The 72,089-nt window shown below is 33.5% G+C and overlaps 4 protein-coding genes and 3 long non-coding RNA genes across 11 annotated transcripts in view; 4 read left to right on the top strand and 3 right to left on the bottom strand.

Moving 5' to 3' along the window:
• mop (tyrosine-protein phosphatase non-receptor type protein myopic) overlaps positions 1-21,760 on the bottom strand; it is a 25,224-nt gene extending 3,464 nt beyond the window's left edge. The window contains exons 1-18 of the mRNA XM_088228231.1: positions 21,534-21,760; positions 21,242-21,444; positions 20,501-20,823; positions 19,896-20,356; positions 19,443-19,633; positions 18,872-19,016; positions 18,560-18,794; positions 15,047-15,246; positions 13,720-13,852; positions 13,046-13,222; positions 12,836-12,973; positions 12,201-12,284; positions 5,608-7,419; positions 5,035-5,459; positions 4,814-4,960; positions 4,607-4,735; positions 4,345-4,526; positions 1,025-1,206 (exon numbers count right to left, since the gene is read on the bottom strand). Of these exons, the coding sequence (XP_088084357.1) occupies positions 1,025-1,206; positions 4,345-4,526; positions 4,607-4,735; positions 4,814-4,960; positions 5,035-5,459; positions 5,608-7,419; positions 12,201-12,284; positions 12,836-12,973; positions 13,046-13,222; positions 13,720-13,852; positions 15,047-15,246; positions 18,560-18,794; positions 18,872-19,016; positions 19,443-19,633; positions 19,896-20,356; positions 20,501-20,823; positions 21,242-21,444; positions 21,534-21,620 (5,254 nt within the window). The 5' untranslated portion in view covers positions 21,621-21,760. The remainder of the gene's footprint in view (positions 1-1,024; positions 1,207-4,344; positions 4,527-4,606; positions 4,736-4,813; positions 4,961-5,034; positions 5,460-5,607; positions 7,420-12,200; positions 12,285-12,835; positions 12,974-13,045; positions 13,223-13,719; positions 13,853-15,046; positions 15,247-18,559; positions 18,795-18,871; positions 19,017-19,442; positions 19,634-19,895; positions 20,357-20,500; positions 20,824-21,241; positions 21,445-21,533) is intronic.
• LOC148280527 (uncharacterized) lies at positions 10,257-12,361 on the top strand. Its single transcript, XR_015822573.1, has 2 exons — positions 10,257-10,377; positions 12,136-12,361. It is a non-coding gene; the product is annotated as an uncharacterized LOC148280527 (long non-coding RNA).
• Positions 21,761-27,597: 5,837 nt separating the features above from the next.
• Positions 27,598-47,299, top strand: row (zinc finger domain-containing protein relative of woc). Its single transcript, XM_088228255.1, has 17 exons — positions 27,598-27,852; positions 27,930-28,156; positions 29,475-29,560; positions 33,448-33,591; positions 33,723-33,881; positions 35,812-36,021; positions 36,246-36,646; positions 38,202-38,882; positions 39,100-39,411; positions 39,924-40,151; positions 42,106-42,285; positions 42,420-42,644; positions 42,781-42,917; positions 44,037-44,194; positions 45,266-45,438; positions 45,519-45,617; positions 46,423-47,299. The coding sequence occupies exons 1-17, from the start codon at positions 27,820-27,822 to the stop codon at positions 46,618-46,620; spliced, it is 3,651 nt and encodes a 1,216-aa protein (XP_088084381.1). The 5' UTR covers positions 27,598-27,819; the 3' UTR covers positions 46,621-47,299.
• LOC148280522 (uncharacterized) lies at positions 47,247-62,800 on the bottom strand. The gene is made up of 6 exons (XM_088228258.1): positions 62,042-62,800; positions 56,821-57,149; positions 55,044-55,126; positions 52,289-52,442; positions 52,033-52,104; positions 47,247-47,535 (listed from the first exon to the last, which is right to left on the bottom strand). The coding sequence occupies exons 1-6, from the start codon at positions 62,496-62,498 to the stop codon at positions 47,293-47,295; spliced, it is 1,338 nt and encodes a 445-aa protein (XP_088084384.1). The 5' UTR covers positions 62,499-62,800; the 3' UTR covers positions 47,247-47,292.
• On the top strand, positions 51,560-51,827 carry LOC148280524 (uncharacterized). The gene is made up of 2 exons (XR_015822582.1): positions 51,560-51,700; positions 51,788-51,827. It is a non-coding gene; the product is annotated as an uncharacterized LOC148280524 (long non-coding RNA).
• Positions 52,887-53,424, top strand: LOC148280523 (mitochondrial import inner membrane translocase subunit Tim13-like). The gene has a single exon (XM_088228256.1). The coding sequence runs from the start codon at positions 53,024-53,026 to the stop codon at positions 53,294-53,296; it is 273 nt and encodes a 90-aa protein (XP_088084382.1). The 5' UTR covers positions 52,887-53,023; the 3' UTR covers positions 53,297-53,424.
• A 296-nt stretch (positions 62,801-63,096) lies between the features above and the next one.
• Positions 63,097-69,331, bottom strand: LOC148280521 (uncharacterized). 5 transcript variants are annotated; one of them, XR_015822580.1, is made up of 6 exons: positions 68,876-69,254; positions 68,340-68,402; positions 67,807-67,896; positions 67,181-67,255; positions 65,883-66,049; positions 63,097-63,621 (listed from the first exon to the last, which is right to left on the bottom strand). It is a non-coding gene; the product is annotated as an uncharacterized LOC148280521 (long non-coding RNA). The 5 variants fall into 5 exon arrangements; XR_015822578.1 differs by lacking the exon at positions 68,340-68,402 and having other exon boundaries at positions 68,876-69,331; XR_015822581.1 differs by lacking the exons at positions 68,340-68,402; positions 68,876-69,254 and adding an exon at positions 68,469-68,500.
• Positions 69,332-72,089: the final 2,758 nt, after the last annotated feature.

Below are 72,089 nucleotides of genomic sequence, written 5' to 3'. Positions count from 1 at the left end.
AAAAACAATTTCTTAAAACTATAGTAACATAACAAACGTAACTTACACAACAAACGTAAGTAAAAACACGGGTATTTACAATAAGAGAACGGCTTTGAATAAAGAAGCACTCCCTGGGTGGTCAGAGGCAGAGGATCCGAATACCACCCCTGTAAGGGGAGGAAAAAACAAAAGAATGTGTGCATTCCGCTCGGAAGGAAGCACAGTCCCAACTGAATGAACATCCTACAGGAACAGTTGCCTGTCCCACCTAGGCGTCCGCGCATTTGAGGAGCTCCCAACGCGATACCTAAGTCCGGAAAAAATCATGCAGTTGTCTTTTTCGCACAGTATCGAGGAGGCATTGCGAGAAAGTGACAGAAAAAAATGTTCAAATACCTATTCATCAAAATTGTCAGCCACCGCATAATATCCTCTTAATCAACAACAATCAACTATGACTACAAAAAATCTTAAAAAGGCAAAAGTATCTGCATTATATTAAGTCTAGTTAGTAACTCTAATTGATTTTGATTTTGATGATTTTAAAAACTTAATAAATACAGAGAATAATTAGGCGAAGAGCATGCGTGGAGTAGATAAACTTAATAAGTTTTTATTAACAATGTTTTGGGTATATCCAAATGCTTGCAGACTGGCTGGATTTTCTCCCTAGGGAGTTGTTCATATTTAAATTTATTGCAACAGAGAGGAAAAACATTTTTGAGAAGGGAATATGAGAGTCTAGGCATTTACAGGGCTTATGATCTGTCATTGGCTGGTTTAAGTGGCCACTTTATTAACTTAAAGTTGGCAGAATTTAAGTAAGTAGGATAGTTATTTACATATATTTATTTCAAAACCAAAGGGGACTGGAGTGTCGTAAACATATAGTATAAAAAACATTTTTACATTGATTTCTTCAGAATTTTTTATCTAAATTCATATCATTTCAGTATAGAAGTTCGACCCAACAACACTGTTTTGTAAATGGTAGACCACTTGGAAACCTGCGCTTTTTTCTTTCAGATGTAAATATATTTACCTCTGAGATCAGCATATCCAGCCCTCACTTGACACATGACCATCGTTAAAAGGACTATCAGAGCACTTCGACCGGCTCCAGTACTACAGTGCACCAATGTGTTAGGTAAAACATCTGGCATATTCTCATCTCTTGTTTGCAGAATTTTATCAACTAACAACACTAAAGGAGCGCTCACAATTCTATAAATAAATAATAAAAACATACAATTTTACTAAAGTGAATATTCTAAAAAAAGCTACGCAATAAAACATAGTTATATTATGTCATTTACACACACACCCTTGTTTGCAGGGCAAATATTGTGGGCACCTGTACTAAAACCTAGGTTGTGCGGTCCTACCTTTATAACTGACACAGAGCAGTGTAAATTCATAGGCAACATAGACCTATTTTTTTCTTGCATACGATTCTATACGGAATTTTTAAACACTCACTGGAGACAGAGATAGAGGAGGTCAAAGTTTTTGACAAAAATAAGTCTTGTGCGGACCGTCCGCATTCTAGAGGAATCACATGTCAAATTTACACACCGTCCGTATTTTACTAAAAATGAGTATGTATTTACACAACGTCTCCATTTTATCTATAATTTTCGCTTTACAATTTACACTTGATCTTGATCAGGGGTACACAAATTTGAACTGCTTGCGATATATCTCAATATTGTTAGACTCCGATCGATCGACCCTGAGAGGCTGCAAGTATGTGTGATGCAGGATTGCCGTCTAGGTAGGGTATATCGTGGCATAGATATTAGTTTTCCGCACAATAAGCATTTTTAGTCAAGGTAAGTGTAGGTCTGCTCTAAAATGTCAATGAAAAACCCCATAATTATTCTAAATTGCGAGTTTATTGGTTCTTACAAAACAATTTCAATTTCAATGTATTTATTTATTTTATATACATTTATGTACATTACAAAATATTTCAATGCATACATAACACGAAAAAATTAATAATAAAATTTAAATTTACAAAGATGGTAAAATAAAAATACTAAGCAATTATAGAGAAAGAATGCTATCCTCTTTGAATTTTTTTTCACTAATATGAAAGATGTCAATATCCGAAGAGATACGGTTGAGTAAAGATATTGCTCTTCCTACTGTGAGTTCTTATAGTGTCTAAACTTAATTAAAGAGTGACTTTGGATGTTGAAGTGTGGCACTGAATGTCCTCAGCATACTTTTTATAAGATGGTACATAATTACCAAGTGCTGATTGCAAGCATGATGACATATGTTCGATATGTTGATTGCGATATTTTTACTTAATTATCTTTATTTCAGAAAATGCAGACTCACACAAGTAAGTTGACCCAAACATTGCCATCAGCTAAAGGGCGATTTGACTTAGATTCGGCTATTTATCTTCAGATATTAAATACCAGAATTTTGTATCAGATGCTGTGGCTATCCTATATCTGATATAATCTGCACTAACTAATTTTCAACAGAACATGAGTCCATATTAAACTGATTTGCAGGTACAAGAGGGTGGTGTTTAAATGCATTGTGATGTCTGTCAAAAATGCCAAATCAATCGGCCATTTTCCGTTTTTCAGCATCTGAGTGTCATAACTTCTTTCGTCCAGAAAAGCTGTTATTTCAGGCAATAATTCTTAAAACCTTTCTAGGAATTTTTCACGACTCAACCACCTGACGTCCGTGTGAAGAACTAAATCAGTGTGTTTAGCTGACTTACTATCTTCCAACTGCAATTTAAAGAGCTATCGTTGCAAGCTACTTGCACGGATGGAATTCACAATATAAGGGTCCATAAGGAATATTATAGACTGCCAGATAGTGTGACTTAACGAACCAAAGTGAGTAAATTGTTGTTTGCAATAGATGCGGGCAAGCTAGCAGGAAATAAAAATTGATAAAATGGAATTTGACAGAAATGTTGGAGAATCGGTGGAACTTGAGGAAGCAGAAGGCACAGAAAGAATGGAAGAAATTTTACATTTAGATGAAGGTAATAGAACCTCGAAGATCATGAAAAAACAATCAGAAATAATAACAAGCAAAAGCGTAATACCAAATTCCAATGAAGAAGACAATTCAGTAGAAAAAATTGTTAAACAAACAGGTTTAAAAAAACACAGAAAGCAAAAAGGAAATTTAAAAAGTTGTTTGGACGGTTCAAGAAAAAGACGCAATGAATAGACGAATGGCAGTTTTTTGGATACAAAAAAAAATGCCTAACAGAGTGGAATGTGAGGAGTGTCTCAATGGTGAAGAAGCCTTATGTAGAAGACGTTGGATGGATTTAAAGAACTATGTTTATATATATAACATTTAGAAAAATGTGAAATCAGCTTTAAAAAATTAGTAGAGGTAGATTAGGTAGGTAGGTATGTAGGTAGGTGGGCCTGTGAAAATTAGTTGTCCGAATTTTTTGCTAATAGGGACAAGGGCTTCTATGAGAGGGGCATTATGAAGTTGGATTCTCGTTGGCAACAAGTTATCAATCAGAATGGCGCATATTTGACTTAAATTGGATGATTGTAACACTTTTTATAAAGCATTGCAATAAAGCAAAAAATACGAAATTACTTTTTCCCCAACCTAATATAATATACATAATTAAAATAAATATTTTTAAATTCTTGTGAAATATTTCTTATTCATTATTTTTGCCATATTTCTAGATATTACGTATTACAAGTATATCTTACATACAGGTGCCCACAATACTTGACCTGCGAACAAGGGTGTGTTTTGGGATACATTAGTCACAAGTGCACAGAGGTCTTTTAAAAGGTCTCTAAAAATTTTGTAAAAAATGTTGAAAAATTTAGGCTGCGGCGTTGTCGGATCTCATGCAAATGTAAAGGCTTTTTTTAAGCCCGCATTTCAGAATATTCTAACTAATTTGCACACACTTCAAAGTAGTGGCGCCATGTGGTGGTGACACACATGAACTATATTTTGGCGGGTGTTATTTTTTTTTTAAAGTACTCAATATGAGTGCCGCAAATAAAATTTGCCCAGATTTTACCAGTCGACCAATCAGAGCAAGAGAATTCTATACATATCTTTGATGTGCTGCCAAAATATTATGCGGACATCCCCACAATCAGGTGCGACCGCACAATAAGGATATTCATCGAGTTTAAGTCCTCACATTATATGGCCTGCAAACACACCCACACACACACACACACACCCACATGTGTGTTTCAATTCTCAATAGTTTAAACACGGGGTAGTAATAAAAACAGCATCGATACTATAAATGTATTCCTGCATCAATCTTATAATTAATTTAAAATTCAGTATAGCGTATTTTATATACAATAGGAAATTACTTACCTAGCTGGGAAAACATTAATTTGATAATGAGTGATCCTGTGTTGAATACTTTTATACTGGATTACTAACTTTCTTTCTGTCCAATTTACATTGCAATTAATGTCAATAAGAGTAACACTAAGATCCGAAGAAAGATCAAGTTGCTGATTTTTTGCAATAGGACCATAAAATTTTCCCTGCAGCTGTAAAAAAAAAAAAAAAAAACTAAATATGATATTACAATTTGTAGTTAGAAATATGATAAATAATATTTCAAACTCACCTCTATTTCAGTTTGAAGGCACACAATAATAGCGACTTTTTGTTGATAAACCATTTGCCAGAAATAAATATAATTCTCCTCAATTGGCAAATCGGAAACAATCATCGGAATGCATGATGAAGAAATTTTCTGAAATAAAATACATATTATAAATTAAGGTGAAGATATAAAATATCCCAAAACTACACAGAAAAGAAAACTACCAACCTTCACGTGGGATGCGTTCACATAGCTCTCATCAGAATCTACTTTTAGTAGTACTCTAGTATCGTCATAGGGTAAAACATCTGGAGATGCATTTTTACCCAAATTTTCTTTGGCAATCTTAGTTGATCTGTTAATATTTTCTTTTGCCTGTAAATATTTTTTTGGTCAAATAATATTAATCAACTGTTTAAAAGAAATTCGAAAGTTAATGACAAACAAACCTGCCCATCTTGAATTTTCTTCCATTTAGAATCCAGCATAGTAATCCCAGAATGAGTTTTCTTTGTGAACCCGTCAACAAATAACTGAAGACTTTTCGCCTCTTGAGTAAACTTATTGAGCAAACTTGGGTCAGAAAATAAATCTTTTTTAGGCGGTAAATCTGAATTTTTGATATACATATGAGAGATATCTTCTTCGGGAGTTTTGCTGATATTTGTTTTATCATCGAGAGATGGAACTTTTCGAATAACATGTTCTGATATAGGTGGCACTTTTATTTCTGGCATTAAAGGTTTTTGTTCAACAGTAAAATCTAAACCTGAGAGTAAGTCAATAGTAGAAGGTTCAGTTGGCTTCTGGGGCGGTTCTATTGGTGTTTCCACCATTTCTTCTTTTGGAGTTATCGGTTTATAACCACCATTTCCTAAAAAACAAAAAGTTTACAACAAATTCAGTACATTTATTTTTTAATTTTCTTTTTGCAATTCATCCTATGAAGGATGATTTTTGCTCATCATAAAATAAACGGCAATCAAGTACATGCATATCTATCAAATAACAAAAGCTCTCACCTTGAACTGAATTAGTGGTGGTTGTCTTAGTATCGTTGGAATTAACATAAGTTAAAGATGTTTGACTGCTATAATTTTTGTATGGATCACTCGGAGAAACAACATCTAACTGATTTTTCTGCTGATCTACGGGAGTACTAGGGGTAGAATATCCAACACTTTGATGTCCATAAGGGAGAGAATAATATTGAGAGTTTTGTCCAGGATAAATATTCGCACTTTGATTGGCAGTAGATGGATCAAAAGTCCCCGACGGCGTCTGCGTAGTTCCATATGTACCAGCATTTGTATACAAATTATCAATCTGACTTACATTAGAATTGTAATTGCCATATTGCATTTCTGTAGAATTGGGATATCCATAACTATAATAATTAGAACCGGTAGTAGGATTGTATGTATATCCTGAGTAGCTACCTGAAAGATTACCAGCTACTATTTGATCAGATTGCGTAAATTGTTGAGCAGAAATGTTAGGGACTACAGATGCGTTTGTATCAGAAATTAATGAGATCTGGGGATTTTCTGTGTACATATTTGTAGCATTATACTGAGAGTTATAAAATTGTGATGGAGAGGACTCTACTTTGATTCCAGAGGATGTAAATTGTTGAACATGGGATTGGATTGGTGGGCCATCAGATGCTTCTTGTTTTACTTCGGGGTAAGCTGAAACCTCATTGGAAAGAGGTTGTGAACAACCAGATTGAGCGGATGTTGAATAACCAACATTTTCTTGATTTGAGTAGACATATGGTGAAGAATTAAGGTTTTCGTTTGGTACAGGTGCAATATTCTGGGAAATAAGGTTATTGTTTGAAAGTTGACCAGTTTGAGGAGCTGAATACATGTTTGAGTATTGCGGTGGTTGATAATAAGTTTGGAGACTAGCTTCTTGAGTAGCCTGTAGTTGGCCATCTGCATTAGAAGGAATTGGAACCTCCATTGGATTTACATGTGGCAGTTGGGGACTATTGGAATAACCATACTGTGTAGACATAGCTGGCTGAGAACTTTTTTCAGAAAAACAAGTATTCTCAGAGGGTTGTGAAGAAGTATTATTTCCGTATTGCAGAATTGCATGATCGGTGGAATACGTGACTCCGGGATAAGCAACATTTTGTGCTGTAGATTCTGACTGGTGTTGAGTAGGTATAGCACTAACTGTCGATGTATATGAAACTTCTGGATTAATATTTTGTTGAGAGTAAGAAATATTCATATTTTGCATCTGATTTGAAAGATCACATCCATAAGCATTACCAAATTTATTTCTATCCAATTGAGATGTCTCAGAATTCAACATTGTATTATAATTTTCATAATTTTGATTCATGTACTGATTATTGGCTGTTGTATTTTGTGTCATGTAGGATTGGTTTTTGTCTGGAGCCGAATAACCAGTATTACCATACATTGGTGCACTACCAGTTACAGCGGGATATGTAGCAGTACCTTGGGCGTACTGAGAATATGGCGCAAATTGAGATTGCTGATACGGCAAAGTTTCACCGTGAGAAATGTGTCGCTTCATATCCGAAGAATGAGCAGTTTTCATGGAATTATTAACATCATTATTGGTGGATACATTGAACTGCTGATAATAATGCATTCCATGGTCAGATTTTCCATACGAGCTTTCATTATTTCCATAAGGATACTGCATTTGTTCAGGATAAGAATGTGGAGCATATTGTCCAGTTCCCTGTGGCATGTATTGGTATCCCTTATATCCATCAATATCTGGTTGATATAACTGCCGGTTGGTCTGAGAAGTGTCTGGATAAGCACAGTATTGATTATCATTTGTCCCTGAAATAAAAATTGTGAAAACCATTACTATAATCACCCTTACCCAAAAATATTTTGGTGGGTTCGACAAACATACCTTGCATTAAATCCACATTGTTTATTGCAATTTAAATGCGTACATTGAAGGGGCGAATTTTCCTAACAACCAATTGTTTGCAGCTTACCATATTTTTTTGACATCGAAAGTAATGTTTTATGTAACATTATTATTGGGTAAAATTACATCACAAGCCATCGTTTGCATTTCTTGCGTTAATAAATTTACATCATATTTAGTTCAAAACTTTATCCCATACAGCGAGCCAGTGCAACTCTATCAGCCGATTACCAGAGCTTACGCAGCTAAAGATAAAACATGAATTCTATTACATCTTCAACACCCAAATTTTAGGTTAATGTAAGAAAAATTACAATTACGATTACTGTTGAATCTTGCAGCTTTCATAAATACAATTAAGTCTTTCAACACTTCTTCATAAGGGCTAATATTCTTTAAAATAAAACTGTTTGACTGAAGACCGTGTAAGGGAGGTAGCATTATACGCACCAGTTATATGTGAGAAAGAGATAACAAATATGTTATGCCTTAACAAGAAAGTTAGATTAGAATAATTAATAATAATTTATTAGTAACTGTTCGGTGGTTTTTTTCAATTTTGGTACAAATTTCGCGCGACCCGTCTCATGCCCAATTCAATCATTAGTGATAAAAATCGAATGGCACGAGCCAATCAATATGTTTAGGTCCTCAGTAACTTCTCTAACGGTGATTTGCACTTCATAAATGTTTTATGTCTGTTGTTGATGTGCTCGGGAGTCCGGCACGCTCTTCGTCGTTCACATCTTCTCGGCCTTTTGAGAACATTTTGTACCACCGATAAACATTGCTTCGGTCCAAGATAGCTTCACCATATGCAACAGTCAACATTCGGAATGCGTCCGCACGTTTTTTATACAAAATTTGATACAGATTCTTTGATCCATTTTTTGGAATAGGCAAAAATCGAAGACGAGCCAAAACACGTGCAAGCAAAGCAGCTGTTAAAAATTAACTGAGCATTAAAAATGGCCGGACTTGTCTGCATAAGTTAGAAACATGAGTGCCAACATAACGCCACAAAAAATTTAATACCTATAGTGAATATGTAAAGAATTATATGAAGTATAATTTACATCGTTTCGTAAATATTAAAGAGAAATAAAAATTGATGAAAGAATGATTCTAAAAACGTAATTAATGTTTCGTTTAGTACTGGGTGAGGAATACTTTAAAAAAAAATTGTTTTTATGATTATTCGCTATAGTGTTTTTAAAGTAATTGTGTTTTATTTCAAGACGAGTTACAATAGCCGCAAGTAAGAAAAGATATATTGGTACGCTAATAAATAATACAATTTTATAAAAACTTTTTTGACGGCTGTGTTAGTACATGAAATAGCCGTGCGGATAAATCGTTCGCATCGTAGTAACTAGGGTTGAGGTTTGAGTCCCCGCGGGTTCAAGTTTTTTGCAATTACGTTTTTTTCTTAACACGTAAAGCCCGATGGTCCAAAAAATAACACAAGTGGCGATGTGGAGACTTACAGACCCAGTTTAAAAAGTCGTTTTTTTGGCCTGTTCTGTGTTTTTTTTATTTAAAAAAAATATTGAAATGTACATTAAGGCATTGAGATGACATGTCATAAGTTTTTTTGTGAGATTTCTCACGTTTTTTCTAATTATAATGAAAAATATTGAAGCGACGCAAAAAAAAACCTCGTACTGCATACGGTGTGTACTGCTCGACGCGCGCCCGTCCCCCACCACCCCGCTCATTGGACAGCAAGTAGTAAGTATGTATTAGATATCGCGTTCAGTCGTGATACTTCAGTAATTATAAACATTTTTTTATTGAATGCTGTGAATAATTTGTATTTTTATTGTTTTAATGTTATCTAAATAGATCATGGATCGGGATTAGTATTTCATCTTTGGATGAGTTACATGAAACCGATACATTGGAAAAGAATGGTCTTTATTTAGAGTTTATGTTTTCGTTGATAATAGTATGTCTATAAACGGATTATTACTTAATCCTTTAGCATACTGTGTTTTCTTAGTATCGTCTGTGAATATTTTCTTCTTAATTTTTATTATTTAATGATTTTACAAAATTAAAATAAATATCACAAAAACTTTTCGTCAAAATTTGCAAATTAATAATTGTAACACTAATATTTTCTTATTGATAAAATTAATGCGTTTTAAGCGAGATTCAAAACCAGAATCTTTATGTATACACGACGCAAAAATCTTTGCCATTTCATCACGGAAGCCATCAAAGGGATGTTCTATTACGTGTTTTGCTTGTGTGGAAGATTTAAATACCCACAAAAATCTGACTAGTAAGCAGTGGCTTAAGGTTTTTATTTATGCAATTTTGTTTGTATAAATGTAAGTTATTTCTACACTGTTACATGAAAATCAAATATATTTTTTTTTAGGTATGGTAGAATTGACTCTGCACTATTAAGCCATTTTACTATACTGTCCATTATTATTATTGTTATATTGTCGTTTATTTTTCGTATATTGATATATTGTGAATAATTATTGTTATATTGTCCTTTAAACTCAGGAGTTAAAAATAGCACATGCTAAAGGTTGACAATATCTACTAATCCTTATCGTGTTTTATCTTTGTCCGCGGTGGCAACGGTGGATGTGATAAAGATAAGAAATACGACTGACGTGCGTTGTAAAATTTGCAGGGACAATCGAACAAATATTTTTTTTTTCCATTTTTTCGTATTTTCTCTCTGATGCTTTGCTCCGAAAATTTTCATTTATGTCTCGAATTGAAGCTAATTTTTTTTTAAAGATCAGGTCTAATGAGAATTACGTATTAAATTTATTTCTCGCGTAATTGTTATTTTTCGTATTCATAGGGTCTGAGAATCCTATCTCCGGTGGGTATGAGTGAGTGCATTTTTTGTTAATCAAATGTTTGTGTTCAATTAGAAAATATTTTAACCAAAACTATTAGACGCTAGCGCTATTTGTTATGGATTATTAATCAACTATAAAACAGACAAATTTTATTTGATGTGGCATACTACCGCTATGGACATTTTGTCAGAATTTTTGCAACTTACCAATCTAAAAACTCAACGCTCGCTACTGGTACATAAAAGTCACAATATGAAATTATTACATATATGAAAATACATATTATTAGGTCAATGCCAAAATTGTAAATAAGCAGTTTTGAGATACCCTGAAAGTTACCTTTAAAGAAAACATAAACACAAAAACAAAATAATTAATTCATAATTATTGTACGAGGGTTGCTACTTAAGTTTTGAGATAGACAAGTAAAAACAAATATTTATAATCGAAAATGGCTTTATTGTTTTTCAAAATATTCTCCTTGAAGATCAAACATTTGCATGCGTTTGAACCAATTTTCAAAGCACTTTTTCTAGTCGAATTGAGGTACCTCCAAAACATGTGATTTTAACATATCAACTGCTTCTTCAGGCGTCGAAAAATGTTGACCTCGCAATTTATTTTTGATATGTGGGAATAAGAAAAAAACATTGGGTGCCAAATTAGGACTGTACAGCGGATGGATGGACGGTCGGATCAATTTGATGTTTTGAATGCTCAAAAATTCACTTGTTTAAGCTGATGTGTGACAGCTTGCATTGTCATGGTGGAGAATGATTCGTCTTCCGGAATAGGTTTCCCTTATTTTTCCGAACACTTCTGGCAAACAAATGGTGGTGTACCATTCAGAATTGACCATTCTACGTTGCTCTAATGGAACGGTGGCAACATGTCCAGTTATTCCGAAAAAACAGGCGACCATTTGCTTCGAAGTGCTTTTGTTGGATTTGGCTCGTCTTGAAAGACCCATACAGTCGATTGTTGTTTAATTTCGGGTTCATATGCATAGATCCATGATTCGTCGCCTATCACGATCTTATAGATGTCTTTTGAAGCACCGAATGAATTTTTAAACATTTGTTTGCACCAATCGACACGAGCTTTTTTTTGAGCGATTGTCAAATTATGCAGTATCCAAGGCGAACAAATCTTTTTGAAGACCAAATGTTCATGGAATATTGAATGTATACAAGTGGAACTAATGCCCAAGCATGCATCAATCTCATAGTATGTCACATCTTGAAGATCTTGCAATATCAGTTAACGCAAAGCATTGATTTTTTCTGGCACAACAGCCAATTTAGACGACCATCACGAAATTCGTCCTGTAACGAAGTGTGACCACCATTGAATTCAGAAAACTAGCGAAACACGGTGGCTCAAGATAGTGTTTCAACACCAAAAGTCGCAGCGAGTTGATCAACACACTGTTGTTGATTTAATCAACGTCGAAAGTCATAGAAAATCATCGCATGAAAATGTTCACGATTTAGTTCCATTTATTTAACAAAATTAATTTTTCAAGTATCTGAAACAACACAAATATCACTCGTATGACAAAACGTTCCAAGTACATTCACCATTAAAAACGGTAAACTTTACGATGACAATGTCAGATTTGACATATTTACACTGGTGTTGCCATATCTCAAAACTTAAACTTAAGTAGCAACCGTCGTATAATAAGATGAAATAACTATATAACGATGTAAGTTAAGTACAACTAAAATAGATTTATAATGTAGTTTTTAACTTAACCTTAATATCTCAAAATGCTTTTTTTTATAGGCTTGTCATGCAGTGACTAATGGTACATGTGAAACATAATTCTAAAATATATGTAATAAAAATACCTTCTGAACCAACTGGTGCTGGTCTAATATAAGGAGGATACATCTGGTTTACATATGCAGAATCCGTTGGGTTCATTTCAGGAGCTGGTTAAAACAATATCATAGATAACACAAACACATAATTACAATATACCGAAAAACATTTTTTATTTTTTAAATTGGTGCATCACTATTCAAATCACTACAAAAATGAACAAGATGCGCAGCAATTGGTGTACCAATGCAGTACCCTATGCACCATTCGGTGCAAAAAGGGAATGATGATTATCATTATTGGTAGAATGTAGGAAATCACCGATACAAGAGATTTGTAAGAATTCTAATGAAAATCTGTGTATTAGAATCTTAGGAGAATTACGAAGGATTTGAATGTTAGTGGGGAGAGGATGGTGTTTATTATAAATTTAAGAAAAAAGGAGGAAGGGGAATCTGCTATTATTTGTAAAACAGAAGAGAAACGTGTGGTTGAGATTCTCATCACCTAGAAGGCACTCCCACATTGGGGTGTCAAATATTTTTAACGTTACTAGGAAGGATCTCATACAACATAATAAATCATAAAACCATGTATGCAGGTAAATTTAAAACATCAAATAAATTAAATAGATTAAGTAATGATAGATGGTTGTAGGTACCTGGCTGATAAGAGGATGAAGTTCTGTTTTTCATATACGGCAAAAAATCTTTAAGTTTTGGCCCACTTGATACAGAATCCTTGGGATATGATGAAACTGCCGTATTTATTTCTGATTGAGAAGATTTCATTGCAGCAACTAGAAAAAAATGTCATCAAAAAACTTTATATGAAAAAAACACATATTTTAGATTTCCTGTAAAATAAGTACCTTGTTTGGATGTATTATTTGCCAAAAGCTGTGACCTTTCCTCTTCTTGAACTTTACATGTGCTCTTCACACGAGTCAATAATTTCGAAACATTGGAAGAGAGTTTGCGGTAGAATTCAAGACCTTTCAGAGATTTACCAAGCAAATCTTCATATGTATCATAAGATGTTATAAGTGCTGAAATATAATGATAAACAAAAAACTATAGGTGTTATAATACATACCACTATGTGATATTTAAGTCATTTAAGTCAACATGGTGTTAAGTTATTGTATTGATGGCTTAATAAAGATATAGCATAAGGATTCTTCTCTCTGATAATCAAAATAATTATGTTTTGAATAACTGATAGGTTGTGACGTCAAAGCAATAATAATTATTGAAAATATTAAACAAATTCAATGTTCTATACATTTAAAATAAAAAAATCCTGTTTTAAAATTTTGGTTAGTACCAACAATTTTCTTTAAACTGTATTAAACAGACAGTAGCTGACGTACATTTTCAATGGCATATTTAAAAAAAAAAATATTTGGATGTCGCTTTTGATTATATTTAAATGCTGTCTAGTTTATCTATCATCCAAAAACTTCAAAAATAATATTGTTATAATGATACCAAAAACCCACAGCAAGATTACCGAAATTGTTGTATTTAATTTGATTATATTTACCTGTTAAAGTAGTTTCCCTCTTTCTCATTACATCAGATATTAATTTTCTTGTTGTTGCATATTTAGCATAAGCATCTGTCAATGCTTTTAAAATATTCTCTTGGGCCAGTATATTTTGTTCAATTAAACCCACCTAAAAGCAAGTACATATTATTCAATATTTTTCGCATACATACATAATTGTAAAGAAGTTGAAGATAGCGTAATAAATTTAATTCATTTTTATGCGGTGCTCACATACATCTGCGAGCGCCTATGACAGCAATGATACGCAGTGCTCACGGTAGCCAGGATTCAAACCTCAATTTCTCACGACAGAATATTCAAATCAGAATAATTTTTGGCTTAAAACATGGCTAAATCTTCATACTATTGACATCTGTCTCTAAAATCTCGAAGGAACGTATTTCTTTTTAGTAAAATGAATAAATGTAAACAAAATAATTGTTTAAACTTATAAATAAAATATGTCAATTTTAGCAGCGCAGTGGCGAAGACATGAAATATTTTGAATGCGGGGAATGGGTTAAAAGAAAATAAAGAGCAACAGTAGCAGTATTAGAACTACATTACTAAATATAAATTTGTTTATATTTAGTAATGTAGTTTTAATACAAAAAAGGACACATACAACACATTTTAAATTATTATCTTTCTTTATTATCTTTGGATTGTTATTTTATCATAACATGTCAGTATTATTAATTTTAAGTTACTATTTTTTTCCTTGTTAATTATTACTTAATACGAGCACAGCCTAAAACGCCATAATTAGTTAGCAAATAAGTCAAATTTAAATAAATTTAAAATTAATAAATAAAAACTATAAAAAGGCGCACACTCTTACTCTAAGTCTTTATATAATTCTAGATGTTTATATAAACAATATTGTTTTTCTCATCTACCAGCACAAACCAAAAAGAAAATTTGGAATAAATATTACTATTAATATTTCAAGATTACAACTGTTTTTTTTAAATGTATTTTGAATACAGATAAGACATATTTGATTATTTTTTAAGAAGTTTTCATCATTAAAACACATATGTTTCAGACGTATGTATATTAATTTTCTGCACCACAAAAGGTTAAAAATCTTAATAACACAATAGAACACCCAGGGTTAGAGAAAAATCACATTTTATGATAATAATATCACCAGGAATCAAACCCGGAACCTCCGGAAATGAGGGAAGCACCTTAAAAATTATACCACGGCTGCAACCCTTTATATGGTATAGAGTATCCTTTAAAGTCCCTTATTTTATCATTTAAACCAATTCCTACTGCGCTGCTCTCAAATTATATCATGTCAAAGAAAATTTACCTGTTTACTATGTTTCTCTATTTCCTGTTTGAAAATTTCATCCAAAGATTCTCCAGTTCGGGTAACAAGTTGCGATGTGATGTCGTCGGAGTTTACGGATTCTCTAAGCATGGCAACAAGCATATTTCTCTGGGCTTGCATTTCATGCACTTTGGCCACGAGGGACCGCATCTCTGCGATTGCTGAGTTATCAACACTATCTGTAAAGTATTATTAAGTATTAATGTTTCAGCCCTTTTACTTCACAAAGATCAACGAAGGAAGAAATGCAGATGTTCAAACATAGGCAGAGTAGTAGTTCCAGTGGCTTAGTGAATCACTGAAATCAGCCAATGACGGTTCTTCTTACGGAAGCCCTGTAAATGCCTAGACTTCTATATTCACATCTCAAAGAGGTATTCCATTTCTATTGAAGCTATCAGAGTTAATAATGTTTTACTAACATTTCAGAAAAAAAAAAACACATGCATTGTCACTGTCAATCCATTAAACTTTAGAATAACTAAGAGTTTTTACTGAATTATGTCAGGTGAAAACATTTCTTTAAAGGAATAACCCGCTAAGCCTGTATTTTGAGGCTTATCAGCGGGTGGGATAGAGGGGATATGGACGGAGGTAATGAAAAATACACCACAACACCCAGACCAATTGAGAAAAAATCTTTCTTGGATTTTTTCTTGCAACTGGCAGGAATCCAACCCGCGACGCCAGTGTCACAGTTGGCCGTCTAACCAACTGCGCCACGGCACCTGTGGTACACATTAATTTCGTACACACCATAATCCGGGTATGTATGAAATAATTGTGTTAATCTAAATACTTAGCAGTACCTACGTTTCATTTTGTATGGGTGGTAAGAGTTTATTAAAAACACAAAAATGATTTTCTTACATTTTTTCAAAAAACAGGTATTTAATTATTATATGAATTTGCACATACATACAAACATACATGCGACCACTATTAAAATTGTTCCAAAGTCAATATTATGTCAAATGAAACTAAAATCATTATTTTAAAAATGCTCAATATTAATCGTCATCATTCCCTTTACACATCTAATGGTGCATAAGGCACTGCATTGGTTCATCAATCGCATCGTATCTTGACCATTTTTGTTACATGAAGGTAAGATGATCGGTCTTACTCTACAGGTGCCAGTCTAGGGACAGAAATATTCTACTGTAAAAACATATTTTTAAATCAATATTTCATGTCAGAATTAACTCCTAAGCAAAATATTCTTGCCAAATATCATTGTTATGAACATTTGTTCTAATTAGAGATGAAAATAATCTAATGAAATTACTAATTGAGTTATTAACGATGACATTCTTAAACATCGTATCTGCATAAAGTGGTTGCACAATTTTTTAAATTTTCGGCTGCTAATAAACCAGCATTTTGCAGTATATATCGAAAAACATCACAAAAATAGTCTGTTTGGCAGACTTTTTAAATATAAATTGCTTACTGATAAATCAAACCCGGGAATGCTTCAAACATACCAGCTAATGCTACGCATTTATCTCCGGAAATACCATTAAAATACTGATTAAAAACGTGGTTCTTGACTGCAATATTTCATGTTCTTGGACTGGTACCTGAAGCGTAAGACAAATCACCTTACCTATTTGACAGAACAGATAATCGATATACACTGCATTTAGTGTACCTATGCAGCGCCCTATGCACCATTAGGTGCGGACGGATGGTGATAATGAAATTTTCCTACATATGCAGCGTGTATGTTTACCATACCACAGGGTTTACCCTGTCACATCCGAAACCACGATGATCGGTATGAGCACAAAGACATATTAGCATGTTAAAAATAATAATTTAGAAGCTTCAGGCCTATCTTTCGCAGGACAACCAAACTCCGGATATGAATTAAAATTTCATAAATAGTGTAAATTGTAAATGTGTAATATTGGAAAACGTCACTAGTGTAAAATATTTGGGTTTAAAAATAGATAAATTCATGAGATGGAACCTACAAACTGAAGGAATTAAAACATATGATTAATTTTTTCATACCTTTAAGAAATATACTAATGATAATAGAACTAAAACAATTGCATTAAGGATTGGTAAATTCAATACTGATGTATGGTCTGATTGGCTGGGGAAACTGCACTATAACAACTATGTCTTCAGCAGCTATAGCTCAAAAATCAGTGATAAGAGTTATATTTTTAAAAACCATACCGATATCCAAGTAATTCACTCTTCAAAAGTATTTCAAAATGCTGGATATCCGTCAACAGTATATATGTATAGAGGTCAGTAGCAGTCACGCATCTCAACAGGGAAAAATACGCAACGATTTGCCATAATCAAAATACTACACACTCCAATAAGGATCTGATTCTACAGAGAGGAGTTAATACTTTTTTGGCTCAAAGGCAGCAATACTATATAGGCCCAAGGATATAATATAACCTTATCCCAGATTCATGGAAGTGTGGTGGGATTGCCAGGCTGAAGAAGGTGTTGGCTGCATTTTTAATCTATATTGGTCGGGGGAGTCAGAGTAATTGTTGTTCAAGGTCGAAGGATTTAAGTTGATTTCTAGTTTTACTGGTAAAGACTTAGGATTTAGGTATTAGTGGTATATTTATTATTTACATTTAAATCTGGAAGTAGGGCAAACATAAATGTGTGCTCTAGTAATAATACTGTATATACGTGTATCTCATTTATAAATAATTTTATAAGTACTATGTGTTAAAGTTATGTTTAAAAAACTTTCAAAATGGATAAAAATTTCTTATTTACGTAAATAATATTTATGACAAAAATAACTTCAAAAAATATATTGCCTACTGCCTTAGAACGGGGAAGCTATCCCTAGTTACGCAGTTTAGATGACTGACCGGCAAAAACAAATATGTATGTTTACTTTTACTACTCCTTTAACTTATTGTATAAATAATTCAATGTAAATTGCAGTAATAAATATGTAACAATTAAATAAATTAAAAAAAGTGTTAAAAAAAACATTAAAAAAAAAAAAATTTTTGAAATTGATTGGTTGCTAATTTCTGCAGGGGAGAAAACAAGAGTACGGAAAGGGTTGCTAGCTCTGCACTCTACAGAAGTGAGCAACCATTTGTTTTTTAAATTTTGAAACGCTTCTAAATAAAAAAAAATTAATATGTCATCTTGATCATACCGATCATTGTGGTTTTGAATGTGACGAGGTTTGCCATAAACGCTGTATCTAAAATGTTTAAAAAATTCAGCCTTCCTTAAAATTTTGAACCTGCCCGGATTACAAACACTGGCTATGGCCCTGGTCAACCGTTTCGGGAATTGAACCCGAGACCTCTTGCTTAGGAAATTTTTCTTGCATAGGAAAACACGCCGACCATTACACTATGAGGCAGGTGGTATGTAATGTAATAGCTTTTTTTTTATTAGTATTTGTATTTTTTTACATATGTGTATTTTTAATTATGAATATTAATAAAGTGTGTTATTCAATTGAGGAAAGCTAACAGGGCATACCTTTGATTGAATTTAAAGAAGGAACATGTGCATCTATTTCTTTGAGTGGTAACATCAAAACCTTGAGGTTAGCAAGATGAAGTGTCATCGCTTTGTGTAATGTTTGATTGCTCTCATTAGCTTTATTATGAGCATCTAAATATTTATTAGCTTCCCTGGAGAGCTCTGTACTGACTATAGATGGTGGCCTTGAGCCCATAACCTGCTGGTATTCCTTTTCACTCCCTTCCTCTTCCTAAAAATATTTTACATAAATTAAATAACATCCTTAAAACAAGAAGGAACTGTCTGCAGTCGTGTTAAATAACTCACTTGAATGATTTTTCTTGTATCAGCTAACATGTTTTCAACTTCTGTGTGAATATCAGCCAAATTGTTCATTGTATCGACCAATGTCTGAATAGCATCAGTTTTGACACTCAATGAAGCGCATCGATCAACTAAATCTTGAGGAAGCCTGAAACAGGATTGAAATAAAGACCGAACACATATTGTCATGATCGTAAAACAACGACGCATGTGAATTTCTTCAACTTTGCATAAAAGCATTTAAATAATTTTTTTGACACTTTATGTCACAACTTGATAAGTACAAAAGCATATCATTTGATACTTGGGTTAATTATATTGTGTTTATTTTTTTCAAATCTGGAATACAAAGCCTTTATATAACCTTTTCAAGATTAAATATAAAAGAGAAGTCAGAAGAAGAAGAAGAAAGTCAATGTTGGATTTTTCGCACATTCGTTGTTGTTCTACGATCACGACGATATATATATAGTAACCATCGAGAAGGGTAAGCGATTATGACTCAATACATAAAACGTTTAAGCGCAAATTTAATATTGACCTTTTTTTATCAGATATTTTAACATCAACTTACCTTTCAGGACGATTAAACGCTTCCAGCTGATCCAACTGCAATGAAGACATAAAATCAGTCAGTTGAGTATCTTTAAGATCAACTGCCCCGATAATTCTTCTGAGCAGTTTAGCTTTTTCTTCAGAGTACATGGAAGAAGCTTCATGCGCACCCATTGGAACAAGACGTCCAAATATATCAGGACCTGATACCTACGAGAAAATTATGGCAGGAGTTTAATTAAATGGGTCAGGTTGTGGTCCCGTAGCTAGTGTTGGGGGCTCACGGATCAGAGGTCCGAGGTTCGAACCCCACTCTACCCTAACTTGATTTTAATTTTCTAATAGTAAGTTATTAACAACTCGTTGAAAATGGCCACCAAAATTGAAATATTTGGGTAAATTATAAGAACTAGGAAAAAAAAACTCACAATTTTGAATATTTTTGTAAAATCAAAATATATTTTTTACTTGCCTCGGGATCATTGAAGTTAACAGGAATACCTTTTGCCAATGATGCTGGTTTCGGCTCAGTAAGCAAATCTTTATCGGGCACCTCTTCGTGATAGATGAATTCATTTTCATTTTTTGCAGCCTTGCGTTTGCCTTCCACTACATCATTAGTAAATATGAGGGTTTCATTAATAGCCTCTATTTGAGGCATACCTTTACATAGTTTCTTTGCCTCTGATAACTTGTCGCAGGCTGCTTGATAGAACGCAACACGTTCACCCATTTTTTGTTGTTCTTCTGACTGCATTCCTTGAAATAGGTAAACTACACAACCGATGTAAGTAACTTTGAAAGTTAGATATTTAATCCAGGTGTTACACATCTTGGAGCTCACATTTTCTTGAAAATTGTCCGCAGTCTGAGAAGACTCTAGAGCGGAAAGGGCGCATTTATAATAATTCAAGACTTGCATTCCAATTGCACCTGAAACACAAAACTTAAAATGAAACACACAAAAAACAAGATGGTTATTCAATAAATAGTAGCATAATTAACATCATCGATAACAATACGAAATGTTAAAAATCAATATGCACCATTGCAATACAATAATCTGAATATACGAACCAACGATAGATGGTTTCCTATTATCTTGCATACTCTTTTCTAAAATACACTCTTGGGCTTGCGCTAAACAAATATCCTGGAAGAGCTTCATTACTTCGGGACTTAAGTCAATTCCAGAAGGCTGGGGATAATGTTCTCTGAGGTGTTGGAATGCCCAAACAGCACTTTGGAAGTGAGTACAAGCAGCTTTCATACTTTCTGGAGTAGTGCGAGACTCCGCGGCCCCGAGTTTACAATGCAGAGCACCGATGTTGTAAAGGACACAGACAATTTCAAAACGTACGTCTGCTAAGGTACACACAATATTGGCAAATAGATCTTTCCTAAAATAAAAATACATGATTTTATCAACAAAATATATAATTTCGGAGATGCAATACATTTTATATTCATTTCAAACAAAACAAATAGTGAAGAAAACTGAATAAGATTCAAATCCCATATACAATACTTTGAGCTTTCATAGAAATTCAAATGACATTGATATGTTATCAATGAAATATCTACCTATTCAGATACTTACATTTAAACATTTTGTGTTTTAATTTTAAAATAGTAATAAAAACTTTTTATTTTTTTAATTAGTTCAAAGAGACGAGGCATATTTAGTTAATATATAGCATGTACAGATGAGTAATAATTAAATTGCAAGTACATAAAAAAACTTATTGATCACTTTCATACAGTCTACAATTCAACATCAAGTAAATGGATGTGAGCCAAAAAAATGTGTTCATTCACCATGAAAATGTAACTGCTGCAGGTTGGCCTTTTGTCATTGGGAAGCGACTTTGTAGAGATTTAAGTTGACAAAAATATCTCTTAAGAGCGGCACAACCAGTTAAGTCCAGAGCAGGTCTGACTGCTGCGGATCTCAGTCCTTCCAATTGGTGTATTTCATTGTTATAAGATTCCGGATCCTCGCGATAAAAATCCGCTATGTACTATAAAAATAAAATTATAGGTCATATTATTCATCGATTTATTTTAATTGGATAATCTCAAAACAATCAATATTGTTGTTTTTCCATACCTGTTTCAATTTTGAGCCAAATGTTGCATTTTCATGGCTAGCTTTGAGATCAAAGCTAATCATAGGCAGTCTAGGGACTGCCTCCATTGTTTCGAATGAAATTGATAAGTATTATTCGCGTTATTTGTTATTTACCTATTTATCACTCAGCACTGACTTTGACATCTATACTATTTCCACCACAGACTACAGATTATATAGATGATATATGGAATTGTAGACATATAATGATATAATATGACATAGACCACAGATTACAGCGTGATATGTCATGGGCATAGACACATCGGTAAAGAATTTCATATTTATTCTTTCGATGTTCCTAGCTATGACATTACTTTATGCCGTATCTTATACCCTTCACCCTTAGACTGCTAAACAACGATATATCGTTGTTGTTAATCCCTATCATAAAGTTCTAACTAGACTGATGCTGACGTCATAATCCCCAAAAGGGTAAATGAATTCGGGAACTGCTTGTTGCACTTAACCGTCAGTGGTATAAAACATTTTCAAAACATAAAAATTACTTATTCGACGGGTTATTATTTAGTTTCGTACCTATTTCAGCCTTACGGAAAATTTAATACAAAAAATGTTTTCTTACGCGCGGTAAAAATTTGAGCATTAAATTGTGTACAGCAAAGTTTCTTGAAAATTAATAAAAAATAATATATATAATATTTTAATAAAAACGAACTACTTTGAACGATATCACTTGTTCATATGAATCATCCTAGGTATATTTTATTCAAATTTTGTTTAGCATGCATGGAAGTGGTAGGTTTGATAATAAGGGCACTTTGCCCCACAATCAACAAAAAAACCATCATAATACTGTCGTTTCAATAATAACTATTAAAACAATGCGCCTTGAGATTGCTGTGCGAGATCATTTTTGTTTGTTTTTATTTTCGATTAAGAAAGGGTTTACAACCACTGTACGAGAATGTGTTGCGGGCGGCAAGAGTTGTCTATCTTGCTCACTCCACTGGGCTTGAATTAGATATTTATGAAATGGAAGATTTTTCTTGGAATTGCTTTTAATTTTTAAAACAGTAGTGTGTTTGGAAAACAACGTATTCGATAAAATATTTTTAAAATGTATTAATAATAAGATTTCTAATTAGATTCTTAAAAAACTGCGTAGCAGCGTAAGGGTTAGTATGATACTCTGCTATTTTGCGGGTGATGAAAAATTATGATCAGCTTTAAAACTTCGAACATTTTATACGGAGGAATTGTATATCGACACATAAAAAGTTCAATCGTGACAGCTACCTGTGAAGCACAGGGATCACGGGTCATTTTTCTTAAGAAATTCGCTCACTAACTCTGCATACCTAACCGCAGCCTAATGTGTTACGGTAAATCAATAACAAAAAAGTTAACCCGGTACTCGGCCGACGGAGCTAATCTCGCTACCTGAAAGCTGACCGCCGACCCTAACCATCCGTGTTGACAAAAGCGAAGGGATAATCTCGTCAACCTCGATAATAGAAACCGACGTACGTCACAAGTCCAAGGGCCGGTGATAAGTTATATTAAGTACCACTAGCACCATCTAACGATAACTATTGTAAATAATTATCATTTTGTGGGAGAAAGGTGGGACTCCTAGATAAATTTATAAAAAACAGAAAGAGCTTCGCCGGCTATCTCACAGAGAGCACTAATTAAAAAAAATGTTTATGTATAAATAAATTATCTAAATGAGTTAATTATCTTTCTTTTAATTATGTTTTAATTGACTTTAACACAACATTCATCTTCAGAAATATATAATAATCGTCCATGCTCATAATTTACTTCATCCGTCCATATACACCCTCCGTATCAAAAATTCGACCTGACCTTATTTTTTACAATTCGTTATGTTGTAATTATAAGAACTCTTAATTAAGTATTTAGGTTAATCAGTATCATAGTTAACATTTCCAATGTCTAAATATTACCAATAAAAATGTATGTAAAGATATTCAAATGTATATAAAGATATTCCCATGTAAATTAAACCCGTTGTTCTTGTTAGTATAGTAGTATTCTAATTCTTGTAAGTTCGGTATAATAAATAAAATAAAAATAGTTTTTAAAAATAAAGGAAAAAAGAAGGAGAAGATATTGTGAAGAATACTTAATATTATGTGGGTATTTCATTCTCCAAATCAAATTATTCAAATTCCATATTTTAATCTGGCAAAAGAAAAGGATAGCCTGGAGCTTGCGACCAAAAGGGAGAGAGATACAACCCCCCCCACCACAAGGCACCCATCAAAATAGTATATAAGCAGTATAAGGGAGTTATTTGGTCTCTTGCATCCCTTGCAATTACGCTGTCCCCACTGAAACGTGAAGGCTCTCTCACTGAGACGTGGGTACTCTGGACCTTGTCACCAACAGAGACGTGGAGGGTATATTCCTCCCCCTGAGGAACTAGCTGCCAGCTATCTACAACTGAAGCAGCCTTCAAGCACCCGATTCCACCAGCCAGCCTGCCACCTCCAGGGTCAACATCACCCAGAAACCAACACCACATCACCAAGGGATCAAGATCAACCGACTCCATCATTAGCATCAACATCCATAACACCCACTTAAGTAACAGAATTATTTCCTCCCTTCCTTTAGTAGAGTCATAGTGTTAATTAAAATTAAGTTAGCATTATTTTAATTTTAATACACCTTATTTGTTGTTTCTTGTTTTATAACCTGCTATGTTTTATGCCTTCAACCATTTTAACTTATATACTTAAATTCATAACTATATACCTGTTTTTACTTCTCTCCACCTCTCTACCACCTTACCACTCTTAAAAATCAAGTTTGCTCAGCAATTAAATACAGTTTCTAATAGATTTTAATTATATTCAGTTATTACACCTCTCGGGAGAAGAAAGGTTGTAACAAGTATATATATCTGTATATACTCTAAGCATCACCGCGGGAATTTTAAAGGTGTGACAGTACATAAGCTCAGAAAATACCTAGACTTCCATATTTCCTTCCCAAAATGTTTTCCCTTTGTTGCAACAAATTTTGATTTGAATATCGGATACTTTTTACCATGAGAAATCCCGCTAGTCCGTTTGCTAAATAAATCCAAACTTGCATGATGTTTGTTTTTTACAAACATCATGCAAGTTTGTTGGATGGTAACTAGGAAGTTTGCTTTGAACTTGCCTCAAGTTTACATAGTTGCAATCTCAAACTTGGATCAAGCTTGAACTCTTGATACTTCAAACTTGATACAAGCTTGAGGCAAGTTTAAATTGCTATCTGGGCTATTATTTCCTACCTTGCTATTTAATGCGATTTTTGCGATACATACTTATATCAGAAAATAAATTATAAATATAGTTGAATAATTTATATAGCGCCATTTTTGTGAAAATCACCTCAAGGGCGCTGTACAATTAATAAATATCCCAGTACGTCTTGCAGCTACAGAGCGCATGGACGGTTGGGATTCTAGTTCCTCGTTTTCAATTAAGATCAATAAAAAAATATATCAGATAGGAGCTAGATTACAGGACGTCTTGCAGCTACAGAGCGCATAGACAGTTAGAAATTTAGCAACCACATTTTAAAAGTTGACAAATAAATTTAGTGTATTAATGATACTAAAAGCAAAAGATTTATATAATATGAATAGTAAAAAGGAGTAAAATTACAACACGTTTTGCAGCTACTAAGCGCATAGACGATTGGAATTCTAGACCCCATTTACAAAATTTAGGTATTTTAAAGTTGATATATGAAAGCTAGATAACCAATCATCGTGCAGCTACAAAGCGCATGGATGAGTGGAATTCCAGCAAAGTTAAAATGATATCAATAAATTTACAAAAAATAGAGCATAGTTGTAAGTTTGTTAAGTGTTCATGCCAAGAAGTAAGCAATAAAAAAACTAAATAAATAAAGCACTGTATCAACTCCATGGTTAACAAAGGGAGATAGATGTCCGAAGAGAATCTTTTGTAGACAGTAGGGAGATACCGTCACCATGTGGCCCACTGGCCGCTTGATAATTTCTGGAAACGCACGTGTGTAGACTGGGGGATTATGCCTATTGTTCCAACGACTTGGTGTCCATTTTGGTCCGTATTATTTAATTTTATCAGACGCAACATTCCTGTTCAATTCACCTTTTTACACGAATATTACACAAACGCGTGTATGAGCGGTTTGATTTATCATTTTGTATGTTATTAGAAAGCAGATATTTGAAATATTTTGTATTTATCAATAAATGTCAGTTCACTTTTAGTAGCACTGTTGTAATTTGTGGGTTTAGTGTTCCAAATAGCAAAATTTAGGTACTTTCGCGTCAAAAGCTGATGCATTCTTAAACGGTTTTAACGATTCACATAAATTTTATGATTTAAAGGTTACAGGCGCACAATTTTTTTTAAATTTCCATTGTTCACTATTTGTCACATATTTTGTTAAGAATAAAGTATAAAACAATGCTATTAAATAAACAGTCTTCTTTTTTCTACTGTTTGTCTAAAACATAACTACACTACTACACACTAACGACTTATAAACATTAACTCATTGTTTTCTAACATATAACAACTAATTTTTAAATTTATTATAAGATTATAAGCTATGGTTGGAGAGGAACTATATTTCACGCCCAGCCCGTACGGTGGCTGAGCGCGAAGCTTTCTTGTATCCATCATTATTTTAAGCTGGTATGCTGGATTACAATACCCTTGAATCTCGTTGTCAAATTTTCCTTGGGAATCATTTTTAAAAACTGATTTCTGGAAGTATATATAATCCAAATATACTGAAAGAGATCAGTTTGTACGTCCCCAATAATTATACAAGAATGAAATCCCAAGCAGCGTTTTACACACCCAGAAGCCGTACAAATGCAAGTCAGAATTCATCCATTAATAGGGAGATTCGCTTGCTGAATACGGCTTCTGCGGATAATATATATCTACTTTTCTGTGCATATCGAAAGTTGAGCAGCTATCTGCTTTCTATTAATTAACTTCTAAATTATTTTTACAGTCTTCATTACTCGATGGGTAAAAGGTAAAGTAATGCAGACTACGATTGTCAAATAAATAAACAATCATTTTATTTTTCTTCTTCATCAGTTTAATTTTTAAACTTTCTTTTTAAAGCAATGTTTTTTCTTTTCTTTAAAACTTTACTGTTTTTGTCAATGTACAATTTTTTTATAAAGGTAAACATTTGTATTATTTGTTACAGGTGATTGATTCTTTTTTTATGTTTTTGTCATAATTTAAAAAAAAATTATATGTAACTTTTTCAATGTATTATTGTAATTTTGTAAAGGTTTAATGAACCGCAAACTTTTATTTTATTTTTATTTATATTTTATTTCAATTTGGAAATGACTAAACCATATTAAACATGATAAAAATAAAAAGATAACACTAATTATAATGTACATAACATTTCTTAGAAGTATTCGTGTTTGTTCGTGTATCGTGCCGTGCCGTACCCCTAAAGCTATCAGTATGTGCGTACGCCGCCGACCACTGTATGTGTAGTGTCAAATACCTAAATTAAAAAATCGACCGCGAGAGTTCCGACTATAAGAGTATAATTTGTGGTTCCGACTCTTAAAGGGAAATACAGAAATAATGTTTTTTTATGGATACCATACGCTCGAACTACGGAGAGCGAACATATGAAACAATGAATGTGAGATCCTCAAATGTTTTCGTCTCTATATCGTTTTGTCTTTTTTATTTTCATCCGCTTTTTAAATCGTATTTAATTTGTTAAATCGGTAGAATGATGCATATTCTACATTAATGCCACATTTTTATTGTTGCGTTTCTACTTTTAAAATTTCCTTGGATTTTGATATCAATAACAATAAAAATGTCGTTATGATATTTCAAGGAGCAGATGTTTCTAGAATCACGTTAATAAAAAAACATTGTCACATTTATTTATCGAAAATAAAATGATTTTTTTTATATACATCGATGTTTTTGTAGGCAATGACATCCCTGGAACAAATCATGCATCCTTAAAACAAATCTATGGCGTGCGTCTTTAATTAATATAATCTATGGTCGCTGGCTTCGTTTTCTTGCGGTTAGGTGACATTTTATGTTATGAAATGCAGACTTATGAATAACAGACTTTTCGTAAATATACAGAACTTATAATACGGTTCAGGGGGTAATGTGATCACCTTGTTTTATACGGATATATTTTTAACTGACGTTGACTTCTTATTGATTAACGGCTGCCGGCCTTAAGGTTAGGCGCTTGTTGTCTTTTAGTAAATATGAAGTTAAAAAGGTCGAGAAGAGAGCGGGAGGTAACTAAACTTGATGAATATTAATTATAATTATCGTATATGTTATTACTATTTGTTTTATTTAATATAAATTTTAGGTGAGTCCGGTTGTGCCTACACCTCCCAAGTATTTTGGACCAGCAGAGCTGACACTTCAGTTAGATTGTTGGGAAGAAGAGCTTAGTCCTGCGCAATTAGAAGCGTACACTAAAGCCGATGCAGAGCATAATAGCATTCAAAACAAATTGAATGCGATAGTCAAAGATAGTGGCGGAGAAATTGTGTACTCAGGAAAACAATATTCTGCCCTTACTGTATCTGGAAAGTGTGTATATTTTTAATAAATAGCACAAAACTTTTCTTTATTTGCACCATTATCAGTGAAATTGAAATATTTGCTTCCCATGCAGCGGAAAACTTCTATCACTTATTTGACTATAAGAATTTTTATATGAGTCGGCCTCGTGGTGTAATGGTCAGCGTGTTTGTCTACCATGCAAGAGGTCACGGGTTCGATTCCTGGCATGGTTGATTTGAAATATTGATTTAAAAGGGACTGGTACCTGAAGCGTAAGACTGATCATCTTACCTTTGTGTAACAAAAAAATAATCAAGATACGCCGCGATTGGTTTACCAATGCAGAGCCCTATGCATCATTAGGTGCGGAAAGGGAATGGTGATGATGATTTTTAAACAAAAACTTTTTATTTTACTACCAAGTCAACTTAGCTCTTCTCTGTTAAAGTTACCACTATGGAAAATCATGGTTTTTGTTTACTTATTTATTGCATACTAATAAAATTGTGGTCAATATTATTTTTTGCATAGTCAGGTTGCCAACAGTGGATCGTTCTTTTTTTGTAATGGTTTGAATGGGAAAGCTAAAATTTTGGTATCACTGGCTTAATTATCGTATTTTCGGACTATGTTGTATTTTTTTAGATATACCAACTATTTGAAGAGTTACAATGGTTTTATTAAAAAAATGGTAAATGATCCACAAATAAATCATGTGTGGCTCATTCTAGTACACGGTAAATAATTATGTATTTAGACTTTAGTAAATATTATGTGGGTAGCATAGGAAATACTTCTAATAGCTTAGGTACACAGTGGATCATGATTCACTTTGTACTACGGTATTTGATCCACTGTACTCTATGTGGCCATTTTGATTTTTTAATCAAACAATCACAAGTTACTAATTTTGTTCATCTTAGTGATACTGTTATATGTAATTAGGAAATACATAGTTTACAGTAAAATCAATGCCATATGAATATGGTACATGCAAATCAGACAAGAAACACATAGAACTCACCTTTAAAATGTAGTTTTGAGACACAAAAAAAATGGACGCATCGCGCGTATGCACTGTCACAGCTGCTAGCCAGCCAATGTGTTTGCTCTATGAGACCTTCTTACTGTAGGCAAGATTAAATTGTAATGCCTCTACTTTAACATTCAGGGTACTTGGTTTACTGTACCCACCTGAACCACTGTCGGCACCTTGACCCTAACCATAAATTGTTACTATTATTTCAATGTTTGTATTTAACGTATTTTTCTCAATGTATTTCAAGTGTATTTTCATCAATTAGTCACTCGTATAACTAAAGTGTATTTTGTTTTATTTAAATAGGAATAGTGTATTGAATGAACTCTCTTCCCCAAATGTTTCGGTTACGCCTCCCCGCAAGGAACTCGTTGTCTCTGGCAAGAGGAAAGGTAATTTAGCAATAGCATTTAATATTATGTGCTCTAAAATAACAGCATTTTTATTCATTTGAAATTTAATTTCTGTACTGTGATACCAGGTACTTGAAATAGTACATTTGCATTGAAGGCATTTGGCATTTTTTTTTAATATATGGGAGTTGCTTTATTATTTACCTTGCTATATATATATACAAGATTTATATTGCAAAAAGTGGATTTTTCTGCAATTAAATATCTTTAAATTTATCTAAACTATTGGAATCAGGAGGGATATACTAAGGTGGGGCTAATCAAGAACTTCTCAGCATTTGCTCACGTGAAGAGAAAACCACTTAAAACTCTTCCGGAGAAGCTGGCCTATTGGCAGTAGTCAACAGGCCTTCCGTTCCACTAAGGGAGTGTTCGGGATTTTGTTCCCTACTTTGGTTTATTTTACCAATTCCCTGCACTATATTGATCATGTATGATACTACCTCTCGTGTGAGTTCTTTATTACCTATCACTGATGGGATGTCGCATAGATCTTCACTCAGGCTTCTGCATCGCGCCTCCAGCTGTTGTCTTTGAAAGCTGAAAAAGGGGCAGTGCATCTACAGGTGAGGGACATCTTGAAGAGTTTTATCGTCGCATGGGCAGCTGTCGATCTCAGAGAGCTTAAAGCGATGCAGGTAGCTTATGAACCCACCATGACCTGTAAGCATCTGGGTGAGCTCGTAGCCAGCATTCTGCATTTTTCTGAAATCATAAACATGGAAAATGGTAGGGAAAAACATTTTAATTATACTTCCGGTAGTCTCACTCAAATAACGGTCGTTCCAGAGTTGCAGGGTCCTGCTTCTTATTTTTGGCAAAGCTGAGCGGGAAATCGTCAAAATTAGGGGCTGTCTTCTTGAGGGTAGCCTCCCGAACCTTTTCATTGCCAAGGATTCCGCAGTGTCCCCGTATCCAGCCGATGTACATGTCCTGGTGTCTGCATCGTAGCTTCTGGATATCTGTTCTTATGTCCATTACAATAGGGTTGACCGAATTTCGGTCAGTTATTGCATGGAATCCAGATTTGCAATCTGTCAGGATCGTTATTTTCTTTCATCTGTTTGGTGGCTTCTTCAAAACATAGACCAGGGCTTCTCTGATCGCAAAGAGTTCCGCTTGAAACATGGAGCGGAAATCGCTGAGTTTCAACTTTCTCAATGGCAGTTCTTTGACGCCATCGTAATGTACAAAAGGTGCACCTACTTTGCCGTCCAAGAGACTGACATCTGTGTAGGTCCTCAACTCTTCCTGCGCCATCCCAGGCAGAACCTGATCATCGTAGCCGTAATCCGTCGGATAGCGCTCCGCCGGATGAGGAAGTGAGAAATAGTCTCCCACTCCCTGTCTTGCAAGGTGAGGCTCTTCTTCACTTCATATGCTTCTGCAAGCTCCCTGATCCTCAGATCGAGTGACATGAATCCACTTAAAACCTGTGCTAATACCAAGGAGATTGTGCTGTATCCCTCGCATGACCTGATGGCTATTTTTTTTTTTAAAATAAATATTTGCGTTCATATGATCTACCCAAATATTTCATATTAGGTCCATTTTCAACGAGTTGTAAATAACTCACTATTAGAAAATGGAAATCAAGTTAGGGTAGAGTGGGATTCGAACCACGGACCTTTGAGTCGTGAGTCCGAGACACTAGCCACGGGACCACGTTCATTGAGTTCGTGGAGTTCGTTGATGGAGTTTAATTTCTTCCGGTTGACTTTCCTGTTGACCGCGTCCATTTGGCACTGCCCAGAGTATTAAGGGCTTGAACAAAATTATGTATACATATATAAAAATTGTTTTACGATTACTGTTTATAAATATAAGGCAAAGGGGTTCTGCAAATTTATTTATTTATTTATACACCTTACGGGCTTTTACATTTTTTAGTAATACATTCAAGTACAGCAGTGTAACTTCAACTTAGTTCGAATGATGTCATGAAACAATGGCTCGAACGATTAAAAATAATATCAATGGCCTTACACTAAATTTGCAAAACGAAAGATAAAGGGTGGGACTTGCAAGGATCCTTTATGAATGGATGTGGGTGCATGGATCAATATTGCAAACAGATAAGTTTTTGGTCAAAAGTAAAAAACTGTTCTGTGCATTTGTTGATTTGCAAAAAGCGGATGAAGTATCCAGTCCATCATCTCTGCCTATCCCCACAGGTGATGTAAAAATGGTGTGATGGTACTAGTAGTAGTATTACACTATATTAATTGTAACCCACTAATGTCTGGAGCATCACATCTTGGAAGCCCTTGCTCTTGCACTTGTCAAAGGAGAAAGAAAGAACTTAGAAAAAGGTCATTAAACAATGCATAGACAATTCAAAAGATGGGTTATATCGATTACTCTGAAATTACGGGGAATGTTCCTCTAGACAATGTGTCTATATTTATGCTTTAGTTAGTGCCTGTCGGTGAACCAAGTAAATATACATTTTTTTAAACAATATTTTGAGTATCCAAACTTTTGTAGACAAGAACCGGATTCAACCCCCTTGAGAATTAGAAATATTAATTTATTTCAACAGGTATGAAGAACATTTTATAGAATGGAATATAGAATTCTAATCATTTACAGATCAACAGATGGAAGAATTGAAAGAATATAGATGTTCAAACATAGGCAGAATGGTTAATGTTACACATTGTGTAAAGTGGCCACTTAAACCAGCCAACGACAGGTCATAAGCCGTTTAAATGCCTAGAATTCTATATTACCTTCTATAAAATGTTCTTCATCTCTGTTGTTACAATATTATTTTTTGTTTATGTTTTGTTATGTTAGTACGCATGTTTGAATATTTTATTTGAAAACTTCGTTATGCACACAAACAAAGGCTACCAATGATTTGAATAAATTTGTACATTTTCTTACCATGTTTTTAATAAACTATAACAATAATAGATCATTTTTATACCGCCGGTTTTGTATAAATTATCTATAAATGGCGCTTTGTATAATACATACTGAGCTTACTATATTAACATATTGAAAATAAGTATGAATATTATACACAAGACAGTTCCCATTGTTGTTTTTTTATTAGTTGTTTATAAACATGTGTTTTTAGTAATTTTATGTGTTGAACTTTAAGTATGACACCAATAAATCCAATGTAGGACAACGCTACTTGACTAGTGCTATAAGAATGGGCAGGTAAAGATAGTGCCACGGAACTCTGTATTAGTTAACAACTTTGCCATGAATAGGTGCAGTTGTCCAGAGTAAAAAATGATTAATATTACTAATAAAAAAAGGTTGATATTCCTTATTTATTTAAACGCCTTGTAAGCTTTCACGTGTTTTACATACATATATACATATAATGACAGACATGTATTTTACACAGAAGTAGCAAAAAATAAAAATGATTTTAAGAAGAAAAATAAAAATATGAAAAATTCATCTTTACATATTGGTATAAAATATATGGGTATACCATACATATAGTACGTACATATATTGCAGTGGAAAGAACAGAAGTGCATTTTTAAATACAAAGACAGTCGTGTATTTTACACAAAAGTAGCAAATTATACAAATGAATTAAGAAGACTAAGAAAAATAAAAATATATAAAAATAATCATCTTAGTAAAAAAATATATGGGTATACATAATAATACATACATATATTGCAGTGGAGAGAACAGAAGTGCATTTTTTCGTATAAGTTGTATATTAAAGGAATCTAAAAATTAGAAGAAGTTAGAAAAATAATAATTTAGAATACAGATATAAATCAATAAACAGTACACAATTGAAATCAACATAATATTATTTAGGTATTTCGATTAAAAATGTATTATATAGATTGTCCAGTTTTAAACTTGATTATACGTTTATGTTATAGCCCGTGGAAGAGATAAGGACTATCGCTACACTTCTCCGTCACCTCCCCCACCCCCGCCGCCACCTGAGCCCAAGAAAGAAAAAAAATATCTTAGAAATTCCAAACCAGAGAAGTCACCGAAAGTTCCTCCAACTACACCAACCAGTATGGAATATTTTCAATTTTTTAATTATTTTATAAACCATAGTAAATCTATCTTAAAATTCACAGCATATAAATATGGCAGGCTGCAATTTTTCTAGTGATAATTATTTATAATTTCTTTTTATTCTCAGATGTTCAAAGCGTATCAAGTGGTGTGCGTCCATCAGAAGCCTCCGCTATTGGTGGATTGGCAACGGGAACTGGAAATAAGAGTGCAGTGGTTGATCTTACTAAAGAAGATTCTAAAAACACTCCTGACTCTAGAGAAGTCGCATTTAATAAATTACAAGGTAAATTTATATAATCTCGAATTTTACATAAAAAGTTGACTTGTGTGATGTACAAACATATTTATACAATACACACGGTTTTTGTACTTTTGAAATTATTCTGATGTATTTTTTTGGAAAATTGCACTTTTTCATTGATATTAAAAACGTATTTGACCAGCAAAGTGATATGCACTCTCAGAGTAATAATGCGTAACCTATAGAGAAGCCCTATCTCTATGTTTCATAGAACGCAAGCGATGTTGGTTTGTTGGCTAGCAACCATTTTGTTTTGTTTGACAACAAACACATAACGGTTCCGTCGGATGCTTTTGTCGGTGTGCTTGGCTTTGTTTGTAAATAACTTGGATATTTACATTATAATAAAATAAAAATCGACTATGGTGAATTGAAATATGTTTGGTTGCGGCAGTAGGAGCATCAAAGGTGTTAGGAGTCAGTTTTCACAGGTAATTGATTCTGAATATTTTCCCATGATTTACATTGATTTTTGGCATTTATTGTCCCGACAAGTGTATTATGTTGCTTTAAAACTTTCCTTGTATCAACATTTAGACACTATTTTTTCTAAATTTGGGAGATAAATTTGTGAATTAAAGTATGTTTACTGTTGATAATGACAGTTGATTACGAGCAATATGTCGGGACCGCACTAGGCATCCATATAAAGTTTGAGTTTTTATCGAGTGGAGGTCGATTCAAATTTTACTCAAAAATAGCAATGTTAACCTTGAAATCGCATCTAAAATGACGTGTCCAAATTTCTCCGACTCGCCGTTTCGGAGATGTGACGGACAAATAAACAAACTCAACACAGGACTTTGGTTCCATGGAGTTGGGATTTATGTCTCAATAAATGTAACATAAGTTTATTGTGAATAAAATGAATAAATAAATAAAAAAATAAGCACACACATGTATTTTCAGTTTTATAAAATAAATATAGGCGTATAATGGAAAAATAAATTGGAATATTAAATACACAGGTACATATTTAAAATATTTACAATGCAAATTAATATCCATTTGGCAATTCTCGACCTGAGTACGGCCCATTGTTTTGCTACGAACTGTAGCTAACTTAATACCCAATAGTCATGGAATGGTTTTCCTACGTTTGGGCTCCTCTATAGCTTGGCGCATTATGACTCTGAGTACACACCGGATTGTAGTGGAGAAGTAGGGGTTTGTGGAAGGAATGCTAGTCTATGACATTAACCTTTCCCTTTCTGAAACTCCAAAATATACGCTGGATCCGATGGGGTACCAAAAGACCCCAATGTACATATTCATATTGAACAAAATATTACGCATTTCGCCTAGCGCATGGTCCCATCTTGTCCGCCCGGAGCGGCGTTTCTCGCCGAATGAACCTTCTAAAAAAAAAATCACGCACACGGGTTTCTCAAATATGGGTGCACGAAGTATTTGAAAATATTTTTATGTTTTAATGTTAGCACGGGGGTTATTTTCCAAAAATACCCAACATCATTATTTATAATTTCCCAATCCGCATCCAGTTGTGCATAGGGCATTGTTTCGGCGCCAATTGCAGCATTTATGTATTTTATATTACGTTTGTGTAGCTTTTAAATTTTCATGAGTTTACCAGGTGCCAGATGAATTTTAAATGCTTCATTTATCTATTTTTAAAAATATTTATTTATTTAATAGACATGTTATTATGAATTTAGATTACACAGTTTATACTGTGTATCAAGAGCGGAAATTTAAAGTGCTGTTTGCAGTTGTCCTTTGGAACAAGTGTAAAATTGTTTGAGGGAGGGTAAAGAGAGTTTTAAAAATATTGTATTCCTTAATTTTGTTAATATTCCTTAATTTTGTTAATTTTCATTATCTATCTATATAGTCTTATATACCTATCTAAATATCTCAATATATATTATATCTATATATTCTTCTTCTTCAGGAAAAACATTCCCTTCGTTAGTGGTTGTAGCTCGACCATATCTGCGTTCGAAGGAAGGACCAGGAACCAGTGATCGTCCAGTTCTGGACGCTAAAGTAAAGTCTGTTCTGATGCACACTCCGACAAAATTCACAGAATGGCTAATCCAACAGGGACTTGTGCGTTCTGAACAGATATGTGCTATTCATGCAGGAAGCAAGTTGAAACTTGGTGAGCATCATTCAATCAAATATTATTACATAATCTTAACTTATTGCGCATTATCAAAAAAATAACCTGCAGAGTAGTGTGTTTTAAAAGTAGATATAATAAAAAAAATTGAATAAAACGAAACATGATGTTTTCGATCATTTCCTGTGTTCTCAACTTTTTTCAATGTGAAATATATTTTATAATTTTCGTGCTTCCTTGTAGTCATACAATTTTTTTTTCAGGAATGTACTCCGATGTATCCAAGTTTCCATATTCTGGGGGCTATGTTTGGATATCTGAGTGCTGCCCGACTCGGTTTGTGTCCGTGTTTTCCGGTTCACTGTTTGAGGGTGCCATACAACCTCCCAGTGTTCTCCTTAAACTTATCTACCATTGGGCTTGCCAAACTAATGTGCAAAATGTAGTGCAATGGGTGAAAGTTGATAATCTATACGTTAAGGGACTCTTTACGTGGCTCAGAGCCATCTGTACTGCTGCTCTCCATCATCACATCAGTTTAATGGGCGGCAGTGGAAGAAGAATCGAAGTGGGAGTCATTTCTCTTGGAACTACCAGCCATGATGGCATGCAGAGGCAGGTCAAAGTAGAAGTTTTGGGTATTTTAGATGTTGAAGCCAAGTTGGTAAGTTGATAAAAAATTTGCAATATTTACAAGTAATATTATTTTTATTGTGGATTATTTATATTCATAATATAATACTTACCTCAAGAACATATTATTGATGATGAATTACTAATATACACCTACATTTACATGACTGTTGAATTTTAATTTACTTCTTATTAGTTAAAACTAACAACGTACGTGGGGAGATTCAAAAGTAATCTACCTCAGTGTGAAAAAACAGACTTATGGATTTTTTAAAAATTGTTTTTCGGTGTAATCTCCTTCTAGAGCAATACATTTACTCCACTTCGCAAGGAGCGGGTTTATACCGTCAGAAAAAAATTTCAACTCCTGGTCTTGAAAAAACGTCGAAACTGCGCACTTGACTTCATTATCCCCCGAAAATCTCCGTCCCCTTAGGTCTTTTTTCGAGTGTCAAAAAATAAAATATAATAAAAATCACAAGGGGCCAAGTCTAGACTGTAGAGGGGGTGATTCAATTCTATAAACCCCAATTCAGTCACAGCAGCCCGAGCAATGCGGGACTTGTGTACAGGGGAATTGTCATGAAGAAGGAGCACCTCGTGACTTGACTTCCCCCGTCGCTCCTCCAGTATTGCCGCCTTCAGTTTTTTCAAAACACCAGCGTAGTAGGCACCTGTGATCGTCTCCTTGTAGGAAAGGTAATCAATCAATAGCAAACCTTCATTATCCCAGAATATGGTCGCCACAATCTTCCCGGCGGACGGTTGATTCTGAAATTTCTTGGGCGGCGGAGAACCCTTATGTTTCCACTGCATTGACTCTTGTTTTGTTTCTGGATCCCAATGATGAATCCAGGTTTTATCACCCGTCACTATTTGAGACAAAAAAGCTTTGTCGCCTTCCTCAAATAGGTTGAAATTTTCTTTTTAAAACTGAACCCGTCGTTTCTTCTGGAAAGGCGTCAGCATTCTTGGAACCCACCTCGCGTCGACCTTAGTCATCCCTAAATGTTCATGTAAGGTTCTTAGAACTGATGATTCTGAATCCCCACATTCATGAGCTAATTGAGAAGCTTTTGAGCGTCTGTCTTGCAGCACAATTTTTTATATTTTTACCACTATTTCAGGCTATGTTGCTTCAACTGGCTTTCCACTGCGCGGGTCATCATCAATGGACTCACGACCCCACTTAAACTGCTCAGCCCAATATTTTACTGTGTAATAAGAAGATGAAGAGTCACCGTATACTGCGATTATACGCTCATTTATTTGCTTTGGTCCATTCGCTTCTTTTACTAAAAATTCGATGACGGCATGATGCTTTAACCTTGTTTTATTCATTTTTACCGCACCTTGATGCACTCAACGACCAATTATTCCAAAAACTTAGGCGCGACTGAATTTAACTGAAGTAGCCTGACACGACAAGACATGTCGCAGCTTTCAACAACCTGCTCAACCCCGCACTACGTATCTATCATAGCTAGGTAGATTACTTTCGAAGGTCTTCTCGTATGACATTAAATACGTGAATGCGATGACATTTAAATCTGTAACTGTTGATTAGAATCTTCCTCATATTTTAGGTTCGCTTACGAGCTGTTGAACCACTGGCGGATGGAGAAAGAAACTACAAAAAAAGATTCCTTAAGATTCTGGAGCCTCTGTCACAATGGGTACATACTGATTCTGTCATCATGACTGACTTAACAGTTGATAAAAGTACTTTAATACAAATGGGATACAAAACTGTTTTACAAGTACCAGCAAATGAGCCGTCTAGCAAGAGTAACAACTCAAACATTATGGAGTACTTGCGTCGTATTGTTCCTCGTATGTTTCAGAATACTTTGTCTCTCCTATCTAGACAGATAATCCAACAGTTTCTGGATGAGTTAGTTTGGAGAGAATGGTATGGAACAGCTCCTGGATTAGCGTTTGATAATATTGTTACCCACATTGCTGAGCAAACTCGTCTGGACTCCAAAGACAATCTTTTGCTTCGACTTAACAAAATTTCTACGAACCCATTCAAAAACTGGAAGCACGCCAGCGTAAAAATAGGCAAAGTTGTTCCACCACCCGTTGTTGATGTTCCTAAAGACACCGGACTTCTTGGGCGGGGACGGAGGAAGAGGAAGGCTATCTCGCGCTCCCCGTCGCCTCCACCATCGCCCGAGCCCCCACGCTCAGCATCTGGAAAAGAAACCAGAAGACGGAAAAGAGTTAATTATATCGAGAATGACGATGATGAAGAAGTTGTGCTGGTAAATATATTAAAATGACTTTATTTGTCAATTGAGAATTCCATTTATGTTAACATCAATAAAAAATCATGAGAACAGTGAATAAAAGTAAACTCTCAGTGAATATTTTGATTAGGCACCCGAATAGTTTATTTATCTAATGTTGTCTCTTATTTTAAATATTGTAATTTCGAGTTTCCTGCGATATCGATCATTATATTGCATGAACCTCTTTAAGGTGGAACCAAAAAAAGATAAAAGAGTGAAGAAACCACCACCCATTACCAAGAAAGAAGAGAGAAAGAAGGAAGAAAAACTTAAGGAAGAAAAACGTAAGGAAGAAAAACGTAAGGAAGAAAAACGTAAGGAAGAGAAACGTAAGGAAGAAAAGAAGAAAGAGGAGAAAAGGGAAAAGAAAAAAGAGAGGGAGGAAATCAAAATTAGTATCAAAAAGGAACCTAAAGAAGACATGGTAGACCTAGAAGGATACTACTTTGGTCAACTTGAAGGTCAATTTAAAGAATTATATAAGAGAACGATGTTTGTCCAGGTATGTATTTTAATACATTTTTTTAAAATACCTTTTTTACCATAACAGTTTGAAACCTCATTGCTTGATTTGTGGTTTTTTATTTTTCATCTGCATCAATTTGTTTTCCACAAAATGTTAAATACCTAGATATTATTATTAATTTTAAGCGAGCAGCTTAAAAGCTGATATGCTTAAATCTATTTAAACGAAAGTTAGTTGTTAGCGCACTTCAACTTTTCCGAAAACAGATCTAGTCCATTTTTTAACCCATTGAGACTACACATTGAGATCAGTTCTTGTGGCAGCTTATTCCAACCATTAACAACCCTATTGCTCAGGAAATGCTTTCGTGGATTTAGATTGAATCTCGTTTTCTCCAGCCTAAGACAGTGGCCTCGAAGACAAGCATCTTGTTTAAGCTTGAACATGGGATCCAAATTTGGGCAACTATAGTGACTGTTACATTTCCTGGAAAGAATAAATATTTTACGTTGCAACTTCGTTTCATTTCTATTAATGTTTCTTTCTAGTGCACTGAGTGTTCAGAAGAGTTTAATGGCAACACTCAGCTACAGCTCCATCTGTTTGGCCACGCAGTATGCCCCGAAGGGGGCGACACACGGGAGGAGGCTGCACTGTGCCGCTACTGTTTACAGCACTGCGGGACTCCGGAGGCTCTGGAGGGTCATCTCCTGCAGGCCCATCCTGTGGACACCAAAGTTCAAGGGCTTCATACTCTGGCTTGCGTCCTCTGCGAGGTAATTACCTGCTTTTAAAACTATCTTCATAGTCACCATGTTATATAAACAATGTACAGTTAGGCAACTTACCACACAACAGTAACATCGTAGTAGATAAAAAAACTGCCCCTCTATCCTGCTTCATCCAGGGTCGGGCCTCCGTGTATGAAAGAGCAAGGATCTCCTGTCCTAGATTGTCATAATGGGAACATCTTGTGCCACCAACTCCTCAATATTAGACCACCACGTTTCTGGGGGTCTGCCTCTACCCCTAGGTTTAGTTGGGATGTTGAGTGCTCTTACATACCACCTCATCCTGCTTTCTTTCAGCTATCGTTGCCCCTTTAGACGATGCTCTGACATTCACATTGCGGATTATGTCTATGCCTGCCCAGTGCAACATTGCAACATAAAGTTTAGTAATTCAGCAAATTTTTAATACTAAAATATTTATTCTTTCCAGGAAATGTAATTTATTTTAGTTTTTTGAATTATAATACTTTTGCATGTATGTACTACATTATTATGGGGACAATTTTATAATACATATTATACACTCACAAACAAAAAAAGTTCACACTCATAATAAAATTCTTAATTTAAAAATTTCAATATTCCTCCCTACCTACTTTAATTATTTTAAATACACGTTTTGGTAGATCTGCAGTCCGATTCTAAATTTGCGATAATTTAAAACGAGCTCGTGCTAACAGAGTACGGATTTGAGTTTACACTCGAAGTAAAGCATGGCCATGTTAATTTCAGAATCAGACCGCTGGTGTCTAAGTAATATTTCCAAGTAAAATATAAAAATAAAAGCTTAAGATATATTTAGAAATAGGGTTTTTTTCAGGTAGTATCTCCGCTACCTATGTTCTCGTACCCGACGTAATTGATTTATGGTACTGTGTTTTAATTGGCCTTGGCAAACAATTACATTTGCTTAATAGATTTGTGTAAAAGAAAAACTTTTTCCACAAATTTTCTCACAGTACACTCTGAGTGACCGATTCTACGAGAAATTTCACAATTCAAAATATTTTCCTGTGACAGCATAATAATTTTCGATTTTATCACGATAGACATTTGACCCGAACCCTTCATATTTTCTTAGCAATGTTTCTTCAGACGTAGCTTATAAAAGACTGATGTAGCTTTTAAAAATGTTATAATTTTAAATGAAAGTATTCTCGATCTTCAAAAACTCCTAAATAGAATTAATGTGGCTGGAGAGAAGTTAGGTTTGGAGATATAATGTTGCTTAAACCAAGTGTATGACATTAGGGCGATTAATTGATTGATTGATTATTCTGGAAAATCTATAGATAAATTCAGTGAATGTCGAAATAGTTGACATGTTCAAATACTTTGGCAGTATCACACAAAATCACTTGACCCGGATGTTAAATGTTACATATGGTCGGTTCTCTTATATGGCTGTGAAACATGGTCTCTGAAGGTGAATGTATTGAATCAGATGAAAACATCAAAATTAAGTTACACCGAAGAATGCTCCGCATACCATTGACAGATATGGTCAATAATGCAGATGTACTTCAGAGAGCCAGAACCAGTAGAGAACTGCTATCGAATGTCAGGAAAAGTGAATATGAATCGGGTTGTGGTCCTGTAGCTGGTGTTGCAGACTCTCGAACCCCACTCTACCCCAACTTGATTACCATTGTTTTATAGTGAGTGTTTTCAAATTCGTTGAAAATGACTACCAAAATTTAAATAATTAGGTAAATTATAAGAACGCTAATATTTTTTTTTCAATAAAAAAGTGAAAAAGGTTTCGTAGATGAGACGAGTTGAGGATCTGTTCCGGGCAGCACAGGACTAGGAAGCTTTTACCACAGTGATCGCCAACATTGGTGGGACCTGAAGTAGAATATGTACATGCTTTATTTAATGAATAACATTAGCTGGTTAAAAAATTACATATTTTGTTTTTTTTTTACATTTATTTTAGATTCGCTTTTCAACCATTTCCGCTCTATCAAACCACATGCAAAAAGCTCATGTACACTTGGAACTTCCTTATACTTGTGGTATATGTGGATACAGAGCGTCTTCTCACAGAGCGTGTATTGACCATTTCTACAATGATCATGATGACTCGGCTGGATTACAATGCCCTCACTGTCTGAAGGTAAATGCATTGTTATTTTTATGTAAAAAGGAATTCATTTTTCAGTTTAGTAAATTTTGCAATCAAAACATAGATAATACATTTTTTTGTCAGTTTAACTATTATATAAAATTTTATCAACTTTTTTATTTTAGGTTATTAAGGTGTTTGCTGATGGTTGTGATCTGCAAACTAATATTGAATTCTTTATTCAACACTTGCGAGAACATCTTAAAAAACTAAATGCCTTAAAGTGCAGTAGATGCGCACTGAGGTTTGTCCACCTGGGGACTCTGAAGGGTCATCAAGTAGCCGGTCATACAACTGTATTTGGAGCGAGACCACTCTGCAGCCAAGGACATTTAATTACCAAACCTAAGGTTTCTTCCTTTTTTTATCATAAATTTATGTAATAGTGACATACATACTATTATGTAATTTGCTTTAATTTTGCTTATATTGGTAATGAATAATATGTTTATAAATGTTAATGTAACTTTCCTATATTTTTTTCAGAATAAAGCAACACCTCCAGTTAAGGATTCTACAAATCACACATTTGTTGAAATATTTGATGATACCATGCTCGATGTACCGGAAGGTATGCTGTGCAAGGAATGTGATTCGCAACTAGAGGACGAACGGCACTTCCTGTAAGTCAGCCTAAATGTTCTGTAACAAATTGTAGTTGAGTAACAATTTTAAGGTAAACTGCAAGGGAGATTTCTGATATAGAAGGGCGTGTTGTTACCACTATAAATTCAGTATGGAAAAGTCAGAGCGGTCCGCAGGTATCATAAGGGTTCTGTCGTCACTAGAATAAGAGATACCTCATGGTGTGATGAATGTTAGAACTGCTCTCTTAAATGAGCAGGCAGAAAGGTATTACGTTGTGAAGAAGTAATACAATGTGAGTCCCTTTATTTCCCGATAGTTATGTGATCACATTGCTGAAGATTAAAACTGCATATGTTTTGTATTTATATTGAATTTCGTATCCTCTAGTAAATGCTTATGTCGTTTCGCGTCTAGATTACTGTAATGGAATATACGCAAATCTCCCAAAATATCAAACTAATAAACTTCAATCTGTTTTCAATGCAGCAGCAAGGCTTATTACGGGAGTAAAAAAATATTCTCACATCTCACAACATCTTCGAGATTTGCACTGGTTAAAAAGCCCAGAGAGAATAAAATACAAGCTTTGCTGGACAGTATTCCCTTGAGGTATTATATTACGAAAATGGCGCTGTATAAGTTATCCATAATAATATTCAAATACCTTCATGAAATGGCTCCAAAATACCTATCGGACCTTTGTATTAGGGAAAATACATGTCAAAGAAAATCTACTCTTAGGTCAGCATTTGATTCAGGAAGAGGAAAACTTGTCGAAATCCGGCGCTCCCCAAACACTAGATTTGGAGATCGTGCTTTTGCCGCCGCCGGCTCCTCTGCCTGGAACCAATTGCCTTCGAACTTACGAATCATCGACAGTCCCAGTCAGTTCAGATCCCAACTAAAATCCCACTTCTTTAGACTATCATACCCTCAATTTAAAATCTGGAAATATAATATATATCTTTAGTTTAGTTAGAATGTAAGTTTAGGTATACAACTAAAGCGCCCCTGAGGTGATTTTTTACAAAAATGGCGCTATATAAATCAGCCAAATATTATTATTATTACTCAAACAGTTCATAATTTTCATCTAGGTTAAAATTATTAATCATATTGAGAATTATTTATCTAATTTTTATGTGGTGTTTTAGCGGCATTTGCAAGTGTACTAAATGTTCATATCAGACTGGATGTTGGAGAGCGTTATTACAACACTCTGGAATATGTAAAGACAATAAGACACGCGGTCAGCAGGCCAGTCCCTTAGCGAGTGTCATGCATTGCATATGCTCATTCTCCTCTGATGATGGTAAGCATTTGATAAAATCAACAACTGATATTTCTGTGCTCTATTTTTTAATCACACTAAAAATAATTAGATTAAAACGGTGAAACAAATTTTAACACATTACTTATCTTGGGAAATACAAGATTATTTCTGTCAAATTTTCATTTTTAATGCTGTTAACCAATAGTCTCTCTAAAGAACATCTATGAATACTTATATGTATTTATGCATTATGTGCTAATGAATTATGTCACATCTGAAATAATGGCTTAGATTGTCATTTTATAGCACATTTTCTAACTTTGGAGGTAGATAATATTCAGATGTTATTTTGTGGTTTGGTCAGTTTTTCTACATACATATTATTTATTTACTGACATCATTTCAATGATATATTTTTTGTTTTTAAATCAATATTCTCGAAGTATGTATGTTTTATTTATTTATTTGAATCAGTTTATATATATGTATCATTATAAATCGTTATAAAATTATGTATTTTTGTATTATTTAATTTAGTACGTAATATTATTTGGCATATGATTTATTGCTCCTATTTCTTACTATAGTATTGAGTGAGTTTCTAGAAAACATATCTCAATTATCATTTCAATTATGTTTTTATTATTATAAAATTTAACAATAAATAACAATATTTATTAATTATCAAATTCTTTTTCTGTTGATTTCAATAATACCATTATTTTGTATATTTGATTATGTGTGATTCTCAATTTGTATAATGTATATTTTTAAAATTATTTCTGATTATCTTTTTTGCACTGTATTCTTTGGAATTTGATTATTTATTACTTATACCTTTTTTCTAGATTGTTATTCTATTGCATCACATGTCATTATAATTTAATCTAATTAATTTTACTATGTATTTTTATTGTGGCTTGACACGGGCATAGCCTAAAAAGCCTTAATAAGTTCATTAATATTTAAACTAGTGTAATTTTGAATGAATAAATAAATAAAACTAAATAAGTCTACACAAGTTTCTAAACATAGAGTGCTTATTTTTACTAATAAAATAACTATTTGTGAGAGTCAAATGCATATTATTAACCAAATGGTGTGTTTCAGGTAATATTCTGGCTCAGCACTTGGCTCAGTGTGAAAGGCAGTCAGCGTATCCATCCGAAGAACAAGCCAAACTCAACAGTGTATCAGTAGCAACTACCAAACACGGCATGATGGATTCTCTTGGACTACAGAGAAATAAAGATGTAGAAGATCCAACAACTCTATCAACTCAGGTTTGTTGAGTTACATTTAAAATGCCTATTTTAATATTAATCTTATCATATTCCTCATTAACTTTATTTTTTTTATATAGAATGAGACTTTGAATGACTACCCTGCTCCTCCGTCTGTTCTTAACACACAACTTTCTCTAGATGATTTGGCTCCACCGTCAGTTCTACAACCAGACAGGGTAACTATTTAACAAATTAATAACATGTAAACAGTATTATTTGAGGGTTAAAAAACAATTAGGAAGTTCAGTGTTTTTTTCATTTATTTGTTAATCGACTATCAAACCAAGCCATTTAAAAAAAATATATTTTTGTGTATCATATGTTGTTTCTGTGATTTTTTATATTTTATGATTCCATTATAAAATTGTAAATAAAGTATTAGAAAAAGGGAACTAAGAGTTGTGGTAAAGCGTGGTGCGAACTTCGGACCTCTGATCCGTAAGTCCGCGACACTAGCCACGGTACCACAACCCAGTTCAAATTTTGATTTGAGTCTACTGATTTTGTTTATTTTATTTTTTAAACAAAAACCAAAAATCGGACAATTGTTTCGCCTTGTAAGGGCATTTTCAAACTAATAAATTCGAATCGGGTTGTGGTCCTGTGGCTAGTGTCTCGGAATCACGGACCAAAGGTCCGAATCCTACTCTACCCCAACTTGATTCCCATTTTCTAATAGTGAGTTATTTACAACTCGTTAAAAATGGCCCTCAAAATGAAATATTTGGGTAAATCATAAGAACGCAAATATTTCTATTTAAAAAAAAAAAAATGTGAAGCTGAAGGTATATAAGTACAGTTATACAAACTCTCATATTTGCAAAAACTTCAGTTTGTTGCTCTTTCTAGTGATGAACTATTATAGAAATTTTCATATGTTGTAGAATCTCATTTATGCGTTTCATACTTTTTTTTAAATTTGGATTTTAAACCTTTTTTTAATTTCCACATCTCAATTTGATGTTTATCACATTATTTCAGATGGAACTGGAGCCATTGAAAAATGATGAGTATGAGCGACCCCTCGCTACTCCACAGGTACAACACGAGGATATGGAAGCTGAGGAGACTACAGTTGGAGGAGGAAGTCAAGGTCTGGACAGTTATATGGACAGCACGGGAGAATTTGAACCACTTCCATCTGAACCCCTGCCACAGCCAGAATTCGAACCTCTGTAAATACCATAGACAGAAAAAACACAGTTTTGCTGCTTGTAGATTATTCTTCTCACCCGTTTTGAGAATACACTAATAAATGTTGAACCCAGTTTTTAATAAATAAATCTATTCAGAAATATGTATCTATATTTTCACAAAATATTTTGGTGGCAGGTTTGATTACGACAAAATAACATTTATTATTGTATTTTTATGTGAAAACATTTATTTTTATTTACTCTTACAAAATATGTATTATAATATAGAATCAAAATGTATTATTTTACGGTAACAGATATATAAATGTGTAGAATAGCGACAACTTTGAACGCTAGGTATTTAGTATACAATTAAGTGTTTACAGAAATGGTACTGTATGAGAATAAAGCTACTCCTATCTCATGAATATTAGTGCGTGTACTCTTAAATATAATTATATTTTGAAATGATGATATGTATATTACATCATAATTTTTTAAGTTTAAAAAAACTTATTTTATGTAGATACATACTTTATTGCTTATTACAAATTTTCAATCGGTGATACCTATTATTTTACTAAAACAATTACTTGTCTCTGTCTTACAATACATTGGTTATATTATTATTATTTTAACTTCATTTGACATCAATAATGAAATGCATTATTTTGTATTGATATATTTTATTAAAACATAACTTAAATAAAAGAGTTTACTTGTATTTTTTGTTTTTCTTTTTAACAAACTTTATTTCAGACTTATTGGAGACTCCATATTCTGACACAAGAAAGTGATCATTCTCCATGATTTCGCCCATATGTTGTAAACTATAATTACGCCAAATATATCGCCAAGATATTTTAACATTACTGCATTTCATTCGTTTTTGGTATATTTCAAAATGCCTTTTTATTGCTTTTTTTAGCACAGTTACAGTTGAACCTCGCTGCGGAATCTAAAATCAAAAGGACAATTATGCATAATAATTATTAACATTGTTTAAAATTCCATGGGTTAAATTAAAATATCCGATCTCAATAGAACTTAACATTTTTATGAGAGTACTTTTGAAAGTCTGCGTAGACCCACATAAAATTATATTAAAGTTATTCCTTCATCCTCTGCTAAGCTATTGTAAGCCAGACTTGATCGAAAGGGGAAGTGAACCCATTCTGGGAGCCAGTCAATTAGTACAAAAAAGCGTTTTCCCATCTAATTAATCTAAAGGCTATTCTCACATAATAAGGAAGTTCAGTGCTACGGGAATTGGATACAAAAAATGTTTTCTTACGCATGGTAAAAATGAGACCATTTAATTGTACAGCAAAGTTTCTCAAAAATATACAAAAAAAAAACATAAAAATCAACTACTTTGAGTCACAAGTTCTTATGAGTCAACCAAACCATTGCAGCGTTGCCATGTGTTGTGATAAGATTTCTGATTTTCAGGAAGTCATTTTTTAAAAAGGTTTAGTATATTTTGATAGCTAAGGGGCTCTTCTTTCAAAGTCACAACTCACATGTGACGTAAACTTCACCGGTGAGAAAAAATTATAGCATTAAGAAGGCGATGAATAAAAATAAATCATTTTTGGCTTATTTTGATAGTCTATTAAAAAACAGAAAAATATTTTAAAAACCACTGAACTTCTCCATTGTAAGTGAAAAAAAAAGTTAATATATCTCTTTTGATACAGGGTTATTATTATGGATAATTTATATAGCGCCATATTTGTAATATAATACCCAAAGGGCGCTTTACATAGTGATTTTATAGATGAATAAATCTAATTGAAGCTTTCAAATTTGTAATTTAATCAAAACAATTTATTTTGTTATCACATGCTACGGATTTATTTAAATGATTTAGAGAAAAAGTGAGTTTTAAGTTTTTTTCAGAAATATTACTTCACTCTCACAGCCTCGCACCTCTGCTGGGAGAGCATTCCATGCCATAGGGCCTGCGACCGCAAATGCGCATTAATTGAATTTAGTAGAGGTATAATAACTTTTTCTCTCGCCGTAAACAGCTGATGTAAGACGCCTGTCAGCTAGTTCATCTGGAATGCATAGTTCCCTTAGATATTCCGGAGCAGAGTTGTGCAGTGATTTATACATAAGCCAACAGTTTGTATTCCACCCTCTGTGGAAAACGTAGCCAGTGTAATTCCTGAAGTAGTGGAGTTATATGACTGAACTTAGAGATTCCGAAAATAAGTCTCACTGCAGCATTTAATACAGACTGTAGGCGAGTCATTTTGTTCACTAGTAGACCTGCATAGATAACACTACAATAATCGACTCTAGACACTACAAAAGCATTATTTATTAATTGACGGGCGGCACCAACTGACAAATTTTTGCATATGCATTTAATTTGTCTCAGCTGGTAGAAGCATGAACTTATCGTTCTACTAATTTGAGCATCAAGAGAAAGGTCAGAATTAAGTAAGACTCACAGTAGTTTAACAGTGGGTAAAGCGGTACTCCCTACACCGGGGAATACTGTATCCTGAATCAAATTCTGTCATCTGGTTGTTACATTTTTGATGGGTTTAATGTTAGTCTATTTTCAGCCATCCAGTTTCCTATTTTCTCAATGCATCCATCAATTTAATTAACAAGCACACTTCTCTCGCCTGGTTTGCAATAAAAATAAATATGTGTATCATCTGCATGGCAGTGAGACCACAATCAACATTCTTTGATAATGTTCTCTATATCTTTAGTGTATAGGAGATAGAGGAGTGGTCCGAGTACTGATCCTTGAGGCACTCCAGTAGACATCCGAAAGTTGGGTGGGCTTTTACCCTGGAACACACCTGCATATTCCCTTTCATTAAGATATGAACTGAACCACATTTGTGCTTGATCACGGATACCATAAGTTTTCTCCCGACGTTCAAGCAAAATATTATGGTCTACAGTATCGAATGCAGCACTCATGTCCAGAAGAGCCATCAACACCAGATTACCAGAGTCTGTCGCCGTTATTTTTTTATTTTTTTTTTTTTGTAAAAAGAAATATTTGCGTTCTTATGATTTACCCAAATATTTAATTTTTGAGGGCCATTTTCAACGAGTTGTAAATAACTCACTATTAGAAAATGGGAATCAAGTTGGGGTAAAGTGGGATTCGAACCACAGACCTTTGGTCCGTGAGTCCGAGACACTAGCCACAGGACCACAACCCGATCCGTTATAATGTCAGACAGTACTCTTATCACTCCCGTCTCCATGGAATGGAAACGTCAGTATGCCGACTGCCTTACCGAAAATAAAGAATTCTGATATAGTTAACGAGACTATGAGAAACTATTTTATCTAGTATTTTTGATACGATGGGAAGATTTGAAATAGGGCGAAAACTGGAAAGATCTTCCACATCTAGTTGTGAATTTTTCGAAAAAGAAGTTAGATTAGTTTTCTATATGGCTCTTGGAACAATGCTGTGCTCCATATGGATGTATTAAATAAGTCTGTTCAAAATGGAGCTAATACGTTAATGCATTTTCTCAAAAGCCATGTTGGCATCGGATCTAATATACATTGTTTGTTAGGAATGCCGCAACAATCCTGGGTCGCTCAATAAAGAGATATAAATATGTATAATAGGCCGTTTACACGTGAACGATACAATATTGTTTTGTTCCAGGACTCAACCATTGTCCACTAGTAAACAGCAATTTGTAAGACAAAATATTGTCACTGAAGATAGACAGGCAGGCTATCTTCACAGAACAGTGACTACCCCCACCATCGCGCGCGACCGCATTGTACTGATGTGGATCCGCACACACAGGACCTTATGACAATAGCGATTTACTCAAGACATGCACGTCAGTCCCGTGTATTTTTTCTGACGATAAATGGAGACAGAATTTTTCTTTTTTGAATTATTTAGTTAACAATTCCTATATTTATTTATTTGACACTTTATATACATATACAATATTTATACATATATTGCCTTAAGGCAATTTCTTCCTACCTACCCAAACCGTTCAGTTTGAGAAAATTATAAATACATGGACATATTGAATCTTACAATTTTATACAAAAATTAAAAACAAAGATTAACAAAATGAAAATATATTTTTAAAAATTAACAATATTCTATGAAGAGAGGAAAGGGGATGGGAAGGAAAGAAGAAAGATAAAGGAACAATTTAAATATTTAGATAGTGACATTTCAATCTAGACTTAAATGTAAATAAAGAAGGGGCGTCTCTAACATTAGTGGGTAGATTATTCCACAATCGAGCGGCTACTACTGTGAAAAAGGAGGCAAGAAAATTAGAGCAATGACAGGGTATTAAAAGGGTTCTCTCGTTACTAGAATGAAGAGATAGTCCGTGATGTGAAAGAGGTTGGATGAGCTCTCTGAGATAAACAGGCGAAATGGGATTATTTAAAATATTGTGAAGAAGTGATAGAATGTGAATGTTTCTTCTATGCCTGATACTGAGCCAGTGCAGTTGCGTGCGATACTCGGTTATGTGGTCAAATTTGTGAAGATCAAAGATATAACGAATACAAATATTCTGCAATCGTTCGAACTTATCAAGTAATTCAGAGTTAGCATCTGGATAACAAGTGACATCTAACAACAAGTAACATCTAAAAAAGAAGTAAGCTCTGGACTAATGTTTGCTTAACATTAATTGACAAGAAATTCTGTAATCTTTTAAGTGAGAGCAAACTGCTATAAAGTTTACGACTAACTTTGTTAACCTGATCGTGCCACCCTAAATGCTTATGAATGATCATACCTAAGTTTTTGACTGAAGTCATGAATGGAATTTATGTACCATCTATTTTGAAAAGAGGAAGTGTGGAAAAATTCACTTTTTAATACATTTGTTTACTACCAACAAGTACAATTTGGGTTTTTGTTGGATTTATGAGAAGTCCATGTTTTTTTTGTCCATGAAGAGATATGCTCGAGTGCAAGTGACATTACTCTATGTGTTTCAACGATGTCGACGGGTTCGAAATGAATATACAATTGCAAATCATCGGCATATAAATGGTACGAACAGGGGAGGTTTTTTGTTATTGGATTGATAAAAAGGGAAAATAAAAGTGGAGAAAGTACCCCCCCTTGTGGCACACCGGCGGTAAGATCAATCCTATACATCTTGGTATAAAATAAATAGTAGTTTTCGTGAACTCAATTACAATAAACGTCTGTGTTTATTTTCCAGCGCTCACGCGTGAACTATGGCTGCATTTTTGTATTGTCCCAACATTCTGTCCTGGGACAAGATAATATTGTCATATCTATTGTAGAGTCCACATGTGAACGTTACGTAATCAATTGAGGTTCAATAATAAATATACAATATTATATCTATAATGACATTAACTATGCGTGGCAACTGTCTACAATATTGTAAATGGTATATATTTGATGCTTTTAATAATGTAATAAAAAAAAATTTAGGCTTACAATAACATTTAATGGTGCTTCTTGATCTCGCAAAATTTTCACAGTTATGGATTGTCCATGTTCAACAGCAATCTATAAAACATATAATTTTGATTAAAGCAACAGAAAAGGCTGCATAGGTGGAATATACACATATATTTTATTTAAATTGGTGTAAAATTCAATATTTATTAGAACCAATCCTGTTTAAGTTTACTTCACTATTCATAGGTTTAAAAAAAAAACAGAAAAAAACACTACTAAATAAATTAAGTACTTTTCCAATAACTTCTTCTAAGTGAATATCTGGAGGTATGTCTCGCAATAAAATATCATCTTTGAAAATTGAGGACAGAGAAGATAGTGTTATTTCTATTAACTGTTCATGAGATAAATCTTGAAGTAACTCGGCCGCATCATTTGGGTCCATTTAAACATAAATTGTAAGTGTATCTTGGATATAATAATATAAACTGCCATGCCACATTATGTTGTTTTTTAGTTTTTAATTTGGTGACATTTTAACGCTGATACTTGAACATTGAACACAGAGATTATATCACAGACACAGACACAATCACAGACTACAGAAATCTTGATTATACCGAACACTACTTGACTTTCGCATTTTTCGCGAGTGACAGTGACCATAGATTATATTCTATACGGCACAGACTATAAGATATTGCCATACAGTGATACAGTCTATACTCTATACACATATCATACCACAAACTAACGATATTTTTTGTAGCCACACGGTTTTCTTCATCTAAGCTTTCCCATCTACCAAAGAAATCTACCAAATTTTTGTCTATGGGTTTTAGTTTTTTTCCTTCATATTTTATCTCGTTTCATCTGATTTTCTCTTTCATCATAATCATATTTCTTGAAAACGGAATTATTTAAAGGTTATGTGTGGGAATTTAATCTAATATCCAGTAATATTATTTTGCCCTAGCCCTTCAAGGATCATCTGTTATAAAATAATACAACACAAAACTTATTTGCCATGGAATCATTACAAACAGGAGCTTTATCTGGTGTTCAGAAAGAAGAATTAATGGATCAAGTGAAACAACAAATTGCTGTTGCTAATGCTCAAGAATTATTAACTAAAATGACAGAAAAGTGTTTCAAAAAATGTATCAGCAAACCTGGGACATCTCTGGACACTTCCGAGCAGAAATGTATAGCAATGTGCATGGACAGATATATGGATTCATGGAATCTCGTTTCGAGGACTTATAGTGGTCGCATTCAACGTGAACGCAATCATATGTGAAAAATAATTAATTCCAATAGTTATTGTTTGTTGGCTAGAATATTTAGTTGTACATATATAAATAATGTGACATATTAACTTACTGCTTCTCTTCAAATTAAAAATTGAAAGATGATTCAATAGCAAAACTTGACCTTTGTAATTCAGTACCTCACAACTAATCAACCATTGCTCCATTTCCTTTTAGAGGTAAAATGGAGCATAACGACATCCATCTTTAAACACAAACATAACTACATACTGTTTATTGTGGGAATATATATATTCCATGTTTGTATTTCATAACACTATCGGGTAAAATAAATCAAAGTGTTTTTCTAAATTCTTGACTGAAATTAAAAAGAATTTTACTCTCAAAAATATCCTTTAATAATATTATGATCTACTATTACACAAGTCATACTCGCCTATGTATATCATAATACCAACATTTCATTATGCATGCGATTGTATTCTATTTAGAAAGATTATTTCGAATGAGATTTTGGAGCGATAATGATCACAAAAAATAAATAATGAAGAATTTGTTCTCGTGACAATATGTAAAATAGACATTAAATATTGACTAAATATGTTGATGATCTTGAGAACTCTTTTTTCAACCTAACCTCTTATTCACATTTTTTAAAAACGAAATGCCTTTCCACAAACTTAGAATTATTTTTTTTTGTGTGACATTTAGAACTTGTTTTTATGGTCTAACAAAGGTTTCAAATAAATATTATTATCGTTATAATGTTTAAAAGAATATTTTTAAAGTCTTATTTTAGGTTCATTATTCTATAACTTCCCAATTATCAAAACATGTCACTAATTGTAGCACAGTTTGGACAATAGATATGCCAAAATGAGACTTCAAATCTGTAAAACGGAATATTCATAGAGAATTGCTTCAATTGTTTATAGTCAAAGTCAAAAGAGCAATTAATTTGTAATAATTGTTAAAAAGAAAGTTGGGAATCACAACTCGGCACATGTGTTTTTTTTTGTACAATTAAATTAATTGATTTATAATAATTAAAATGAAGATTTCAAAAAAGCTTGAATTAGAAAAAAAGTAAAGATACAAACAAAAAATTAAATATAGGCAGAATGTTACACAGTGCATAAAGTAACCATTTAAACCAGCCAATGACAGGTTGTACGCCTAGACTTCTAAAATGTTTTCTATCTCTGCTATACATACTATGCTAACATAAACAATCTTTGAAAAGGAATCGGGCTAAAAAACACAAACATAAATATTTATAGTTTATCAGATTGAAAATAAAAAAATTAAATTAAATATTTTTAAAAACCCTAAATTCATTCAACATTTATTCCCTTGAAATATTGCATGCAAAACTAACCCAAATAATTCCCACTTAACATAATTGCCTGGTTGAAGCGCCGACCAAATTCTTTGGTTAGATAAAACTTTCCTGTCAATTTATGTCTCCTACAAAATAAGTTCAGATAATACATAATAATAAGGAAGTTCAGTGCTACAGGAAACCAGAGTTTTTTTTTTCAACGCAGCAACCTCGGAGGACAAAAAAAATGAAGCAATTATTTATTTAAAACTTTTTTTCAGTGCAGCTGGCCCTTAGTGTACAGGTTAGTTTGTAAACCATAAAATAATGTTTTACTGTTATATTTTAATTTCTATAATGCGTAATGAAGGTAGTAGTAATTCAAACATTAAATATAACTTTTAAGCTTTTAATGCAAATCATTTTAAAGTAACATACAATAAATATAAATTCATATTTCTCCTTTCAATGCCTTTTGACGAAATTGAAATAATTTTTTGACCCATTTTTCCATGCGTGTTTTCTCATCAGGGAATAACTGTAAGAATAAAAAAAGTGTGATTAGGTACATATCAAGCAAATAGAAAACATCAGAAAACATTTATGTATTGTTTTATTCAATCTTCAAATTAAAATAATTTTATAAGCACTTTTTAATTACAAAGACAATACAACTCTGCCTGTATCGTATTGTGATACATACTATTGTGAGATGATTTCTAGGCTTGATTACAATATGAATAAATAAAATAATTTTTATAGTTGCACCTTTATAACTTTAAAAGAAAGTTGATAAAAAAAACATCTAAACGAGAATTATTAAATGAGAATTAGCGCTTTGTGTCAATTGTGAATCATCTATGTGTAATCTAATCATAATGTTTTCCTACAAAGATTTTTGTAGAATTAAGGAAAAACAAGTAAAGCAACAACAATATATTTTCACTTTAAACGTATTAAATAATATCCCCCAAATAATAATAAAAAAGTTCCCCTTTGAAGGAAAAACATGTTGTTTTAATGGCCGGATTTTTTTGTATTTTCACTATTAACCTGTCCGGGAGTATGGCCGTACATGGTCGTCCAAACAAAATTTTCATCAATGGAGTATGGGCGTACATGTACGTCCGATTATTTTCAGAAATATTATTTGGGCTTGTAAAACCGATGGTTGACAACCCATGAAATAAAACATCGATAATTTTGATATAAATCATATTTACTGGTATAATTTATTATTTTTATTCAAGAAAATATGTTGCTTATAGCATTGACAATGATATAAAATTATAAAAAGTAAAAAAAAAACATGAAAAAAAACTCACTCCCCAGATACAGTTTTGTCGGCAGAAACTCACTCCCGGACAGGTTAAAAAACAAAACAGGATGAGAATGATGAATGAGGAATTTCAGTGCTACGAAAAATGTTATCTTACATGCGGTAAAAATTAGAGCATTTAATTGTATGGCGAAGATTCACAAAAATGTATGAAAAAATTAATTACTTTAAATTCATGTCACAAATTCTTGTGAACAATAACCAATCAATTTTAGTGTTGTGATAGATTTCCGGATTCTAGGTAGCCATTTTTTTCAACAGTTTGTGTATTTTGATAGCTACGGGTTTTTTTTTCTAAAGGAATAACCCGCTAAGCCACTTTTCTAGAGGCTTGTCAGCAGGTGGGAAGGAAATGATATGGAAGGAAGTTATGAATACTACACAACAACACCCAGACCAATTGAGAAAAATCTTTGTTCGATTTTTTCTTGCAACTGGCGGGAATCAAACCCGCAATGCTAGTTTCACAGTTGGCTGTTTAACCACTGCTCTACAGCGCCTGTCTACTGTTCTACTTGTAAATAGCAGCATATCTCACTGACGACAATTTATGACATCACGGGTGGAGTAGTTTCAAAATAACAAAACTTTAAAAATCATAGCGATAATACATGAAAAAAAAAATTGGCTTAGTTTGATAGTCTATTAACAAACAACCACTGAACGTTCTCATTGACCGATGTCCATTTATCCTTTTCTCTCCCCTCATTCTGCATAGAATTTGAAATTCTTGGGAATAATTTAGTTAGCTTTCCTCTACACGCAGCTAACAGAGTCCTTCGGGAATCTACAATAGCTGCGGGTGGATGGTAAGTTTTTTATCACCTCTTTTATTTCAATACAAAAAAATAAATAAAAAGCAAATAAATAAATAAACCAAGCTTTTAACTTACATCAGGGTGAAATAACGATTCAACTTTTGGTATAGAAACATCTGGCACTTTAACGGTTCCGGCATCCAAATCGATTACTATATTATCAGAATTTTTTTTACTTTTAGAAGATGTAAACTGCTTTGGAGTAAAACTGTCACTATTGAGTTCATCTAAAACATTCCTATCCTGTATTGTCGGCATGTCTTCCTTGACCTCAACTTCTTTGTACTCATAGGCGGGGATTTTACACATGGTGAGACCTGCTGCCTCAGCTGCCTTGATGGCCTTTTCTATCTTCGTTTCAGTATCATCATAAACATATTTTTTGGACATGTCGATTAATGTGGCTAAAAAATATACATCCCATAATATTATATATATATTTGGATAATTTATGTAGCGCCATTTTTGTGAAAATCATCTCAAGGGCGCTGTACAATAAATAAATATCCCAGCACGTCTTGCAGCTACAGAACACATGGACGGTTGGGATTCTAGTTCCTTGTCTCCAATTATGGTATATTACAATTATGATATAAAGGAGCTAGATTACAGCACGTCTTGCAGCTACAGAGCGCACGGACAGTAAGAAATCTAGCCCCTATTTACATTTTTTATTTGACAATCAAGTTTAGAGTTTTAGTGATATTTTAAAAAATTAAATAAAAAACAAATTTAGAAAAATAGAAGTTAGATTACAACAAGTCTTGCAGCTACTGAGCGCATGGATGGTTGGAATTCTAGACCCCATTTACTAAATTTAGATAGTTGATAACATTTACCTATTGAAGCGAGATTACTAATCGTCTTTCACCTAAAAAGTGCATGGACGAGTGAAATTGTAGCAACTTAAAATTATCAATAAATTTACAAAAATTAACATTGAGTATAATTGTAAAGTGTTCATGCTAAAAAGTAAACAATAAAAAAACAAAACAGATAAAGTACCGTTTCAACACTTTGGATAACAAAACAGATAAAAATATCCGAAGGGTAGCTTTAGTTTAGTAGTAGGTAGTTACTGTCGCAGTGTCAAACATGTGGCAAACACAGGTTGTTTGATAAATTCCTGGAAGATGGTCCGGCCCATGTGTAGTTGCCGAGGGGGGAAAGATGCCTATTGTTTCAATGCCTTTGTATTCATTTTAGTCTGTATTATTTCGTTTTATAATGGGTATGCAAAATTCCCGCTCAATTTTATTTATGTTTTAAATTATTATTAGACAAACGTGTGTATGAGAGTGGTTTAAGGATTGACGTATCATTTTGTATGTATATTGGAAAGAATATTTTAAATATATTATGTATTTATCAATAAGTTCACTTTTAGTAGCACTGTTGTAATTTATCGTGGGAGGTAGTATTCCAGATAGTTACATCTTGGTACATTCGTGTCACAAATTATATTCTTTAAACGATTTTAATAGATTTATATACTGATTTTAAAGTAACAGACGCACTGTTGTTTGAAAGTTTCCGTTATTCACTACTTGTCACATATTTTAGTAAGAATGAAGTGCAAAATAATACTTTAAAATGAATAGTCTTCTTTTTTCTCTTTTTGTCTACACATCGACCATTTGTAAACATTAACACAATGTATTTTTAACAGTTAACAACTTATTTTTTTAATTTTGAGCTAAGATTGGATAGAGGAACTATAATTCACATCCAACCGGTACGGAGGCTGAGCGCGAAGTTACTTACAAAAAAAATGCTGCATCATGGTTATTATTCGAGTATTTCAAAATATGTTTGTTGAAATGTTTAAAACAGAAACTCTAAAGATTAATGATTTTATGTGAAATAAATAAGAAAAATGTTATTTGTCAAGTTAATAGTAAGAATTCAATGCATAAATTCAGACCAAGGTTTAAATATCATAATGATGCCTTGATCCACGATCTTCAATTCTTTTTTTTTTTTTAATTTTTAAACACATAGTGCAGTATATTAACAAAGATTCATTATAGGTTAGAATCAATTCAACAAAACCTCCATGCATTATAGGTTTTGTTGAATTGATTGCTTATTTAAAATTCTATTTTTTATTTATTTAAAATTCATTATTTATTTAAAATTCATTCAGCGGCTTCTTTCAGGTACAAATCGTGTAAATATAAATCTAGTTTGGCCTCATGTTTTGTTTATTGCCTAGAATGGAATAAAATATAATAAAAATAAAATTATTAATACTATTAGTACAATAAATACCAATCCTTCCAACGTTATTTTACTATACCATGTGGATTTTTGCCATTGAGTAAAATGGGCCAATCACGTGATATCACGCAGTGGGATTGTGGCTCTGTGAATGTACTTTAGGCAATAAAAACTAGACTAAACAGATATTAGTAAGTATCTACTACGGTTTCTTATCTTAGGAATGTAAAGTATTTCAAAAGTTATAAGCGTCTGAGCAGATTAAATAAGATGAAGTAATAAGAAAACGGACACAACAAACTCCAGTTACAACTGGCATCAAGCGGAGGCGATACGGTTGGCTTGGCCATGTCCTGCAGATGCCTCCTGAGAGCCTTAACCACACTTGTCTACTTTACAAGGCATCAGGTTCTCGACATCCTGGATGTCCACTCTGACTGTTTGTTACTCTTCGTGACACCATATGCTCCAACTAGGGAGCTGATGTGGAATAATGAGCAGATAAAGAATGCAATTATGTGTGTGAAATAGAACCAGACTCCCGGATGACTGTTTTTTGCCCGATGCTTATTGTCAGGTAAAGATCTTGATAAAATTTAAGATATACACATTCGCTAATATGTTTCGCCTCACGAATTATGCTATTCGGTACAATTCCCTTTAACAGTCTCACCTGAATATCATAAATTTTACCAAGATAAGACTGGAAGGTGAGACCTCCAGAAACGCACTCCATAAGATATAATCGATTCAATGAGCGAGGTACACACATATATATATATATATATATATATACAGCAAGACAAAAAAACTATGAGTTTACCTGCTACCGCATCCCTTGACTTTACTGAACCCTTTTTCTAAGAAATCCTTTATCGATACCTCTTTCTTTTGTACAACAAATTAAGGACACTATGTGTCACCTTTCTACAATATTTACATTTTAAAATGTCTCAACAGTCTTATTTTACTATTCCATCACATACCATAAATGAACCGTTATGGGTCTAAGGTTCGTGGTAATCTGATACCTGATATATAATGGCAATTTCTAAGTACAATTCACAAGTAAGATTTTTTATTATAACTGTGAAGTAACGAGTAGTCATCACATATGTCAAACAATACAAAATAACTAATTAAATATCAAGAATAATTCATTATACCGCACCTTTGGTGAGACACAGGCACAATTGTTAATAATTCTAAAAATGAGTTATATGTGCCTTATAAACATCCTTTTATCTGGAGGAACTAAGTCACTCATTTCGCCAGAGGGCCATACTGCCTTTGTCACATTGGTGCGTTTTTAAAAATATATTGACGAGACAAAATCTCATTGGTCAGTTGCGGCATTGCCCGAGCGCAGACAAGTTGTGTGCTGGAGCATCAAAGCTCTTAAGGTAAATATGCCCTTTTTTGTTTGCGATTCTGGAAAGACAAAGTCACATTTTGTGAACTTATGCCTAAATTACGACTACATAATTGGAGGAACAAAGTCGTTTAAGCAGTTGTGCCTCTGTATATATAAAGACAGACTCTGTTCATTCTGTCATTGAGAAGTGCGTCAAACGAGCTAAGGAAGCAGGACCCATATACCTACTGTCCAGCCGAATATACAAGTCCCATCAGAAATGCAAAAAAACGGGGCAACAAATTCATGGTTAAAGAAATGAACTTCGATTTGTTCTACGATTTAAAGCTGTTATCTGATGAAGTCAACTTGAATGTAAGCAAAAATGTTGAAATAAATAATTTCAAACTATCCGAAGTCAAAGTCATAAGGTTCATGAAAAGTTCAGAGATATACCAATCCAGAAACAGCTATAAATCAGTCACCTGGACAGTGCCAAATGTCAAAATAGGCCGGACTGTAATAGAAAACAATTGAAAAACATTACATTAAATGTGTTGCACACTGAAAAGTTGCCGATCCCCGATCGGAAAGGGGAAGACATTTGTCAACCGATTGCTTCAGACATTGTTCCGAAATTCTATCAACAATTTTACAATGGCTTATTTTGATGACGCATTTCAAGGAAAGGTTTATTGTTCAGTTACATAGATTATTTTAAGGAATATGAACCTTATTAAAAAGTTATTTTTGATCTCACTTTTTTAACATTTTTGAATACTGTTGTTTTTCTAAAAATTAAATAGCACTTAGTATGTGCCTTTGTGAAATCTTTATTTTTGTTTCTTACTGAAGAAAGATTTTAAATTTTTTTGTTTTGTGCAGACGTGTTCTGCAAAATAACATAATTTATTGTTGTTTGTTAGATAAACTTTTGAATGGATATTGTTATTGTTTCTATATTCTATCTGATTTTAACATTCTGTGATAGAAACTATTGTAATTCCAAAGACATCACCGACTAATGACTGATTTAAGACAAAGATAGTATAAAAGTAAGAGTTAATTAAATCGTCATTTTCTAGATTTTTATGTATAATTATTTTTGCTAGTGATTTTTACTATGTCCTTCCCAAAAATCCTACGAATAATAAGAAAATAAATAATTTTTGCAAAAAAGAGTATTATTTATTTAAAATAAATTTAAGAAAATAAATCATTTTTGCAAAAAGAGTATTATTTATTTAAAATAAATCTAAGAAAAATGTGCTACTAGGGTCATAATTCCAGTTATTTAAATTTTGGTGTAACAAGGGGATAAGTGCACATGAAAAATATTATTTCTTAAAATTAATGATAATAACAAAATAATTTATTCTAGTAAAGAAAATAACTAAATTCACAAAAGTGTAGGGCATATTTTAAGCAAAAAAAAAACAAACTATTTAAGATCAATATAGGCAGAAAAACACGATATGATTCTACAAAAAGCTTAAAATGTCTCTAATGAAAAATTACAAAACATCCAATTGTGCCCTTGTCTCCCCGAAGGTGCGATATTTCAATTTTAGATTTTGTGGCGGGCTTGTAGTTTTTTTTTTTGCGGTGTTTTGAAAGGTAGCATGCTTTTGATTTTATAAATGACTTTAAGCCAGTACAGTAATCTGTCAGGAATAGGACTAGGTCTGGATAGGGACACGATGATGATAAATAAGTACTTACATTCTTTGCTTGTTTGTGGAGAAAGACTTCTTGATGAGCTTCTTTTTTTAGGGTCATAGCTAGACTTGAAAGATTTGTGAGAACTACTTGACTTTTTGTACTTCGATCTAGAATAATCTGACCTTTCTCTCGATCTTGACTTAGATCGTTCATATGACCTTTCCTTCGATTGAGATCTTGAATATCTCTTTCTACTAGACCTATCCCTAGAGAGAGATCGTCGTTTTGAAGAGTAATATCTTATTGGGCTTCGTGAATCACTTCTCCTTGATTTCTTTTTACTTTTGCTAGTTGATCGTTTACGTCGATATGACTTTTCTCGAGAGCGGGATCTTCTATTGCGATCACTTCTATATTTTCTTTTGGATGATTTTTGAGAATATTCGGAATCGGAGCTTTCAGAAGAATCATATTTTCTTGTTCGTTCTTTAAGTGAACTTGAACTTTCTCTAGGCATATCGAGAAACTAACTTAAAATCGGAGTTTATTTACACATATTTTTATGAATACGTAATATCGCTACGGTTATGTGTTGAGTGTTTTGTTTAGAAAATGTTGCCTACTTCAAACATTGTACTCTAAAATTGACTGAAATTGTAGTTAAGCCAGCAAATTGTTCATTATTTACAAAAAAAAATATTTTTTTATCTACGAATGTAGTTTTGGTTGCAATCACAGATTACTTATTATACTATTGCAATGCAAAATGCAAGCGCCACAAATTGGACCGCGAGTGCGTTGACGTTTGGCACCACAGATTACAGATATCTTTAGATAGGAAACTATGGTACTATATCTAAGCACTTTGGGCGTCGATCGCAGCGCTGTTTAGTGTGGCATACAAGAAGCTTTGACGATGGCGCGAAAATTCAAATCACTGCGTTGCATCGTATATTGATATTTATTGTACAATATCAATACAAAATTGCTTAATTAAATACAAGTATTAGCACGCAATTTAATTTTTCTGTCCTGTATTTAAAAAAACAATTTTATATTGATATTGCACATTAAATTTATTATGGAATAGGAATACATAAATAAAAATAAAAAAAAACATTTTTAATAGTTTTATTTTACTGTTAAAATAAATCCCTCGATTCTATTAGATGCGTCAGAAAGAATCGAGAAAGAAAACTGACACTCGTAAAATAATATTATATACATGTGTGGTTAGTATATTGGATTATCAAAAATAACAAAATTGTGCAGCATTGTGATCAGCATTGGATCCCTGCTATTCCTGGATGAAAAATATTTTCTTCGTGAAGATTAAGAGACATGGCATCAACAATCACCATTCTGAAACAAAAGAATATTATTAATGGTGGATAATTTATTTTATTTCACATTGACATTTCTAGGCTGCTGCTTAGGAATAAAACAGGAAGGAAGCATTTATAAGGTTACTAAAGAATAAAATGAAGTGCTAATATGCTAATATTGGATTATCAAAAATAACAATTGAGTATTATTTAAAAATTGTGCAGCATTGTGATCAGTATTGGATCCCTTCTATTCCTGGATGAAAAATATTTTCTTCCTGCACATTAAGATCCATGGCATCAACAATCACCATTCTGAAACAAAAGAACATTATTAATGGTGGATAATTTATTTTATTTCACATTGACATTTCTAGGCTGCTGCTTAGGAATAAAGCAGGAAGGAAGCACTTATAAGCTTATTAAGTAATGAAATGAAGTGCTAATATGGTAGGTAAGAAGAAAAGGGTATGCATGTATCTACTCTATTGTCTGCGCTTCTTATTCTTAAGTCTTTTATTATAACACTTTCTAGCTTGTAATTTGAGAGGATCAACAATGCAAGACTCTAATTTTTTTCGCCCAGTTAATAGAAAGTTAATTTGTTTACACCAAGAAAAAATATATAATTGCAATACTAAGTTAACAATAAAATCAAAAAGGTGGCCTCTATGTGCTGGACAAGATAAACATGCTGAATTTAATTTAGATAGTACTATTTCCTTCAAACTCGACATAACATGAAACTTATGGCAAATAGTCGGTAAATTATTTTTGCAGTGATTGACAATGGTATTAAAAACTTTATAGATTTTGATTGTTGGGTGGATTAAAGTATTTGGACCACATGCCCTAGAAGTTATTAAACTATGCCCCGGTAACTGTGTTTCAGATTTAAGATCCAGTCTACATTCACAACAAGATCCAAATTTAGATAAAGCCCGTTTTGCCACATAACCAGCTATATATTTACAAACCGCAACATATTGACTACTTTTCTGTCTTGAAGAACTTGTTGGTAAGGAGTGATCATCAACATGAAATTGTTCCTGTACTTCGATGTCCGATGTTAAAAAAAGTTTTAATGAATCTAAAATTTCACCGTCATCATTTTCACAATTTGCTCCAATGGAGTGAGTATGAGATAAGTTTGATATGAGAAGCGACTTAAAAGCATCTATAAAATTTGAACTAGAGGGGTTTATGTTACGTGCACCCTGACTTCTTACCATGCCAAAAAAGTTTTCAATGGGGTCTTGGTTAAGGTTACGTGGAAGCACAAAAGTAAATTTATAACATGTAAGTAATTTATTACTCAAATATGATATTGCTTCCAAAGTTGTAATCCAGTTACGCACTGTAGGTGGTACTGATATTTTTTGGTTTTTGGAATCTACAAATTTTACTGATTTTAAGATGGAAATAGCTTCCTGCCAAAATTTCCAGTGGGGAGATGTTAATCTGACTCCACAACGGTATTTACAAATAATACTATTAGCATTGAGAGAACTGCCATTTAAACTGTCGAAAAGTTTATTTATAAATAAGATAAGATCAGCAGTCTGTGATGCCCCATTGTCAATATCATCCACAGTATCTGCCAAAGATTTCATGGTAGTTCCTACTGTCCTGCTGAATACCTGAGCAGCAACCTTGACCTTCATTTTTCTTAGTTTGTCGGGGAAAATATGACTATCGGTTAATTTGTGCATTTGGAAAAAGTCTTCCCCTCTTGCTTGATCGTATGTGTATGATTGTACAATATGGGACCACTTTGCTATTTTTGATACAGAATTTTGAACAAAATGTACATCTTTTACTAGCATATTATTTCTAAATCCCTTCAAAAGATGTGGCACATCAAACATTTGTACAATTTCATGGCCTTCAATTTCAAACCCGTGAACTCTACATTCAGTACCACCCCGAAGGTACAATTCACGGGTTTCCTGTTTCAGGATATTTATTGCACCAACATTTCAGCTACCTTGGTCACAAATTATTGAAACTAATTCCAAATTGCTACGAAAGATATTTGAGATTATTGATTTTAAGATAACAACCAAATCTGAAGATTTAATGGGTCCTCCTGTAAAAACAAATGCTAATGGTTGTTTCCATTTATTATATAAACCCTGTAGCATAAAAACACAAACGTGATCAGCAAAAGCTGGAGTACGTTTTCCTTCACCCAAGTCTTGGAATCCCTCAATAAAATCTTTATGTTTTTTGTACATTAAATTCTGACTAATTGACATCTCGTCAAACATCAAAGAGCATATTCGAGCTTTAGCAGAAAGATTTAGGGCGACCTCTTCCAAATGTTTAAATATATGCAAATTGGTACCAGGATTAAATGGGATTTTATTTAGCATTGTCATCAATGTTTTTCTGGATGGTAAGGAAAATATGCTTGAAATATATTTATAACTTTTATAGCCCTGCTTCATTAATGACAATGCAAAAACCTTATCGTTAGTTGTATATCTACGGCCCTGTTTTGTCCGTTTCTGAAGCCTCAATTGAGACTTAAAAAAACGGTATGTGATTTTATTTAATTTATTTTTAAAGGATACATGGCGCTCTTTGTTTAATTTGAGTTCCATCTTTCTAATCTTCATCTCCATGTTTCTTCTAGCCTTTTTAAACTGCAAACATTTCTTGTAAAGCTTCCTTTTCCTGGGTGTTAAATTTTGAGATTGGGTTTCATTTACATCCTTCAAGATGTGGTCATATTTTCGTCCTGTAATATAATATTTCATAATGATGCATTAAGGGTCCCAACATCATAATATAATGAATGCCTAACTATTATTGCAAAGAATGATAAAATGTAAAGGGATGCTGTTTGGAAATAAGCAAAAAGAAATACTAGCAGTTGGTTCTATTTACAATATAAAATTTCACTTCCAAGTTTGTTAATGAAAGTTCTTGGTTGAAGTTCATTGTATTTTATATCTTTAATAAATTTGAGTAGTATTAGGGTAATTCAACGGATACTAACGTCATAATTGAGTCTTTTTCAATGTGTTTTATCTATATAATGTAAAAAAATATTTATTCTGTATATCTTCTTTAGTTTTTTATTGGCTTTTTTCACTCCTAACTGAGGTGTTCTAGCCAGTGTCAAGTTTGAGATTAACTTATTTAAATATTTACACATGTGTTAGTACTATACATACAAGTTAGCATGTTAGTATTTAATATTACATACATTTTACATAATATAAAACTTATTTACAACTTAATACCATTTATAGCTACATATTTACATAAATTTTTTAATATATTATTATTGGGTGGGAACAAAAGAGTTTAAATAGTAATAGGGAATGGGACGCTGATTTTGGAGAGGTCAGATAGGAACTCAGGATAACATTATATATATTGTGAAGACGACGACTCCCAAAGATTGTACAAATTGCACACTAATGCATCTGTATTCTGTATATCACTGTACATTGAACAACGATTAAGGAAAAATTTCATAAAAACAATAATTCAATTAGGTAATTTTTTTGATTCCCGATAATAAATAATATAAAAATTGCACCACAGCAGGACAAGAGGGCCCATTACAGTGATCAATTACAGAAAAATCATATTATAATTTTGTGTTCTCTCCGGGAATCGAACCCGGAACCTTCCGTGCGTAATTCAAGCGTCTTAACCACTTAATGTTTTTTAACACCTCATGAAGTTTTAATGACGAAAAATTTATGTCGCATTTTCATGGAAACATCCGTTAGCATTATTCATAAACTGCATGAACATGATAGAAACAAAGTATCTGTGGATATTATGTAGAACGAAATCTCTCTGTCCAAGAACCAAGAGAAAATGCATTATTGAATACATGTCATTTGATACTAACTTTTTGGTGTACTCTGCTGAGGTGCACTCGGACCAGAAATATGCAGTGGGCCTGATATGTCATCAGCGTTGATATCTAAAAACATTATTAATTAGTAATATGTGACAATGTGTCAATGAGTCGGACAAGTAACTGTATGTATACATTTTAAGTTCTTTGAAAACACAAACAGCTTTAATATGCCGATTTGCTGGAGAAAATTATGGGTCAGAAATTTGTTTCAACTGAGAGGGTCACTTTCATGGTCATGTCATACGATATATATGTGCTATAAACTTTTTGATAATTAAAAAAGGAATGGCCCACGCTCAGACGATGTAGTCTTGGTCGATCACAAAAACGGCATTTCTCAATTTGCAGAAAATGTATAAAATTAATAGAAAAATGTAAAGATTAAACAACCATAGTGACATTACACATCCCTGTTTCACGCCTTTTGAGATCGCAAACCAAGATGTAAATCTCCCATTAACTCTTACACACGCTGAACTCTCCTGAATTTATATGTATTGTTTATTATTTTTTTCTTTTTAACAAAGAAACAAAGATGTTTCTCTTTCTCTTATATATAAATATGTATGTTTGTAAATTTTTATTACAAAAATTAAAAAAATATTACTACAAACCAGAAATAGGTTGGATGAAAGTCGTACCACTGCAACTGGCAACGCCTTCCGGGAGTGCACAGGGGTGTTCTTCAGTAACAGCTATGCCTACTGTAATTCACAATAAAAATAAAATGAACATCATACCAGATAACATAATGCAAGAACTTCAGGAAAAACCTTGAAAGATCGAGTAAGGCTTGAACGAATAGAAAAGAATAAGCTGAGATGGTTACGTGTAGAAAGCATTAACGACAATATAATAACTGAGATAGTACATAAGTCTGAAAGAAGGGGTGTAAGGAAATGTGAAAATTATAGAAAATACTTATCCGAACTCGGTTCACCGAGTAAATAATGAGAACTATTTTCGTTGGATGGTGACTTGTTAAATCCTATAAAATAAATACAAATTACCAACACCACATTGCGAAAGCACATCCTTACAATTGAAAACACACCATGCCACGACCATAACGACAATATAATAAATGAGATTGTACATGTCTGAAAGAAGGGGTGTAAGGAAATGTGAAAATTATAGAAATACATACCCGAACTCTGTTCACCAAGTAAATAATGAGAACTATTTTCTTTGGATGGTGACTTGTTAAACCCTGTAAAAATAATACAAATTACCAACACCACATTGCAAAAGCACATCACTAAAATTGTATACACACCATGCCACCCTGGTAATTGTTTGTAAATAATGACCAAATAAAAATGTCGGAAGTTGCAGGAAAAGGCACTACGCCAACTTTGTAGATACATAATAACCCGATTAACCAACTGTAAGACAAATCACAAACACCACATTCCAAAAGCAGACTTGCAATTGTATAGACACAAGACAGATAAACAAGGTGCAATTACAGTGGAAAGCCAACCTGAGTCGTACATATATTTTTCTTGCAGAAATACTAATAACTTTCATTGTAAAATGGGTCCAGATTAATAAAAGTATGCTTTCCCTATGAGTTGTAAAGATTGTCAATAAAAATTTGCAGGGCAGACAAACAGGACAAATAAACGTGCAACATGAGACAAATTCTTGAAATAATTATGTATGAAATATCATGCAATTTACCTGGCAATCCAATGGTAGGCACAGAGCACAATAAAAGCTGGATGTCATTGTATTGGCTAAAGTTGAATGCGTTGAAGTGTTTAATGCACACAAAACAAAGTCGATTAATTTCGTCATCTGATAAATTTGGGACTTTGAACACGATTGATCCATTCTTTAAATAAATGTGGATATCGTTTCGGAAAACGATGTAGTTTTTTCGTAGAATTACGATTCGGTACGCAACAACTCGGTATTTCGAAGAAAAAGTGCAAAAACACAGAGAGCAGTGTGACAGCGATTTCGAATGGAAACGGATAAATTGGCGGTTCGTCTAGAAGGACGCCGGCCGGCACGGCGTGGCTGGGCACACGCCGCCGACAGTTGCGCCACAAACTGTATTGATTTACTAGCAAGTGGCTTGTGCGACATCGGAAGAATGACTAGAAAGTCTTGTATTGGCTGAAAACTGCCTGTTTGGCACCACAGATCCTCACGGATCACAGAAAACAGAAATATATTACCGATGAAAGTAGTCGAATGAAAGTAGTCGACTACATTCGATGGGTAAATGTAGTCGACTGAAAGCCCGAATGCAGTAATACTCAGAATATTGGGTAGCCTCCGCCCAAGCCAAGGGTAAACATCTTTTCCAACTGAAACTAAATGTAACAGAAAAGCCTTGGTTTTCCAAAGTGATTCTGAACAAGTTTGAGACATCCTCCATATGCAGAATGCGCATTGGGCACTGCTGCAATGGTTCTCACCTGTTCAGAATCCATGTCCAGGACTCTGCCATTTGTGAATGTCAGCTAGATGAGAAAGATTTAAACCATATTTTTTTTTGGATGCCCCATAAATGATTGTTATCCTGATTTCCTATCCGACCTCTCTGATATTAATATCCCATTCCCTAACATACTAACTTGTACATATTATATTACTAATACATGTGTATATAAATGTAAAAAAAAAAAAAACAAAAATACCCGACACTGGCCAGAACACCCAAGTTGAGATGAGAAAAGCCCATGAAAATACGAAGAAGAAGAAGAAGAATGAATTCACTCGACTACAAATAGACGAATGGGTGAGCTTTACGCCGACTATCGAATGAATTAGTAATTTCCAAACTAATGAATCAGCGTTACCAGATCTACCGATTTTTCGTTAGATCTACCAATTTTGGGAGCAATCTACCGATCTACCGAATTCGATTGAAATTCTACCGATTTTTATACATTTCCTTGTTTTTTCCACAGAACAAAATTTCAATGCAAATAAAACGAATTCATATTAAAATAATTTAATGCTTGTTTGCTCACTTCGATTGCCATCAGTTGCTTATTTAAAAAAACTGCTTATCTATCGTACATAAGTATACAATGAATGATATATTAATTATGGAATTAGCTAGTATTGTTGAATACAATATGGTTAAATAAATCATGGCATAGAATTTCATGACATTATTGAAAAATGTAAATATGTCTTTTTTATGAAGTGAAATGTAGAGGGATCACTTTTCATATTGAAAATATAATATAATATAAATGGTTTTATCTTCAGTTAAATATCTATTTTAATTTAGTTGATCATTGTTTAAATAGTTTGTTCAGTACTTCAGCAGTTAGCAGTTTTTATTAAGTTTTAAGTTGCACTGAAAGAACTTTAAAACGTTAATTATTTCTTTGTTTGACAATAAAAATACCATATATTTTGACAAAATTGTGTCATTCATTCAATAAAATAATATTTTGAATTTTAATCTATGTATTATATTATTATTTTTTATAAGAACCAACTCAAATATTTATTTTCTCAAATGAATATTTGAGCATAGAAATGAAATATTGTAATTTACATTTTTTGTAAGAAAAAGAAGACATTATAAATCACTATATTTTGGTGATTCACTTATTGCAGTCCTTTTGGTTTTCAATTGTTCATTTACCAAGAGTTTTCAACTATTTAAAGCAACGGCCTTAGGCAAAACGGGGCTTTAATTTCGAGCAACTGTGAAATTTATTTTTGCCCCCCTCCTCCCCTCCTACCCCCTCTCCCTAATCTACCGAAATCTACCGATTTATTTTTCTGAATCTACCTTTTTTCGCTTGATCGGGTCTGGCAACGCTGTAATGAATTCACTCGACTACAAATAGTCCAATAGGCGTGCGTTAAATTCATTCGACTACAAAAAGACCAATGGGCGAGTCTCACGCCGACTATCGAATAAATGAGTAATTTCCAAACAAATGAATTCACTAAGTAACTAACTAACTAACCATCACGCCATTTCCCCAGAGGGGTAGGCAGAGAGGATAGAACGCCACATCACTCTGTCCTGGCACACTTCCTTTGCTTCCTTCACATTCATACATCTTCTCATGCACGCACGTCGATTATTCCGACTTTTCACATGACCACTTTCAAGAATTTGTTGTACTTGATCATGCCATGTCTTTCTCGGCCTTCCTCGACTTCTACAACCAGACACATTCGCATCATAAATCTTTTTAGCCGTTCTTTCATCATTCATTCGCTCCACATGACCGAACCATCGCAAAAGACCTTTCTTAATTTTGTCGATAATGCTTAACTCAACCTTGCATTCTGCTCTAATTTCGACATTAGGGCACCTATCATACATTGTTTTTCCGCACATTCGCCTGAGGGATCGCATTTCAACAGCATTCAGTCTACTTTCGTCCCTTTTTTTCCAACTCCATGCTTCGCTTCCATACATTAGGGTTGGTACCAGAACTCCATTATGAACTGCTAATTTAGCCTCTTGCGATAGACACTTATTTGCTACGACAGACTTTAAGGCACCATTAACTCTGTTACCGGCACTAACCCTCCTTTCAATATCCTTGTCCATATTTCCATCTCTAGTAAACATACTACCCAGATATACAAATTCTTCGACCTGTTTCAAACTATCTCCATTTACTACAATCTTACATTCAGTCATAGTTACATTTCTTTCAAAGACCATGACGTTCGACTTTTGCACATTCATTAGCAAATCACTCTCCTTGCACACTTCGAAAACCTTTGTAACCAAGGATTGCAGTTCCTCTTCGCTGTCAGCTAGGAGGACTGCGTCATCGGCGTACAGAAGGCAACTGACAGTTAGATTACTCATTTTCGCTCCCACATCCATACTTTTCAATTCTTTCATACATTTATCCATGTATATGTTGAATAACCACGGTGACATTACACATCCCTG

This window comes from Micrasema longulum, unplaced genomic scaffold (genome assembly GCF_059751315.1).
Source record: "Micrasema longulum isolate JH-2025_06_02 unplaced genomic scaffold, ASM5975131v1 h1tg000571l, whole genome shotgun sequence".
Lineage (NCBI taxonomy): Eukaryota > Metazoa > Arthropoda > Insecta > Trichoptera > Brachycentridae > Micrasema > Micrasema longulum.
Note: the sequence above shows the minus strand (reverse complement) of the source record. Positions and strands in the feature narration are given on the sequence as shown.

What these genes read in the sequence shown, in the direction of transcription:
- LOC148280522 (XM_088228258.1), bottom strand. Translation starts at nt 62,498, where the DNA reads ATGCCTAGAGAAAGTTCAAGTTCACTTAAAGAACGAACAAGAAAATAT. An exon ending in TCCACAAACAAGCAAAGAAT is followed by an intron (nt 57,150 to 62,041) that starts GTAAGTACTTAT and finishes TATATTTTTTAG; the next exon opens with CCACATTAATCGACATGTCC. An exon ending in AATCGTTATTTCACCCTGAT is followed by an intron (nt 55,127 to 56,820) that starts GTAAGTTAAAAG and finishes TTATTCTTACAG; the next exon opens with TTATTCCCTGATGAGAAAAC.
- row (XM_088228255.1), top strand. Translation starts at nt 27,820, where the DNA reads ATGAAGTTAAAAAGGTCGAGAAGAGAGCGGGAG. An exon ending in TGTCTCTGGCAAGAGGAAAG is followed by an intron (nt 29,561 to 33,447) that starts GTAATTTAGCAA and finishes TTTATGTTATAG; the next exon opens with CCCGTGGAAGAGATAAGGAC. An exon ending in CAGTTCTACAACCAGACAGG is followed by an intron (nt 45,618 to 46,422) that starts GTAACTATTTAA and finishes ACATTATTTCAG; the next exon opens with ATGGAACTGGAGCCATTGAA.
- LOC148280523 (XM_088228256.1), top strand. Translation starts at nt 53,024, where the DNA reads ATGGAATCATTACAAACAGGAGCTTTATCTGGTGTTCAGAAAGAAGAA.